Raw genomic sequence first — 72089 nt, 5'->3', positions numbered from 1 at the left:
TGCACAATATTGTCATGGGATTTGGCACTAAATGAAACTCAGCCTTGAATATACAGTTTAGGGGGCGCAGAGCCTGTATGAAACTCCATGACCCCCCCTTGATTTTTTCACTGGGTACACAGCCGGGGTTGTATGGAGAATCAGATGACATCAATATCCCTTGCTTCATTAATGCAGAAATGGTCTCAAATATACCTTTATCCGCTTCTTTAGCCATAGGGTATTGCTTTGCTCATGGCAAGGGAGCTCCTGGTTTAAGTTCGACTTTAACTGCGCCTTCTCCTTTAAACGAACCCAGATCATATGGACTTGTGATCCATACAATATTTGGCTCTTTCTCTAAATCTTCCTGGAAAAATGATGGTTTATTTTTTACCAGGTAGGTGTCCCTGCGGCAAATATTACGTAGGAGAGACTTCACGTAAAATCCGTATTAGGATAAATGAGCATAAATTCAACATCAGGAACAAGAACAGAATGTCAGCCGTTGCTAGGCATTTCAATGACAATGGACATGCGGTGAGCCAATTGAGGTTTTTGGTACTTGAAGTTATGCCTCCCAAAGGTCAATCTCGAGACATTAAGCAATGGCGAGCAAGGAAGGAGGCATTTTGGATTGACAAGCTCGACTCACTATCACCAAATGAGATGAATGAGGAATTCGACCTCAGCTGTTTCCTTTGATGCATGAGAAGTCACATTATGAATTTTCGGGATTGAAAATGTGTAATGCTTTAAGAACGCACTATGACATTGAGTCTTTTTGTTTTTTTTGGAAATGCCATTGGTGGTATAGATTTGAATGTATTCACTTTCATGATGAGCTATATAGCCAACACAGTAAGGAAGGAACATTACATACACTTTTTTGGAATCGTCCTGGTTATCCCCAGCACATTTCCAGTTGTTTCTGTCTAGTGTCTATCCTATTTCCTTTCTTCTTTTCCAAGAGATCTTGATTTAAGGGTAGTTTTGGTTACATTACCAGGAATCTCTGCTGTTCTAGGTTTGCTCCTACTCTCTTTCACCTTTGACTAAGGTTATCGATGAGTTGAAGCGCGAGACAATCCATTCCTAACCTAGTCTGTCCTTTACCGGTCCCCCCTGTGCCTATCGGACTCAAGACATTATAGGGCACCTGTCTATCAATTGATAAAGCACGGTCACTATACATTGCGGTTACGTGTTTTCTTTTTTCTGGTTTCTTATTTTTTATTTTATATTTTTTTACTTATTCCACATTTGGCTTGATAAGATTAAGGTGCATTTTCTGAGCTAGTCTAGAATCACTTTAAAACTAACATTATGCACAACAATGCGAGAGACTTTACATTTATAACGTATACCAGTAGCCTTTCAATCATGGCCGCCGGAGAATCGCGGCTCCTTACGTTGCCTTGGCAACCACAGGTAAACACAGTAAAAGAACCATGCACACGAGGAGCGCGCCCCTGTGGCGTCCTCAGTTGATTCATTTTCCCGCCATTGTCAGGGAAGGCGTCTCTCGCATTCAGACCCTGCCTAACTAATTTTGTAGACTTTTGAGCTCCGAGAATGGAATATGCTTTAAGCAAAATATTCACCGCGTTGCACGTCTCTTTCAAACATAGGGCCTCATTACACGGATGGCGGTATTAGCACATGGACCAAGGTGCTATTAGCACCTTGGTCCATGCCGGTAAAATACCACCACCGCCTTGGTGGAAAGGGGAATTAACGCCCCATTCCAAGGTTGGCGGGGCGGTAATTCCCCCTTGCACCACTGCCCTTCCCCATTCCCATTTTTGCCCCATAGGGCATAATGGTATTGGGGAAGGTGCTAATTACGGCACCGCAATTTTGCGGTGCCGTAATTAGCACCAAGGTCCCTTAGCGGGTTGGTTTTTAACGCCTGCAAAAAGCAGGCGTTAAAGCACCAACCTGCTAAGGGACCTCCTAGTAAGGCGGTAATGATTAACGGTCACTGTTACCATTAACGGTGACCGTTAACCATTACCGCCATCCGTGTAATGAGGCTCATAGTCTGCACGCGGTTAGGAACGCCTCTCAGGAACCATTATCCTGACGAGTTTGTCAAGATTCAAGCTTATGCTGTATTCACGGCAAGATCAGTGCAGCTTAATTTACAAGATTACATTACTCTATAGAGAAAGAAATAGCTAATCACTTTCCCTTTTGTCATTTTCTCTACCTTTTTCTTTTTTCTTTCTTTGCTATCTCTATTGGCGCCCCCAAATTGCTGTGATCCTACGATTTGCTAACAACCTTGCATATGTTACGGTTTCGCACGTATGTACTCTTTATTTTATTACCACTGGTATGTGTTGATATCCATATGATTAATTACGGCTTGTGTCATCAAATTTGGGTATTCAAACCTTTTTTTTGTACATGGTGCACCTATACCCGGCATATTGAAAAAAATCAATTATGATTATGTACATGCTGATGGCTTTATTTACTTGTCCTTTCATGATTTATGCAAATTCACTTCATAAATGTTGTATTCTCAACCAACTACTATATGTTGTGTATTACATAATAGATTTGTTTGTTTATTTTTTTTGACCTTCAGATCCTATTAATCTGAGAATGAGCTGGCCCTGACGAAGGAATTTAGTTCGGAAATGCATTGGCCATTTTTTGAGCTCACCCTGCACATCTGCTTTTACTAGGGTGTACAGTTGTTAAATATTAAACTAAGATTAAACAGTCGCACTTTGCAACAAGTTAACGGAAATTTGTGACTTTTTGACCGAATTACATTGAATATACACACCACGCTGTGGTGTTTGGGAGTGCAGCCCGCACCGCTGGCTTAACGGCCTTGGTCCATACCCCCTTATTTTTTACCAGTGCCATTCTCAGCTGTATTTCTCTGTTCTGTACTTTAATCAAAAAAGTAATACTTATGAAAAATACCAATTCATCATCTGAGTACTCATCCCTAAACAGCTCAACTGTCAAATCTGTCAACCTATATCCTTCACTGAGGGCTATCACCGTTCTCCATCGTCTTCCCTCATCATCTGTCCCATGAAGAACCACCCTTTCCTCTCTGACCACTACGGCTTCTAACTCCAAGGCGATAATCTGTCCTTCTTCATCATCCATGGCATTTGTGGTCTAAACAAAAACTCATCAGGTATTCTTAATAGTTTACCTATCAACCTGGGTAACCATGATAATAGAACAGTCATTCCTTACAAAAATACTTTTGAACCTAAGGGAACTCCTTGTATGCTGTCTGGCCTGTGAAGCTAATATAAGCTCTCTCAAATGTATATAATGTATTCCTGGAGTAGAACACACTATTCCTTCATTAGTAAAATATATTATCATGTTAAGTTTCAGCATTAAGTCATGCCCTAATATGTTAACTGACATCTGACTAGAATATAATAATGGCATTAACACATTGTGTTCTCCTATAGAGATTGGTAATTCATCTGTGAAAGGAACTAAGCTCAGCATCCCAGAGAATCCCTGCACATTCATGACATGAGAATACCTGACATTGGATATGTTCCATGACAGATGCAGGAACGATTTTCTCCAGTGTCTACAAGAAATTAACATGTCTTGCCTCCTATTGTCACCTTGACCGTTGGTTGCTCTTGGGGGTCTGGTGTCACAGATTGTACTGAACACATCAAGTTGCTCTGTGGGATGTTCTATTGTGGATATTAATTAATCCCTGTACCTGTGAAAGGATTTCCTCCTTCCACGGTCACACTCCCTAACGTGGGTGGAGGTACTTGCTGGACTATGTTGTGTTTGCATAAGTACTTGCTGATGTTGCCCTTGTGGCAATTGCATTTGCAATGGCACTTGCTGTGTCTGCTGTAATTGTGGTGCACTTGTCTCAGTCTGCGTGTGATCTTGGGCATAATACTCCTGTGGTCCTCTTGGAGTTTGCCGATTTTGCTGTATGCCTTCTCTGCTTCTACATGTTCTAGCTATGTGTCAAATTATCCTGCAATTCCAACATTGTTATGGTTGTCTGCCATTAAATACTCCTCCTCCCTGAGGGTTCTGAAATCCACCTCGTCCTCCTCCTCTAGGCCCATTCCCACTTCCTCTTGGCCAAAAATTGTACGCACCCGATCCGTGGGGTACATTGCATTATTTTGTGGTGCTGGTCGCATCTCCTGTGTCACCACACCCTCATCTCTCGTCAATACTGCTCCCTCTATGGATAATTTTGATATTTGTTTAACTAACATTTGGCCTCCACCTGTTTCTGAGCTCTGCTTTCTTTGTATTCTTTTCCTGTAACAATTAGCAGTGATGTCACTTTCTCTAATAATGGAAATTGTGAAAATCCTGATCTATAATCATACCTTCCTAAACTTCTTGTTTTCCAGGCAGTGCTAGTCTCGCCCGCTTGTCTGGTAGTGCCCTTAATCTGTTTATATAAGGTGGGGATACATCCACTGTCTTGCACAATTGTGCTTATGGTCACTCAGTGTACAGTGTTGATTCTGGTGTTCTTTCTCTGGGGTCTTCTAGATTTGACCATTTTACCCATTTCTCTACACTGGAATCTTTTGAAAATCTGCATGCGCTCTCCCTTCATGCTCTATTGTTTTCTTCCCTTTCTTTGTCTAACATCATTATGCCCCAGCTTGTATGACTATTATCTTTCTTCACATCATCAATATCTAATCTGCTTAAAGTCAGCGTTATGTGCTTGTCTGTTATGATATCAGACCTACCTCTGGTTTCCCTAAAAACAAATCCTTTGACATCTCTTGGGGTTTATGTCCTTCTTTATCTCTCATTTGCCTGTATAAATCCCTATTTTATGATCGTCAGCCAATGTTGGTATTCTTGGTATCCCTTGCAGCTCCCTGTGGGGTTGTTGTGACCTTCTCTCTTCTATACTTCTATGACATAAATAATCTATCTCAACATCTTTTAATCCCTTACTTCTGTTCACTTCTTCCCTTCTCATCTCTCTCAATTCATCCTCCCTCGCCTTCTTTGCAACGTACGTACTTCCATTCTTTCTGCTTCTACCTCCTCTTGTTTATTTTCCTGCTCTTCTCTTTCTTCTCTTACTCGAACCCCATCAATGGCTTTATCGGCCAGCTTAAGTAATATTTTTCCTCGCATTCATTCATTCTTTACTATTGTATTTCCCTTAGCTTTGACCTTTATTTATTTTGGTTTGCTTGTGTCTTCCTCTATCTCCATTTGTATATCTTGTCTGTTCTTCCTCTCTTCATACTGTTTATTTAACTCGCGTATCAATATATATTTATGTGCTCTGCTATTGCTCTCCTCTGCATTGTCCTCACTGTTATAAGTGGGGGCTTTTTATGTCAGATTAACATACCCCACCGCTGCTTTCAATTATTTTAAGGGATAAAATTCCTTCTCCTCTGTATCTATGCTCTTATTTTCAGGAGGGAAAAGAGGAGCCAAAGGCGTTACACGCTCCACTTTATGCTGATTGAGCATCCACTCCTTCTCTGCTGGATCTTCTTTCTCACTCTGATACATCTTCCATAACCCTAAAATAGCCAATCTTATCCGTAGCTTCTTTTCTTTATATGCAGCATGCAAATATGTAGTCATATGTTGCAATACTGTTTTTGACAACAAACCATCCTGAGGCCATGGCAGGAGTGTCTTATTGGTTGTGCCTCGAAATCACTGCGAACGATACTTCAATATTTTTTATGTGTATTTTGGCAATGTTCTGCATAAGTGCAGAAGAGGAGTATCCCCCATGATGACAAATCGATCTCGACTGTCTATACTTAACTGATCTTTAATTCCTTGCTTTATTCTATCAAATACACCACATTGATCAATTTGAGCAGGCACCATCAATCGCCACTTATTATCCGAAAATCTAAATATTTTGACCACTTTTAAAATATATGCAACAATGTTATTTTTGTTCCTTTGTTTACGCTATCAATGTTTAATATGTTGTTGTTATATCATTGATATTTTAAGTATCTCTTCTTTATTTGTTTCCTTATATTGTTATCCTCCTAATTGACGTCAATCTTTTGATAACAAAATCTAATAATCACTTTATTTTTTTACTTTTGTTGTATATCTGTTGATCTGAACACAACACACATTTTATACTGACATATAACCCCATGCACATGTGCACTTTAATTACTTTTCCCTGCATATGCCTTCCTTAACTACTTAGTAAATGTATCTCTTCCTATTTTTTACTCCATCTTGGTGTTTGATACGCACTCTTCTTGTTAGCCTTGTCTCAGGAATCCTTAACACACCTAATTTGAGTGTTTTAGTGCATACCCTTCCATCCCCTTAGAATCATGAATCGAGGTATACATTTCTCTTCTTTATAATCTCAAAAAAATCCCATTACTTTTAAACCTTATATATACAACACAATCCCTCCTCCTTTTTTGCAACCTTAAATGTTCTAATTACATCCGTGACTCAGCTCGAGTCCTTCATCATTCACTCTTCCTCAAACCACCAGTTTGCCTTCAATCCGTGGGGCTCCTGCGGGGAACAGTCAGGAATTTCATCAAAGAGGGATATGCCAACTGTATCTTCTTAAATGTGTTTTGTTACACGCCGTTCTCCACAGGAAGGTTCATGGTCTTCTGGCTAATGATGGAAGAAGCCAAAAGTCCAAAGATCTGGATCTAGGCCTAGGTTGATTAGACCTGAACCATCTGCACCTCTACCAAAATGTGCTCTAGCACCTTGAAGCTGTCACAACCTGTATGCGGGCTCCCCTGTGAGGGCTTGGAGTGTCTCTTATTTGTAGATTCAAGCTGCCCACACTTCTTGGAGGTGCAGGTCTTGTGGAGGTAAGAACGGGTTTCTTCTGACACCACTCTGTTGGGTAGTCAGTTCAACTGTCCAATGTGAAGACAGTATTCCCAGGGAAGAATATGAGCGGTCAGAAGCAACCACGGGTAGCTCAAGGATTCAGGAGCCCAGGGAAGAGGAGCAGCGGTCCTAAGGCAACTGTGACTATTTGGAAGCCCAGGAAGGAGGAGCAGCAGTCCGAAGGCAACCGCGGCTATTGGAAGTCCAGGAAGGAGGAGCAGCGGTCCAAGGCCAACCGCGGCAAGACTTCAGAAGTCTGCTGTGGCCGAACACTCCAAGAAGGGTGGAAACAGGATGGAACCACTGAGCTGAGATTCCAAGGTAGGCGAATAATAAACACAAGGAAAGCAGCAACCGAATAAATTGTAAACTGCAAGCGTTGATACGCGCCATACCGCAGGGGCGGGGGCTTATCTAGCTATGGAAGTTTTCCCAGGAGCGAGACTGCGGATCCAAAAACGGCATCTGCCATGTTGGGGGGCTTGTAAGGTCGCTCTGGTACGATGCCGTATAGACCAGGAAGACCAGAGGGGACAGAACCGAGGTTTTATGACAGAAGCGTCGCTTGTGCTAGATGGAATTACCAATAAAATATCAGACCAAATAACTGGAGAGACTGATGCCTGCACACTCACACACAAACTTGATTATACAGAGGTTATATGCCCCAATATGTGTCATCTATGATGTCATCCTATGTGGGAAACTACAAAACCTATTGAACGGAAGGATTGGTTACTTAAGGGAACATATCTACCTAGGGTAGACATAGGTGTTAGTACTTCATTGGCTGCCCCTTATCTGTAAGGCACACCACAAACTATTCCTAAATACATAGAAAGCTGATTATAGCGGAGAAAATGGCAGCAGATTGGTCTATGCCAGTTTGTATAGCATGTTGCCCCATAGAGCCTCTGATTGGTTAGAACTCTCACCCAACTTTGGACTTTCTGCTCATTATCATCAGCATGTAAGCAAAATAAAAGTCAGGTGCTTGAGTCATATCAGATAACTCCCCACTTTCCCTACTAATCCATAATCTCTCATCAGTCCGGCCATAAGCCAAAGTTTCTTATCTGTAGTTGACCTTGTAGTCTTCTTCCGTGTACTGGGACAATTGAGGGAGTGTAAGCACATCACTATATTCATCCGAAGCTTATTGAATAGCCCTTGTTTTTGACTTCTGAATTACTTGTGAGGACAACCCAAATTTGTCCATTTCAATCACCAATTTACTGCTATTTGCTTTACTTATATTGGGTGGTCTTATTCCTCTTGGCCTCTAGGGACTTGCTCACTCCATCTTGTATCAACCTTATCCATTGTTATTTGTCCAATACTTGGCTCTTGCAAATGTTTTCTTCTTTTTTAATGCAAGAGAAATATGTCTTACGTACATAGCTGAGCCGTCTGCCTCCCCTTGTGCCTTGCAATTATTCCATAAAATAGCACCCTTGATCTCAGGCCAACACAGATTCTTCTTTAGTTTGCACAAAAAGCTATTTCTCCAATGTCTCCAGAGTCGGAATCCCTGGTCTGTCTCTGAGGTATCTGAATTTAGTCTTGACACAATCCGACGTCCATTTTCCTATTATGGCCGCATTAGTCATGTTATATTATCCTCGATAGCATTCTTCTATATGTCTCATCTACCTTGTGTTAAAGTGTATTCACACTTATTGGTCAGCAAGTTAATTTATCTTCTTTGTATACATGCTTACTCTATCATTTTGTACATGTTTCTCTTGTCACTTCAGTTAAATCGTTACTTTTAAGTAGTATCATATTTTTTCTGTATGTCTTCGTATATCTTCTTCATGAATCACTCTGCCCTTATCAGATTGCACTCAGCACTCCATAATGTCCACAGGTGCGTGCTGACATCCTTCCACTCTTTCAATATGAGAGTACATTCGGTTTGGGTGCCTGAGTGCATATCGTCTCTCATACACTTGATGCGATATAGGGACAAAACATGGGGTCCCACATATAGCTCTTCTCCAGCTGTTCCAATATGATGGTGGTGAGGGGGAGGGAGCTATGGAAAATGCATCCACCTGCTCCTCTACAACTGTATAGAGGGAGGATGGCCTAAAGTAGGGACACAACAGCAAATGCAGCAACGCCTTGATATGCGATACCTGGATCAAGGGGGGAATGGCCCAAGAGGCAACACAACAGTAAATGCAGTGACAACTAGATTTGGGACACTTGGAATAGAGGGAAAATGGTCTAAAATGGGGACACACCAGTAAATGCTGTAACACCTAGATTTGGGACACCTGGATAGGGGAGAATGGCCTGGAATGGGGGAATACAAGTAATTGCAGTACCACTTAGAGCTTATGGTTTACCAAAACAAACTGGCTAAATGCAACATATGGCTTACTAACACAATCTGGCCAAATGCGATATAAAATGACTTATCAGACTGTGGGCTCTAAACATCAGAAAATAAGCTAATAGAGGATAAGATTGGGTTGGTCAGATTAGTGGGGAGCAGTAATGGCTGCACCACTTGCCTGAACCTCACTTACCTTATCAGTAGCTGCTGGTTGACGGTTGCAGGCCTCATGGGCTAACACGGTCTGGAGCTGCTTCGGCTGGAGCTGCCCTTTGCTTCAAGGTCCCTTGCCAAGGGGGCTCCATGGGCAGGGGGATGCACTGATTGTGTGTCTTTTGAGGGTCTCCTGGCCAATAAGATGTGCAGGGTTGGAATGAGGGAGGGCCCACTGTCCACAGCAAGGAAACCGACTTCTAAGGTGAGTCAGGGTGCTCTGAGCACCCAATCACTTCCCCAAAGTTAAAAATACAAATACATGGGTCCAGAGGGGCACGCAACACTTACCAGATGCCTTTTGAGCTTAGAAATGTCTCTGTATTGCGAGCGCGAAGTTCCTACACCTCACTTGCACTCGCTAGGCATCTTGGCTGATCAGCTGTGCGGGGCAGGAATGAGGGAGGGCCCACTGCCCACAACAAGGAAACCGCCTTCTAAGGCAAGTCAGAGCACTCCGAGCTCCCAATCACTTCCACAAAATTAAACATACAAATGCCTGGGTCCAGAGGGGCATGCAGCCCTTACCGGATGCCTTTTGAGCTTAGAAATAGCTCTGGTTATACGAGCGCGAGGTTCCTACACCTCGCTTGCACTCACTAGGCCTCTTGGCCCATCATATGTACGGGACAGGAATGATGGAGGGCTCACAATAAGGAAACCGCCTTATAAGGTGAGTCTAGGGCTCTGAGCTCCCAATCACTTCCTCACAGTTAAAATTGCAAATGCCTGGGTCCAGAGGGGCACATAGCACTTACCGGATGACTTTTGAGCTTAGAAAATCTAATTATTTTCTTTTTGTATTTATTTGTATATGGTTCAAAGATACTTTACAAACAACACAATATAAAATACATGATAGACTTCCAATTTTTCAATAAAGATCTTTCAGTTTGTATGAGAATTAGTATGCAATTCATTATGATATTAGCATAACATTAACTTATAAAATGGTTTATAAAATGCAGTATAGAGTGTATGGTATAAGATTATAAAATAGAATTTAAATTACAATTCGCTTACTCACAACGACATAATGCAAGACTAAAATATGCTAAATCTCATACCAAGTTGAGCGGCAGAATGCATTTCTTCTCTAGGCTATAGGCATAGGCTATTATGCAAGTCTATGCAGAAAAGACGAGCATATTCGTCCTTAGCACTTAAGGGGTTAAAAAGTTGGTGCAGTCCCACCCTTGCCAGATGGTAATTCATCACACTCACACTTAAGGATACACAAACAGTGCTGGTTGTAAGCATTTGTTTCTAATTTTTCATGTTTTGGTGTGCCCATCTGCTGCCCCAATGTTGACATTTTTCCATTCAACAACACCTATCTCTCCATGTGCATTATATGCACGCAAGTCACAGTTGGCCTCTCTGGCTCCATGTTAGGGAGAATTCTCCAGAATGGGTAATTTCCCTTACCTTTTGAGTTCCTCAGCAGCTTTGCTGGATTTATAGGATTTAATGTTTTCACCTGGTAAGAGTGTGAGCCTTTTTTCCCACTCTTTCATGTATTTTGCTGTGTTTTTGACTTTTTGTGTTCATGGATATTGAGTCTCATCAACTCAATAGGCCTCATCTTTTTACTGTGTATCACACAGCACCTTCAGTGCAGTACCACGGGGTTGTCATTTTCAGACTTCCCACTTTAAACTCCATTTTCTGGGACTGACTACTGTCTCCCAGAACATGTAAAGTTGCCATTTACTTTACTAGTCTTTTTAAATTTACAGACCCAGTACAACCTATCTCTCAATAGAGTACTGGAGGGGTTAATAGTTATCCTCCTTTGTCTGATTCTCATGGAACTTTTTTATGTTCGCCTTTCTCTAAGATTTGGCTGGTGGCATTGGTATCTACCCTTTTTATTTTACCGCGGACTATGAAAATAGCCTTGGTACTGTTAGAGGCTATGGTGGTAACCTCAAACTCAACCCGCTGGACCCCTTTTATTTTTATTTGGTTCCGGTTGGGTTTATTCACCATTTCTTTTTGGAAAGGTCTTTCTCGTGTTTTACTCTGCGCGCCAAACCAGGTTTGGTTCCTTTGTTCGCCGTCCTTTGGCGGGCTTCTGCACAAAAGCCATACTTAGGTGCCTAAGTGTCTGAGGGGACACGATGTGTGGGAGGGGTTTCAGACTCCCTGCACAGGGTCTTCTTGGAGACCCATGTACACTCTGTGTGATTGGCTGTGATGACTGTCCCGCCAGGACAGCCACCCTGCTGAATGATTGACAGCTAGGCTTGTGTGAATGGGGGAAAACTGCTTAAAAGGCAGGCCTCTGGGACTGGAAGGCAGAGTCGCCACTGGATTGAGAGAACCAAAGAGAAGCTGAAGGAAGACGACTACTGCAACTATTGGACATCCCGGTGAAGACCTGCTGCAGGTCCGAATCAGCCGAAACTTCGACGACAGAGAAGATCTGCAAATAATCATCTTTCCTTAAGCTTGGTGGGACCAAGCAGCTCGCCAAACACCAAACGCCAGCCTCCCTCTGCTGGTCGAATTTGCTGTACATCGTTGCAGTGAATCGGATAGCCAGGAGGAACGGATCCTGTTTGGGTTTTAAGGAGCGCACCTTTTATTCGACGTTTTGCTCCGCTGCTGGCTTTTTCCCTGGGCAGTACAGGACCCTCCAGATGTCCTCCTTCTTGTCACCATGACAGTCGCTTTGGGAACTGTGAGCCTGCAGGAACTGCCAGAACAACTGCCTCAGCTACAGCATTCTTCTTCATTTAAGGTACTGTGCAAATCCGGTCGTTCGTTCCATCCGACCGCGGTGAAAGTGCTTGAAATATTTCACCTCTGTGAGGGCATGTCCTTCTCTTCCTTTTCATATAACATTTCTTCTGACCAACTTCATTTTGAACTCTTGGCAAATACTTAACTGCAAACTACATTAAACTGTGTGATCCTCTGCAAAGACTCTGAACCATTGACATTGGCCCAGGCCTATTGATTTGAATCCTAGGTGTGGTAAGCCTTTTCTAGATTGTCCTGCCTATAACTTGTTGGTGCTATTGATTTTGAATAACCTTGTCTTTCCTCCCTTTTAAATTGCTAGAATGCCATTTTGCTCACACTTCATTTTGAGCTTAACTTGTCCAGAATTGATTGGGTGTTGTGTAGTATATTAAGATTGTGATTTTCTGCTGCTTTATCACAGTGAACTGTTTTACAACTGATGGTGTAAATAAATGCATATTCGTTTACTCAGAAACCTTGACTCAGTGTGTGTTTGAACCATAGTGATTGCTGTCCTTTGTGTAAACTCTGATACTGCTCACTTTGCTCTTGAGATAAGTCTGGCTGCTCAGCCCTCGCTACCACTTTACTGTGTAGCACAGGCTTGTACCAAAGGTGAAATTGTACTTGCACTTGTAGTCTTAATTGTATGTAGTGTTCCCAAAGGGTACTGCATATGATTCTGCCTAACACTCCATCATGCTGCTGTCCACTCCAGCTGGCCTTGCTGGATAACACAGCACTGTCTCTTTGCAACTCGTCACGTTTCGCTCCATTGGCATTGGCAGGTGACCTCTCTCCGGGCCAGGGCAAGGTGCTGGCTGGGCTTCAAAAGGAGCATGATTGCAGCTCCTATTGTGCCCCATAAATATTATGCTTTTTATTCAAATTCTGAAATGTGTGCTGGGTATAAGCTACACATTGACTCACCAGCCAAAAATATTTCAGGTGGTGACAAGCTTGGCTCTGTTTTCTTTTATTTGCTGCCATAATAATAAATAATAAAGGTTCCTCTCCCAAGGGAAAGATCTCTTGACAGGCCCACTGTTGTATAATGTAACTATACTATGTCACAGGGAGCTGCCTTGTTATGTTATATGCTTTTTGCAGCCATTCATGATTCATGAAAGGTCACCTCTGTTTATGGGTCAGGCTCCCATAAACTGGGTTTGTAAATATGTATGGAGCACCTATAAAGCAATTAGCAACTCACACATGTAATGCCGTCTTTAATGGTACGGTGCCCCGAGTCCCCCACCCCCTAAAACCCAAAAGAATCGGAAACATAACACATATGGCATCGTTTAAGCAAGACCCTGAGCCTGGTCAACACACAAACAGGTCTTGATAAATCTGGCCGTTGGTTTTCTCTGGCTCAGAACTGAAGGCCAGCTCCAAGGCTTGCCCGGCAGGGGTCCTGCCGCAGTGTAAACCTTCACTGAACAAGGCCCTTGGTGTCTTGAAACCACAGGGCACAAAACCCAGCAGACGTCCCACCACCGACATGATGGATGGGTCAGGTAGGCAAGAGAATAATCAAATGCTCTTTAATCACTCGCCCCAGCCTTGTCTTTATATTCATGTCGAGTTCCCGCAGAGAAAGACCTGAGATTAGATGGCCATTCGTCATTATGGATTTCAAACGTTGTACACCGCTTGCGCTGAGCTGACGATGCCGCCCTCGGCCCATTCACAAAGTCAAGGAAAAGTGTAAGGTTGTTGGAAGAAAGTCCATGCGCATTGACATCTTTTCTGAGCGACCTTTGCTGTACTTGGCGTCTCTTTCTCTGTGAGTGCAGAGTTTCCGCACTGCTGGTCGCCATATGCTGCGCCATGACAAGGCTCTTATCAGTTCCATTATGCGAACATCGGCTTGAAAAACGAGCAGCATCTTTTAAATGCGCGCAGCTTGCCTCTGCTGATGAAACGCGGAATTTAGCCGAGGCGCAGTTTGCATTGTTTTAAGAGTCAATGCCGGACTGGGACCTGCGCTCAGTTCATTTCAACACTTTCAGACCATGGACAGAATGAGTACATGCAGCATTTAATGAATAAGAAAGTCCAGAAAATAGCAAAATAGAACATACTATAGAAAGAGGTCAAGGTTCAGATCTAAGTGACGGGCAAAGCATAAGAGTAGGTAAAACGTAAACACGTTAAAAACAAAGACTGGGTAGCAGGGTACAGGATGTGGGCAGAACCTCAAATCAGAGATATTAAAAATGGCAAAGTCATAGTTGGGACGAGACATTAGGTTTGGGAAGAAGCATTAACATTGGGAAGTAACATACGCATTGCCCAGATGCATCATAATGGGGACAAGAACTACACAAATAGGTAGGAATATGCATATTAAAAATAGGTAGGAACATCAGAAATGTACACATAAGTGCAGAAAGCATCTGTAATGAAGAAAATAAAGGAATTGACAACAAACAGAGGGATGGACACTGAGACGGTAAACCTTGGGAAATGGGTAGAAGCAACTTGACTGGGCAAAGCCATCACAGGACTAAACTGGTCAGGAGCATCCAAACATCAACACAAGAAAAATTTCAAAAAGATCACATGTTAGACTGGACAGATCTTCTGCATGTGACTTGGAAAACATGAAAAAAGGCACACAGCACAAGGAGCACGCCGTTTGGGGGTGCCAAGCGTGGCCTCCTAAGGACATGCAAATAGAAGTGTCAAATCAAAAGGTGAAGTCTTTGCTAGAGATGGTCCAGATCCGAGTACCATGCTATGTTGTGTCTTTCAGAGTGCCACCATTAATGCCCGAGTAACTTAATGCAGATAGTGTTCAGGTTATAAAGGACTCAACATTTTTGCCAGAGTATGTTCAATGCCATGATATGATAATGACATGATAGTTTATTTATATTGCGCCTATACACAATGTGTTTCAAAGCGCTTCAAGGCAAGGGAGGGAACAAGTGAAAATACAAAGACAGTTTTACTGGCCATGAACAGTAAGGATGTGAAATTAACTATCGTACTCGGCCTGACAACATTTCAGATAGTGCGGAGGGGGGGACAGATGGGGTTGCTATCATTTCAAACTATTATGCCCTGGAGACTGTGCCTCATGGCTTCCACAGTGTAGGATGAGTGTGTGGGACACTCTCCAGGTGCTACTGTCAGTAATCCCTGTTCCACTGTTCTTTATCCACATAAAGTGTTGGATAACGAACAGTAAATAAGATACTGTTCCACAGTTGCAGGGATCAACAAGAGAGCCTGATAAACAAGACAAGAATTGTTTAACAGTAATCGGTCTGAGTAAACATAGGGTGAATTAGGAACCCATAAAAATATAGGAAGGAGAGGGTACTGGGCCCCGACCTTGAGAAAAGGATTGTGACTACAGATTGTACAGCTCAAAGGAGCATAGTGGTTCTCACAATGTACACACTGTTATGTAGAAGTTGTTAAGTGTTCAGAAGGAGCAGGAGCATCTGAAGAAGTTTAATGGAGTGTTCTCAATGATTGTTAGAATGAAACATGTTGGGTAGACAATAGATCGTGGGATCTATATGATGACCCATAACAATTTTCGATTTGCACAAAGTTAGGGTGAGACAGTGTAATTTGGCAGTATTCAAAACATGTACTGTGGAGCACACACCACCTTTGTCACAAGTCTCTCCCCTTCTCACCTGCTTTAGTTGTTTGTTTGGTTGCGACCTTCTGTGATGTCTTCTTTCTGATGGTCCGGGATTTGTACAAACCCGAGCTCTGGTCCTCGGATTCCAGCGTGAGGTTCGCAATCCAACTCCCGGTAACGTTCAGAAGTCCAGGGCGGATACCAGGAAGGAATGATGCTCGAACTCGGAGGCACGGAACGCCGTGACCCGAGCGCGGATGAAAATCCAGGAAGTTCTGAGGTAAGGTAGAGGAATGGGAGGAAGGAAGGGAAATTCAAGGAACCGGGAACCAGGAATCAGAACAAAGCCCCGAGTGAACTCCGGCAACACACGCCCAACTACAGCAAGCGATAGCGTTGAGACACTCAGAGCCGCGGGGTCGTGTCTGTTTTGTAGAGCGTACAGCGTGGAGCATAGAGACTGGCCAGCAGCATTTTGTTTCAAGCGGCCATGTTGGAAGGATCACTGTATTCAATCCCCTATGGGTCAGGGACCAGGAAGTCTAGAAGAGACGCAGACGACGGTTCATGACAGCATGCTTCCTCTGAAGCCCAGCTCCTCCGGGTTTGCCCGGTTGGATAAGATGGTATCTTCGAACCAGCCTGGGGGCATTCATGTTTGACATGGGTTCCCAGGTGTGCTCACTGGGAGGGTATCCTTTCCATTCGACCAAATGCTGTAGTTGACCACGTCGGTACCTAGAGTCACAGATTCTGGAAACCTTGTATTCGAGTTGATCATTGACAATCACTGGGGTAGATTTTGGAGCTGTTCGAGATGACTGAAGATATGGTAGGTGTGGAAGACTGGATGGATCCTTTTCCATGATTCTGGTAGTCAGAGTCGAAAGGCCACTGGATTGACGATTTCTTGTATAGAGAACGGCCCGTAATACCTGTGAGCCAATTTATTTGGGCGCAGATGTCGGGGAAGGAGCTTTGAGGATAACCAGGCTTTATCGCCTACTGAGAAGGAAGGTCCAGGTCTTCTTTTGGAGTCAGCATAATGTTTAACGTCTCTTCGGGCCTTTTCTAAGTGTTCCTTTGCTTCTTTGTGTACAGTAATAAGGGTTTCAATCCAGGAATCAACCACAGGAACTGGGGTAGGGTGTGGGAGAACGGATGGTAGAACTGAAGGATGAAATCCTTGACTACAGAAGAAAGGACTGGTTTTGATAGCTGAATGATCCGAATTGTTATAAGCGAATTCGGCCACAGGTATTAAGAGTGACCAATCATCTTGGACCGTGGTAGCGAAGCAACAAAGGTATTGTTCCAGAGTTTGGTTTACACGTTCAGTGGCTCCATTGGTCTGTGGGTGATAACCTGAAGACAAGGCACGTTGGATTCCCAGTATACGACATAATTGCTTCCAGAACTGAGATATGTACTGGGGTCCTCGGTCAGAAATGATCTTGGAGGGTAGCCCATGAAGCCGGAATATGTGTTCCACGAAGATTCCAGCAAGTTCAGATGAGGATGGCAGTTTGTACAAAGGTGTAATATGAGCCAAATGAGTAAACAAATCAATAGTAACCATGATAGTTGTGTAGCCCCTGGAAGATAGTAGTTCCACAATAAAATATGTGGCAATGATTTCCCAGGGTCTTGTTGTTATTGCTGGTTGGAGCAGGAGACCTGCCGGTTTTTTATTATCATGTTTGTTCTGATTGCAGACTGCACATGTCTGGATATGGATCCTGATATCATCCTTCATCTTCGGCCACCAAAACTGTCTTTGTATTAGATGGAGGGTGTTGGTGATGCCACAGTGTCCTGAAAGAAAAGTATCATGACATAGGCTTGTGATCTTTTGTCTCAGTCCAGGAGTGGGAATGACCAAGCGACTGTCCTTGAACAGATATCCGTCCTTTGTTTTGAGATTCCATCGATTGTTTCTCTTAAACTCCTTCCAGGTTTCAGAGGATTGAGTTTGAATTCGAATATTCTCCAGGAGGGTAAGTGCTTGGGCAACAAATATTGTGTGGGGAAACATTTTAGGGAAGGTCCGATCTTCAAGGGGTTTGTAATCAGGATGTCTGGATAAGACATCAGCTATTATGTTGTGTGTTCCAGGGACATGATGGATTTGAAACTGGTATTGAGCAAAAAAGAAGGCCCAATGGGCTTGACGACTGTTTCTACATTCTATGGATTGTAGGACTTTAAGATTCTGATGGTCTGTGCGAACTTGCACTGGGTGCTTGGCTCCCAGGAGGAGATGACGCCAGTCAGTGAAGGCTTGACGGATGGCTAGTAATTCCTTTTCCAGAACGGAGTAATGAGTTTCCCTGGTAGTCAAGGTGTGAGAAAGATAGGCGATGGGGTGTTCTAACTTGTCATTCAATTCTTGTTTTAGGACTGCCCCAATGGCGTAGTTGGAAGCATCAGTTTCAACAAGAAAGGGTTGATCAATGTCGGGTTGAGCTAGGACGGGGGCTTGTGTGAACTCCGACTTCAACCGTTGGAACGCCGTATCTTGGGCTGAGGTCCACAGGAAGGGGATATCCTTCTTTAACAATGTAACGATAGGATGCACATTCTCTGAAAAAGTTGATATACATTTTTCGATGGAAATTAGCAAGCCCCAGGAAGGATTGAATTTGTTTTACAGTAGTTGGAACGGGCCAGGATAAAATGGAGTCTACCTTCAAGGAGTCCATTCCAATTCATTTTGGGCTGAGAACGAATCCGAGGTAGTGAACAGTTTATACATGGAAAAGGCACTTCTCGGGCTTGGCCAGGAGCTTATGTTCACGTAGACGTTGTAAGACTGCCTTCACGTGCTCTTCATGTTTTAGATGGTCCTTGGAGTATATCAGTATGTCGTCCAGATATACAATGACGAAGATGAACAGCATATCAGGGAACACTTGGTCCATAAAACGTTGGAAGACCGCTGGGGCATTAGCAAGTCCAAAGGGCATAACCAGGTATTCAAAATGGCCAAAGGGAGTTCTAAGGGCAGTTTTCCATTCGTCACCTTCCTTTATACGAATAAGATGGTAGGCACCCCTTAGGTCTGATTTTGTAAAGACTACTGCACCTTTGCCTGCTTCTAGGATATCCGAGATGAGAGACAATTGGTAGTGGTCCTTGAGAGTGCACTGGTTAAGGCCACGGTAATCGAGACATGGTCTGAGTTCCTTGGTGTCTTTCTTGGGAACGAAAAATAACAAAGCACCCGCTGGGGATTTCGATGGTCGTATGGTGCCATTTTCCAAGTTAGTATCCAGGTATTCCCGGAGGACCCTTTTTTCAGGTTCTGATAAAATAAACATCCTCCCGAATGGAATCACTGCTGAGGGTTCAGTATCGATGGGGCAATCCTCTGGTCTGTGAGGAGGGAGAGCTTGAACAATAGCGGTCGAAAATACATCTGTGAAGGCCTGGTAGGCCCTGGGAAAACCAGGTGATGTTAGAGATGGTGACTGGATTTTGCTGACTCTCTTGCGATTCTTCAGAAGACTTTGGTAAGGAATCTAGGGATAAGCAGTGAGACATACAGTGTTCAGAACCAAGGAACAAGGAACCTGCTGCCCAATTGATTTAGGGGTTATGCTTTTGTAACCAGGGCGTTCCTAGAACCATTGGATAATGGGCTGATTTTATAATGTCAATTTTGATCCTCTCTTGATGGTGGTTTATAGAGAGTGGGATCTCTTTAGTCTGAAGGGTTATGGGTCCTGAAGACAGAGGTCTCCCATCAATAGCCTCTACAGGTTACATTGTCCCTCGAGTTTCATGTGGAATGTTGTGAGTAGTGACCCAATCATGATCTATGAATATGCCCATGGCTCTGCAATCTACTAATGCCAGGATGGGGTAAGATTCTTTCTTGGAAAGCAATAGAAAAGCCTGTAGAACAACAAGATTATTTTGTCCAGGAGAGTTCAAGGATGGAATTGATGTGGAGCAGACATCTCTCTCCCAAAACTGTGCCCCTTCTAGGATCGGGAGCTGGCGTTTCCCGAACACCGTGGAGGAGCAATAGGGCATTCTCTCACGAGGTGTTTATCGGAGGCGCAATACATGCACAGACCAGTGTGAATCCGTCGCAATAATGGGTCCACGGAAGGACCCCAGTTGCATGGGTTATGGGTCCGGGGTTGAAGAAACTGTGGGCTCAGGTCTAGACGGATGGTCTGTGGGGGCCTTTTGGAAAGCCGATTTAGACTTCTTTTTTCCGCTCTTCTTTCCTGGATTCGGAAGTCTATTTGTAAGGAAAGGTCCATGAGAGCCTGGAAGGAGCTTGGGCGAGCTACACTAGCGAACTCATCCTTTATTTCTTCTTTCAGACCTCTTCGGAAGAGGGTGAAGCTGGCTTCTTGAGACCAATCTGCTTCCTTCACGAGTTGTTCAAAATGGGTCACATAGGTAAGCATATCCTGGGATCCTTGTTGAAATTCGAGTAGTCGTTCTTAAGCACTGTACACCTGCTCTGGGCGATCAAACATGGCCTTTAGAGCTTCCACAAACCCACCATAATCATCCAGGAGGGCGTCGCCCGAAATTGACTAGGGGGGTTGCCCAGGTCAAGGCATTTCCAGTGAGGTGTGAGATCATAAAGCCCACTTTTGCTCTAGGAGTGGAAAAGTAGTAGGGCTTGAAGATGAAGTGTACTAAACATGAATCAAGGAAAGCACGGAGAGTCTTTGAAGAACCATCATATTTGTCCACTATTCCTCCCAAGAACACGCTTTCATTAGTTGCAGAGTCACGTGACAAGACTAGCTGTTTTAATGCAGCATTCTCAGCCTTAAGGTTCTGGACCTCTGTGGTTAGTTCCTGCATGCCTCGCATGAGGTCTTGAACAGCTGCTTCCATCTCTGTTACTGTATCGTTTTTTAGGCGTCTCAATCTGTCACAAGTCTCTCCCCTTCTCACCTCCTTTTGTTGTTTGCTTGCGACCTTCTGTGATGTCTTCTTTCTCATGGTCCGGGATTTGTACAAACCCGAACGCTGGTCCTCGGATTCCAGCATGAGGTTCGCAATCCAACTCCTGGGAATGTTCAGAAGTCCAGAGTGGATACCAGGAAGGAATGATGCTCGCACTCGGAGGCACGGAACGCCGTGACCCGAGCGTGGATGAAAATCCAGGAAGTTCGGAGGTAAGGTAGAGGAATGGGAGGAAGGAAGGGGAATTCGAGGAACCGGGAACCAGGAATCAGAAGAAAGCCCCGAGCGAACTCCGGCAACACACGTCCAACTAGAGCAAGCGATAGCGTTGAGACGCGCAGAGCTGCGGGGGCGTGTCTGTTTTGTAGAGCGTACAGCATGGAGCATAGAGACTGGCCAGCAGCATTCTGTTTCAAGCGGCCATGTTGGAAGGATCACTGTATTCAATCCCCTATGGGTCAGGGACCAGGAAGTCCAGAAGGGACGCAGACGACGGTTCATGACAACCTTATGATTATTTTTTAACAAGAATGCTTTTATGAAGAGGTTTTTACATTGTGTATGTTGTCTATGTAATGGTCTGTTGTTGCTGAACCACAGTGTGACATGGTTCTGATAACATTTTGAATTCATTACCTGTGATAATAAATACTGTTTGAGGTATATCAGTGGTCACTCTATCCTATATTATCAGTTCATACAGGTGTCAAGTGTTGATGAGTTTGTTGAAACACCTGTTTTGCTACACTATATAAGCCCATGGAATCTCCTAGAGTGCTGAAGTCTTTCCTTCATATTGTAAGAGGATTCAATTCAACACTACAGCTAAGTCAATGCCCAGTCTGGGATACTGAATGGAAACCCTTATTGATATATCTTTATGTCCAGTTCATGCGTTCTGGATGACTACCCCTATATAACACCCCTCTCTTGGAATCCCCCTGACCCCACTGAGCCAAGAAGTAGTTCTGTTTTGCAAGTTAAAAGGTTTATTTGATAATTTAAACAATAGATATATATATCACACTTTATAATAATTAATAATTGAATATCACACTTAATCTGGGCAGTAATCAATAATGGATAGTCTGGCACTAGCACACTTGTGAATAGGAACAGAAGAATAAGGTGGTAGAGAATGCTTTATATAAGTTCAGATGGATGCAATGTTGAATGAAAATGCAATACAGAAAATACTCAATATGATTTCAACAAAACAATGTAATAACTTTTCTCTGGCAATCCACTCCCCCCTTTATGCAATGCAAGGAAATGGAAGGAAAGCACACAGTTCTCAGAAATGCAATCAAATTTAATTCAGTTCACCCCAGCAAGCTTAGACTACAGAAGTTTGAAACACAGGCCCAAAATGATTTTATATGTGCTGGCAATGAAGTGAAAAATATGCTAAAATGCTTTTATATGTGCTGGCAATTAAGTGAAAAATATGCTAAAATGCTTTTAATTCCCTCTAGAGGTTCAGGGTGAGTGGTATCTAGTTAATATTAGTCCAGGCTCACTCTAGCAATGATTCAGGGATGGTTCTTAAGAGGCAAACGAATTTTTAGCAAGGAAAGCAAGGAAGCTGCTGTTTTCACACGTGGAGAAATTTGCAAATCGCGGCAAATTCGCGAGTGCGTTTTTCGCGATTGCGGCAAAAGTATAGGGAAGAGGAATGCGGTCCTAGGTTCGTTGAAAAGCCAAGATTCTAAGCTTTCAGAGGAAAGTTAAACCAAGTTCCTAGCACAAACGGTTACGGAGTTATGAACGATTTTGTGAAGGCTGTTTTTCGGATTTGAAATTTTAAAAGTTCAAAGCGACAGGTTACAGCTTGCAGCTAAAAATGACAAGTGACAGCTTTGCAAATGACAGGTGACAGTTAGGAGGCAGTTCTACTTAGATTAAAATAGTTTGGATTATATTATTTTAACTAAGAGATTGGTTCTGCACAGTTCTGCTAGGTACTCACAATATATTTTAAAATAGAATGTGCCTCGTCACGGATCTGGTCAGGTTTTCTTCACTCGCCACGGACGGTCTCTGCGCACAGCGTCTGGGTCAGCTCTACTCTGCTGGTCTGGTCTGGGTCTCTGGTTCTGATCAGGTCTGTGGGTCCGGATACAGCGGTCTCCGGTTCAGCTGGTCTCTCTCTGGATACAACACTGCTCTCTGGCAAATGGCAAGAGTTCTTGCAAAGAATTCAAACAGCTCGCCTGGCTGTGATAATGGCAATGATTTGAGGCCTGCTAAAGAGGGATTTAGCTTGTAGTTGACCTCTCTGCTACAAATTCTGAAGTAAAGTCTTGGTCTCTGAAGGTGGATAGATTGAAGTCTCTATGTTGGCTCTCTGGAGGTTGATGGAGGTAAAGTATGGATTTTCCCGGCAGAGCGTCCCGCAGCAGATGGAATTGAATGTCCCTATCTGTCCTGACTGTCTGCTTTTATGTGTTTTGAAAATGGGTGGAAAGGCTAGCTTCCTAGGCCCTACCCCTCTCCACTTGTCATTGGCCACTTCATCCTCTTCCCCTTGATTGGGGGAATAAAATGAAGTGTCATCGTGATGAGGTCTGTTTATGGTACAGAGAACCCACCCCTGTCAAATTACACACAATCTATATTTTGACCCAAAAGACATATTTGCACAGGTACACATTTGTTTAAAATTACATGCACCCATCACATATCACAGGAGGTATACCCTGTCCAAATCTGCTCTTCCTGGGAGCTTGCATTCAGAAATGGCAACATTTGCACTTTTTAACTGGTTTCGTAATATCGGACATTACCCCAAATTTATACACATGTGCGCAAGGAGTATGGACATTACTTGATGAAGTGTAAGATTTTTTACATGCATACATTTTAAGTAATACCCTCTTAACTGCTAGTTTGCCCCCAGATCATGCCACCGGTTCTAAAAACCTCTTAAAATGTGGGCAGAAAAATCACAAGAATTATGGTATCATTTAAATAATTATGACAAGTCCGTACTATGAGTTATTCCTCTTTTTCTAAGACCATATTCTGGCTACAGGGGTGTGTCTTTTCAGGTCACATGGTACAGAAACCAGTCTTTCCACTTTCTTCAAGCTCAGCCTCTGTCTCCAGTTTCTCCCCCTCCCAGTTTCTGCCAAGAGGAAGCCATTTTTATGACCCCTGCAATAAACCATCTGCCTGGGCCCTGGAAGGCCCATTGTTCAAGAGGAAGCCATTTATGGCCACTTCAATAAACCCTCTGCCTGGGTCCTATGTTTAGTCTCTAGCAGTCCCTTGGTAATTCAATCAGAGAAGTGTCATATCCCTTTTGGTGGGAACAGCAAAAGGCAGCTAGGCCTGGGAACTGCTGTGGATCCAGTTTCACTCCAATTGGGGGGAAGTTGTCAAGCAGAATCCAGTTCCTTAAGCCAGGCTCCAGCTAATGTCACTTTTAGTTACCCAGTTTTCTGCACCCAAATAAACTAACAATTTTTACACATGCAGCTAGAATGCTGATTCTAAGTTTAAAACTATGACATTTAAACAATTGCAACCTATGTGACACTCAAAAGTAGGTCACTCATTTATTTTAAACATTTAGATTTTTAGTGTCTTTCAGTCCAAATTTACTTAAACTGCTGAAATCCACAGCTCAGCCAGTCTTGTTATAAACCTTCAAGTCACTTCAGAATATAACTTTACATTGTATCCACCTCTCAGTAAGTCTTTCTTTGGCCTGCTTTGGGTTCATCTATTCAGTTTTACACAAAAAGAAAAAAGTCTGGTGTGGTTTTAAACCACCGGCTTTCTGATAGTGGTGAGTACTGGTAATGCAACCATTTTTGGGATTTTTCTTGGATTAATGCATTCCAAACAGGAATGGTTCTTACATGGTAGTAAATCCTTGCTTAACATTGTTTTGATGGGGCTCCTTACAGTAAGATGGTTATGTGGAACCCCACAAAAGGGTTGAATCTTTAAAGTGGTCCAATGAGTCACGATTTCAGCAACTTTTTGACATCAATAACAGTGTATTTTGTTAACAAAGATCTTTCTTTACACTGGTGGGTGGCAAGTTAGGTAACCATTTTGGTGTGCGCACAAACTGCGTGGTTCTCCTGGATTCTGGCGCACTTGTGGGCTTTTTGGCCATCTTGGATTATCTAAGCCCACAGCACCAAATGTTGCAGCATGATAGCTCAAACGTGGGTCAGGACACCCAACAATATGCTTCTAAAGCCCTTCGCCTAATATTGAGGATGCCCCAAATGCCTAAGGATAATGGTGGGAGTGCAGGGATATAAGGCAAGGGAAAGTACTGGTGAGTCATGACATGCAGAAAAACAAGTCGAGCACCACCTGTCCTTGCTCACTATTGTTATGTGTGTCTTGATGCAGTTTTGGGTGATAAGGAGGTTGGAAGCCACACTATCCTTCACGTGCCTCACCTTCTTGTGCCACTCGCCAATCTCATGAACTCCTTATGCTCCTTCTCAAGCAGTATGAGTGTGGGCTCCGCTTCATTTCTTCTGAGATAGTCTTCTTGTGCATTGTGGCATGAAAGAAGGCAGGCACCCACCTACCTCCTTGTTTGTCGCAATCCTAGTGAGCATGTAGGCCCTTCAACAAAGATCGCCTACTAAGGGGGGAACTAGACTAGAATGTTTGTAGCTTGTCAAATGGTAATCTAGGGGCTATCACCAGAGACTTTGTTTGGCTGGGGTCAGGGGTGGATTGGCCTATAGGGAACTCTGGAATTTCCTGATAGGCCTCTACACCCTGGGCCTCTTGTGTGTGGTATTTCCACAGTGTCCCATAAGAAAAGGGTTGAGCTAGTGGGAAAAGTCATAATCTGGGATCTCATTTTGTAGATCTAAACGAAACCTTGCAGAAAACAATTGCATCTGGATGATCTCGATCACAGAAAGATGTATGGTTACCTTAGCGGAAATTGATTGCACAATTGAAGATCTGATGCATACTCTGGATGAGTGAAACTATCATTGTATAACTGTGATTTGATAAAAAAACAATTGATGTCTTACATTCCTTTCCTTCCATGAGCCATCTACACACTGACTATGAAAAGCAGAGTGTTATAGCCCCTTTCTTATGTATTTATCCTGATCGGCTAACAAGGGCCATCTTCCTACGATTTCGCTGGAATTTAATACTAACAAGAGAGATTCTAGCAAGATATGGTCAAATCTCAAAAGAACATGTGTGTAGATTTTGAAACTTTGAGACACAGTTTCACTGAATCTAAAACCTTGTTGTATAACCACAAGTTATACTTTGATCGATTTTTACCATCAAATCAAATTATTGATAGGAACAATTTTGAAATATATGCCTAGCGGAAAGAAAAGCCTCAGCAGTATTGGCTGTGGTAGGATTTATACAACCTTTGGAACTTGTAACACATTTCTATACAACTGTTTATGGTCTTAATACAGAGAGATATAATTTGTGATGAATTTTACACTGATCTATGGTATGGTATATTTCGATAATTAATTTTTTGAACAAATATTGTAGACTTTGGTAAAATGAAGACTGAATCGAATTGAATTGAATTATTTTATATGCTTATTGTATACTGCATTGTGAGATGAAATGTTATCATTGTTGAGATTGATTGTAAATTAAATAAATGTATTATCTGTATTGTATTAAAGGTTGAATGTTTTTAACCAATATTAAGGAGAACAAAATCACCACACTCCCATTCAAGTCAGAGTGGTTCTATGATTATTTAAGATGACATTGCAAGACTTGCCTAACATAACATAACATAACATAACATAACATAACATAACATAACATAACATAACATAACACATATACCATAACAAGGTATAAAAGATGGAGAAAAAATGCTTTGCATAGATATATACAAAAATAATGTCAGCAACTGTGATGTTTCCAATGTGAAATGTTATGCCGCCAGTTCATATTTGGTGACTCACTGGTCAAAGTATAGAGACAACATCCACTTCACAAATGTCCTTCCTTCCCCTGCCCGAAAACACAGCTTAGCACACAACTGCAGAATGAAACAACAAGAGTTAAACATAATAAAAAGTAAAGCACCTGTACACGAAATTAAGAGAAATGGAATTTGGCTGAATCTAAATCACACAATGTTCAAAATGTGCCTGGCTGTCTTAGTCTAAGTCTAATTATATTCTACTATGAACAGAAAGTGTTTTACTTGTGAGAAACCTGAGAGTAATCTCCCCAGCGAGCCTTGAGAGACCCTTATTCAGGTGGCCAAAGAAAGACTGGCACACTCCGATCCCACTGCTATGACCGAAAGAGCAACAAAGGCTCACCTGGAAGGGGGAACCCGGGGGTGTACTCGGGGGAATAACCAGAGACGATGCAGTAGTATACTGGAGTTGAAGGAGAGGAGGGCAAGATGCCAGAAACCTTTGTAGGCTGTATTACATCTGCCTCACTTCCTCCCATTAGATCTCTCCTGTCCAAACCCGACGACCCCTCCATATTGGGTAAATACCATAAGTGCCCAACCCCATTGCATTCCACATACACCATTTTCAGAATTCCTGTTTTTCTGTTTCCTACCCGAAAAATCCCAATTATTTTTCTCCACTTCCCTCTGATGATTCTTTTTCAAACACTCAGTCTACCCTAACAAGACACTACCATTCACACAAAACCCCCTGTCCATCTCACGATACTAACCCCAGTCATTCCTGTCTGTTTCACAAACCCTCCCAATCTCCCCCTTTCAAGGTCATCAACACTCCTGATATGAGGGTTGTAATTACCTATAACACCTCTTCCTCACCAAACCCTGTAGGATACTCTGACACTCCTATCCCCCCGTTTCTGACACAAACATTTTTGCAAACCACAGACAACAGACTAATAAAACTCTATACCTGACATGTCCCAACCCAAGAGCCAGGCACAGTCAGGCAGTTAACCGGAATCACACACACCTGACGGCCCTTTCCCTTCCCCACAGGACAAAAGCTGGAGCAGGAGAGTGCAGAACGAGCAAGGAAGACTACGCGATGAGACCGCTATCCATGTCCGGCAGTTCAAGAGGAGGAGAAAGGCAGCAAATATCGAAAGGCTGACAAAGAGAGACATGACCTTGCCCTTTTCGACCCAAACCCGCAAAACCTCTGCAAAAGGAATCGTAAGACCGAGGACCTTGATACCGGCCTTGACCCAAGATACAAGGAAAGCCATGTAGTTCATCACAGCTGTTGAGTCGAAAGGAAAGCTGATGGGAACCAAACTGTGACAGGACTTCACATCACAGCTCAACTCTAACCTAAACCAGCAGTACTCGCCTTTTCGAACCATTATCAATCATCAAACTGTTTCTGGTAACCCATTCGACCTGCATCACTCAACACCACATTGAAGCGCACAGAGCACCTGTTCGAATCTGAATCAACAATGATTTGCTAACTAGGATCAACACGACTTGGCAACTTTTAACTCAGTTGAACCCACAAGCACAACCATCGTCAGCCTGATTTGACATTGTGGAACCACAAAACATTGGAATTAGGTACTTTGAAGTGACCCTGGCCTCTGGTCCATATATTTGAGTGCTAGAGACTGGTTGAGTTCTTATGCACCTTTTTCCTACATGCATATCTTTTGGAACTCCTTGTTCTTGCCTGTGTTTCCTCTCAGCTAAGTGTCCAGACAGCTGCATCATTACATTCTGCATTTCTTTCTCTTCTTATACAAGTATGTGTTTTTGACAGTGCTTTTGATAGTCAAGTGATTTGTGTAATCACAATATGTAATTTCATAGAACCATGCTTGAACATTCTTTTATTTTGGAACTTTTTTGCTATTGCTTTGTGTGCTACTACTGGTTAACACGTACACCCCTTCTGAGAGTGTAGCCTTCCCTTGGCCCACATTGCCACAAAAGGCAAAGGAGCTATATCTTATAGTTGTGTCTATTTTACCTTTATGACTGGAATCACTGTTGGTTTGTTGAAGTGCGGGGGCCGAGTAGGCGGATTAGCACTCCTCATCCTTATATTCCTGTAGAGCAGATGTCATTTTCTGACACTGGTGGCAGTGATTGGGATTTGAGACAGACGGTTACTACAGCTCAGTTTTCCAAAAGAAATGTTTGTGCAGCTAAGGTTAGAATTACTGACAAGCATTTTTGCCATAATAGAACTGGGCACCACCGTTGCAGCATATTTGAGAACAGACAAACTGCATGACCAATGTTAAGACAGGTGACTCCCTCATGGCAGTAATGTCATGAATTGTCATCGCCTAAAGAGCCTTCATGTTTTTGAGAAAGCCAGTTGGGTGGTGGAGTCCTATGGGGGGAAGCAGCAAACTGATGCTCCCAGTTCAGGTGGCCTTTTCTCTGGGGGATGTAGAAGAGTAAAAGGACAGTGAAGAAGATAGCACTTCTCACCACAGTCTAGAAAGGGGGGGTGTAGCCTCTCACAGATCCCAGGGCTCCTGCACCCCTGTCCAGCCCTGAGGTGGTCTCTCTCATGCAAAGCTGACTTAGAGGCAAATCCGCCTACAGAGCAGAATGTGGTGCTAAAGAACAAGACTGAAATGTACTTTGTGATGTTATGTAAACTTGAGCCGGTGGACCAGAAAGAGGCCTGTAAGCAGATTTCCAGTGGAGAGGGAAGTGTTTCCACTGATGGCGCCCAAGGAAAGCCTAGGTTTCACATCCCCAAGTATATAGTTCAACCATATGAGGTGGATTGTCGGCTGTAATGGGATTACAGGTGACATGCCCAATATCTAGGGCCCAAATAAGGGGTCAGTAATCAGTCAATAATACCTTTTGCTGTGCTTGGCAGTTCGACAGTGCCCAACCATTTGTGTCTGTACTGTTTGTGCTGTTTGATTATGCTCAAATGTGGCAGACATGTTGTTCCAGATGCACAGCTGATGTCTAGCTGGGGTCAAGCTGAAGTTCAGTGCAGTTTGAAGAAGTTAGGATCATGAGAGAACAAGACTCGGTTTGACAGTTTGTCCAACTGCCTAGATGCTGTTGACTGGATGCACACTCCGAGGTGAATAGTCCAATGCCGTGTTTGAGGAATGCATGTTGATGAGGTCACCAGTGTTGGTTTTACTGGTGATGAAGATTGGCAAAGAAGATGCTGGTGGTTTGAAAAACAGTTAAAAATAGTGTTTAATGAACTGCATTTCATGAAGGCCACCAGGGTCGGTCTGACAGTCAGTTTGATGGCGAAGATCCTGATGAGTGGATGTGCATTTTGAGTTTGGGAAGTCTCGTTTGATGTTTGAAAGTCCCAGTTTGATGAAGCCTCAGGGTCTGGTCAACAGTCAATGAAGTTCAGCAACAAAGATCCTGCTGGTTCAAAAGGTGGTTAGAAGGAAGTGGGTGTAATGATAATTTTCTAGTTGAAGCCGAAGCAATGACATGCTCAGCTGGTCTGAGTGTATGAGACAGTGGATCAAGGAACGGTCCAGTGCCAAAGTCAGCTACGGAGGGTACTGTTTGTTTCGACAAGGTCAAATGGGCTCAAACAATGGATCACAAGGGTTCAACAGCAAAAACAAAGTTATTCTGGCTGTCTTGAATCTTAGGATGCTGTGAATTAATTCCAATCCAGGGACTCAAAGAAGAGAATAACACTCCTTCTTGGGCTCCCAACATGGGGAGGCTGGCATACACATGCTGGTGTCCTTCAGCAAAGAGAGGTCCTGCGGACCAGTGATGCTGGCAGAGAAGCAGGTCTTGCTCCAGCAGAAGGTCACTACTAATGTGACCTGGGCATGGTTGGGGATCAGAGCCTCTGTCTTGGACACCCATAACCCATTGGGGGAGATTTTTGAAAAGTCAAGTCTCTCAACAAAGATGAATTCTTCCTCGGGTCTTTGTTCAGAGGTGATTTAAAGGAGGAGTGAAATGCTCCCTCTTATATAGGCAGAAGCTCTTAGGTGATTGAACTAAAGCAAGCCTGATTTAAGTGGTCCAATCCCTGTCTTTGTGACAGCAGGTCCTTGGCCCCTGACACCAAACCAAAAGTGCTTTGTGCTAAAGGAAATGGAGAAGACAGAAATGAGAGAGATATAGAGAGAAACAAGATGGTGGAATCTTCCTACAAACATGCTGATCTCCCTTTGTTTACACTAACCCTGCCTCTCCCCTTTTCAATAGTATCAACAGCCTTTTTTGTATGCATCCCCCTGCAGTGAGGCTTGTCTTTTTGGGATGGGTGTGTCCTTTGATTCCTGTTTCCCTGGGCAGATCCTGCTGGAAGGCTGCCCTGCACCAGAGAGGTGTTACCAGACCTGACAAAGGATGAAATTTGAGGCACAGCTATTCAGTCATCTGAGCTGAAGCTGGCAGGCCCTTGCTGTCTGTCCAGAATAAACATAACCCTTCCATAGTTGAGAAGATCAGAGCTCACAGTACTGACAATTGGATGACATCAATGAGATGTGGCTTCCTATGGTTCTGTGAATTACTATTCACCATACACTAAGCTCAGGTATGACTTTATGTGTAAAGTTTAGTCTGGCACCAGAATAGTAATTCCTCATGACTGTGGGTTGGGAACAGAGATGCAAACCTTTAATGCAGGCTCTGTGCTGAAGTGACTTGGCTGTCACACCATCTGTCAAATGGGCACCTGTGACACCTGAATCTGATCAGTACCACTCAAGAGCAGATGCTGCAGATCACTATACTGATTCAGCAGGGCACAGGTGTACATTATGCTTTTGGCATTGGGCTTATGAAAGGGCGATCTGTTTAGCAGAGCATCCTTTCTGAGATTCAATTATCCACATCATTGTACTCATAAATAAAGAAAATGCCAGGGCATCAACACCTTGGCCACGTGGCAATCTGTCACAAGAAGATCCTGCCTGCAAGGGCAGACCCAAGCAGTCAGCTTAGGCATCATAGATGATAAAATATTTTAATTTTTTTTTATTATGAGTTTATAATCGCCAAAGCAATTTGTACAAGATTTCAAATACAAGAAAACATAGAAGTGGTAAGTGTAAAAAGTTAAGTTTCGGATTTAGGCTGAACGATCAATACTTTCATCTGTTGTTCGCCTAGGTCCATCAAGTGGATTAGATTGTTCTGAAGGCTTTTGCGCTAAACTGGTGAAGATTTGATCTAGGATTTTTACCGCTGCAATGGCCCAAGAAGTCCTTTCACCACCAATCAAACACAACCACCATAGGTCTTCTTCAGTGTTCGTGTGTTTTGGCCAAATGGTGAGACAAGTAAGGAGTTCGGAAGCGGTGAGTTCCAGAGCAAGACAATAACAGGTGGCATATTGATTCAGATTCTGAAGATGATTCACAAAAACGGCAGCTATTAGTGATCGAAGTCCCTCTAATCTTCAGTATCTCATTCGATGGTAAGAGGTTTAGCCATGCCCTTAATAGGGTAGATCTTGGATTTTTAGTAGGGTATCGTTTTTAAGAAGGGCCTCATAACGTTTAGCTTTCGCGCTTTAGGCGGTAAATGCGCTGTCAGTTTGTAGGTGAGAGCTTTCTTTAGAGCTGAAATCCAATCGAGTTCATCAAGTCTTTTTTTTGTGTTTGTAGGGTTTTGTAGAAGCTCTTCGACCAAGCTGCCGCAGATGTCCAGTCTCTTTCCCATTGAGACACCAATTTGCATTTTCCAGCGCTCATCTCTGACTGCAGCAGGGAAAAAAATCAGAGTGCTTGACAAATCAGTGATTATCCGGTACAGTATGATGCTGTTTCTTGCCACAGTTGCCGGGAGTGAGGTTAGAGACAGTTCTCGTCTAATCAGAACCATGGGTGTTGATTTGGGAAGATTTTGCACTGTTCGCCAAAAAAGGCTTTCTAGTGTAAGCCAAATTTGTTACGGAAGGAATAGCAGGGCCTCTGCCCCATGTGTAATAGATGGTGTCACTTTGGCTCAGTAGAATTTTATTTTTGGAAGCAAAGAGAAACAACCATACTTCTTGTCAAGAATTTTCGCTTGAGCAGTTAGGTTCCGCATTTTTTTGTGGAGGTGAGTTTGCATTGAGTTTTCTTTTTTTGTGCTGTCCACCATGACACCTAGGTATTTAAATTTCCGAAACCTGTTCAACTCTGTCCCCTTCCAGGTACCATATTTAATTTCCTTTTTTTTCTTCTTTTGAGCCTTTTCCAAGACCAAGATCTTTGTTTTGGATTTATTTACTTCAAGGTCGTTTACCACCGTGTATTTCGCCAGGGAGTCCAACTGTCGTTGCAGGCCAATGGCTGTCTGGTCCAGTTGGATCAAATTGTCTGCATATAATAGACGAGGCACCTTATCATGGCCAATTGTTGGGGGAAAAGATCTAGTCTGGGCGTTCGCTTCTTTATAATCGCCTAAATAAGCCAGGAAGAGGGTCAGAGCCAAGCGGCAGCCCTGCTTTACTCCTCGTGTTGTGGCTATCGCAGAAGAAAGTAGACCGCATTTACTCAACCGTACATGAATGCTGGTATCAGTGTGGAGGGCTTTTAAGGGCCCTATAATCTCTGAGGAACAGTTCCAGGAGTCCAGCTTTAGCCAGAGTTAGGACCTGTTGATGAGGTCAAATGCCTGCGTTAGATCTATGAACGCCAAGTAGACCCCTGGGCTACTTTCGAAGACTTTGGCCTTGAGAGCACTGAGGAGCATAATGTTAATGCTTGTGCTGGTTACTTTCTTAAAACCTGATTGAAGTGGGTCTGCACAGGGAGCATCTTTTGACCACAGTTGAAATTTTTTTAATAGTAGGCTGCCGTAGACTTTTCCTATTACGTCAAAAAGTGCCACTGGCTGAAAGTTTCGGGTATCGTTCTTGCAGCCCTTTTTGTAGATCGGAACGATCACTGACGTCGTCCATGATGCAGGAAGTTTTCTTAATTTTGAATAGTCCGGCAGTGGTGCTCTGGAGTTTTTCAGTTTAGCTAAGCACAGCCTAATGTCTTCGATGTCATGAATCCCACCCATGATGACCAGTTGTTGGGTAATGTTGTTTCAGGAGCTGACATGGGGGCTTCGAACAGCTTTGAATAGAATCTTACCCAATTTTGTTCAGAGATTCCATTTGTTAGTAGTTCGTCTGAGACGTTGCCCAATGGTCTGATTAACTTCCAGAAATCTCGAGAGTTTGCATCAGTTAGTCGTTGTAACATTTCAACAGAATCCTGTTGGTAGAGGACCAAGCGGTAAGATCTCAACCAGGACTTATAGCTCCTCACTGCCTCTTTTGCACGAGCCATATTCTGGTCAGTGTTAACTCAGGAGTCAAGCCTTTTGGTTTTCCTGACTTTGTTACGGTTTAGTGCCAAAGGGGGATCGTAAGTGTGAGTATGAGGTTTCTGGGCTTTACCTGTTTTCTTTGCCCTATTGGTTGTTCCTCTGAATGGTTCAAGGAGGGGTCTATAATCAACTTGCGTTTCATTTTCCTAAGTTGTATATTTTTCCGTTAGGGTCTTGATGTTGTTAAAAGACAAACGCAGGCGATTTCCATTTCCAGTTGGTTCTACAGCTTTCTCAAAATAGGAGTTTGTAGTGTTGAATGAGACCCACGTTATATACTAGAGATTGTGGTCACTTTGCGTTGTTTTTATCACATTTGCCTTAGACAGATTTGGTAAGAATGATTGTGAAGCAAAGATGTAATCGATAATAGAATTTGAGCACCCCCTTTTCCATGTACGCGTGAAGTTTGTATCCCCTAGTACCGTGGTCATGTTAAAGAAGCTTCTTGAAGTCATTAGGTTGTACAGTGCCTTGCCTCAAGTTTCTGCCTGGGTATCCATTGTGACTAAGGAGCCAGGGGTCGCAGGTATACAAGTCGTGTTTAGGTCGCCACAAATCAATAAGTCTGCACCTTGAAAATCTGTAACGAATGAATCAATTGTCGCTGTGACCAACTCCAAGAGAGTGTCCGTTTGGATCCCTTTCGGGTTCCATTAGATGTTTGTGATCACCAGCTCAGTCGAGCACATTTTGTCTGTTGTTCGGTCTTTTCGTGACCAGGAGAGAAATACAGTTAGGGTAAATGGGTTAACCAAAAGTGTTTTCTCGATGTGCAGGCCGCTTCCAATACGGATGTCGATTAGCAAGCTAGAGGATGGACAACCCCTTGCCCCGAGCTTTGCAGGCGAAAATGCTGATTCAAAGCCATGCAGGGTCGTTTTTTTTTTAGCCAACGTTCTTGGAGATATAGAATGTCGAAACGGCCTAGGTCAATGGCACCCAGTATAGTCAAATCGTGAAAGCACCTTGTGTTCCAGCAGCCCAAAGAAAGTGATGAAGATGCTTGAGCAATAGGCTGAGAAGATGATGGCTATTTGTGGAGTCTTTCAGCGAGAACTTTTGGGAGCCAAGACCAGGATTGTTGTTTTGGGTTGTGCCTGCTTGCTTCTTGATGTAGCAGTGTCCTTGGTTCAAGGGCTGAAGTGGAAGTGGTGCCACCGTTTATCAGGGGCCATTTGGGAGGTGAGATGAGTCACGTTTTGTTGGAGAAAAAGCGATGATCCTTGATGTTGAGCCACCCTGGCTCGTTGCTCTTGCAGCAGGATCTTTTTGTTGTCGAGATGGTTTGTGTGGCCCAGATGGAATTTCTTTGCCGAGGTTTGATGTAAGGCCAGCCACTTGGTTTGAGTTTCGCTGATCCTTCAATAGATTGTGGGTTTGAGCAGTAAAGTGTTGGGATGTATCACCAGTTTTTAGAAGGCTCAGGTCGTATTTAGGTAACATATTGCTTTTTTGCCTTCATGTGATGGTTTGACAAGTTTAAAGTCATTGTTTTTTATTGATCTAAGTGAAGATAGACCGTGGAACAAGTTTAAGACTGTGCTTCTGTTCAGTGCCATATATTTTGTATTTCCTGAATGTTGACGTAACTTGAAAGTTGGATCTCCTTTGTCTCTAAACCCATTGTTTCGGTGATGAGGATGACTTTTGGCAGGGCTTGTCTATGTTACTCTCGGTCGTTTGTGTTTCTCTTGGTTCGAAGGAGGCTGTTTTGTTACTTGATCATCCTTGGATCTTTCTTCTCTAGACCAGTGGCTTGAGCTTGACTGATTGTTTGTTCATTTATTTCTGAAGTTTGAAGAACTGTCCAGTGAGTGGCTTGCCGATGAAGATTTCTTTTTGGTATCGGAAATGTTTTTAAATCGGTCGCTCAAGGACAGAAAGCTTTGTGGGTCGACTTGAACAGTCTGGCGCTTGTTTTCAACTGGACTTGATGATTTTGCGTGAACCTCCACTGGACTGCCATCCGGCACCTCTGGGTGGATGGTGAGGTCCATCAAATCCTTCTGCTTCAGGAAGTCCTCAGTTGTTTTTGGAGAAGATTGAGTTTCAGTGGCCCCCTTCACAAGGTCATTTGGATCATCGTGTACCAAAGGTTTCATCGTGATTTGGGTGACTTTTCCTTGAGTTGGGCCCACGTCTATCAGGTTTGGTTTCCTAAATTTTTGCATAGCTGTTTTTGTAGGCTCTGCGAGCCGAAGACAAGTTTGTTTGACGTTTTTTGTAATTTTAGGCAGTGAAAATATACTGGCACTGCGAATCTGGGAAACCTGTCTCGCAGAAAGTTCTTTCAAGGTAGTGTGCTTCAGATGTCTTTTTGTTGTTGCTGGAGCCAAGTACTCAATGCAAGTAACTTCATTTTCTAACTAGATGTTTAAGAGATCCACAGGAGATGTGGTTTTGCCAATTGAATCCAGAGTTTGCTGGGGGGCAAGCCCCCTAGTTGTCGCTGGGCGAGTCTCGCCCTGCTTCCCGGTTAAGGTAGAGTCCACTTTTTGCTTAGGGACTGAATGTGGCAGCTGTGGGAAAGGTTTGGTTGCTGAATGGAAGTGGTTTGTATAATCAGAGATAACAGAGCCATTTTGTCACTGTTCCAGGGCATTTATGTAGCCTCCAAATAAATTAACTTTGAATGCATCATTGCAACAATTGATGTGTGGTTCTTAAGGATGTCATTGATCGACTTGTATAATTTGCCAAAATGTGTCTATAGTGACCGAAGACATAATTGTGAGAATGTCAGGTTTTTTAGCCGGTGTGTCTTTTTGAGTGGGGTAGAAAAGGTCACTTTGTCTTCTATTTGAAGAATGGTGAGGAGTCAGAGGTGTCTCAGGGGATTTTTCTTGAGGAGCAGGTGGTTGATGCACTTTTTCTTGTGACTTTAGACGGCCAAGAGCCTCGTAAAGATGTAGATTTGGTTCTGTTGTAGGGCTTCGCTCCTTTGCCAAAGCTTTGTCCTGAGGTCTCTCTGGAGTCAGAGTCAGCAGTTTCACCTGTGGTGTGAGATTTAGTGGAATTGTCATGATGTGAAGAGGAGCCGATGATGGAGCATCCTTTGGATTTGTTCCCCGGGGTTTGCTCACTCGTGTTTGTAAGACCGGATCTTGAACCACCTGAGGAGGTTCATTTTGGAGTTGATTTTGTGTGGTTTTCTCTGATACTCTCTCGGTCGTCAGACTAGAAGCTCAGATGTTCGTTAGAGCTGAGGCTTCTAGGTTATGTGAGGGAGAAGGGGGACCCTGACCAGTCCAGTCGCAACCAAGATTCCCTCTTGGGCTCCTGGGAGTCAAGGTCCCCACACCGTTCATTTCGTTTTCCACTGGGTGGGTTTTGGAGGTGACCTGGGCATCCAGAAAAGCCTCCAGTAAGTCTGCGTTAGAGACCTCGTTGAGGCTACACTATTTCCGCCTAGTATTTTTTGTGAAAAAGTTTTTTAAAGAATTTTCCAGTGCAATGGACATTGACGTTGTGATCTGTAACGCACTCCTAGATGGTCGTTTTTTGTTCTTGTGTTTTGAAAAATAGTGTTCTTTGATTTATTGTTGTGGCCATAGACAGGCCCTTGGGGTTTCAGCCCAGGGCCAATGCGCTTTTGTTTTAAATGCTGTGAATTTAATATGTTTGACTTTGTCCCCAATTGCTGAGGTCACGGAGGCAACTTGATGGGCACCAAACTGAAGTCTGTTTGCGAGTTCCCCTTGGGAGTTGAATCAAAATCCGAACAGTCGGGGGAAAACGTGTTTACAGGTGTTGGTGCATGTATCATTGCTTTTACCATCCTTAGAGCGTTTAAATTTGCTCTCTCTTCCAAATGGGCCGCCTAGCTACACGAGGGGCTTGTCTCACCCTCATTGGGCATATTTGAGTCATGCAGTTTTGTGTTACCTTCCCCCTGCCCATAATCGTGGGGTGGCTCTTTTACCACTTTCCCAGCAATTCCAGGTGATGAAGATTTAGGCTGGGTTTCGTCCTCGAACTCACTCAAACACACAGCTGCATCCAATGCGCCCTCTGCCGAGCATTGGGCTTTGCCTCTGCAGGTTTCTTCTGCATTGGACCCCAGTCCTCCGTCCACAGGGTCTCCCGGTCCTCCTCCGAGGGCAGGGAGCATACCGCTGGCCATTGGTGACAAGGAGGCCGGACTCAAGGGTGTTGGGGCATGGCCTAGGAGGCTCAGCTGGAAGGAAAAGATCTGAGGGAGGATCAGGGGCGAAACTGCAGGTGCAGCGTCCGGGGCTGTTGAAAGTCCGACATCTCCAAAGACTTGTATTCTGCTTCATAGCAATGACCCTTGGAGCACGGTGAGTTTTGCACTTTGGCCGCCGGTCTCTTTGTAGATGATGTAGATAGTGTTGTGAGGGGCCCAGATGCACTTGCTGCAGCCGTGCGGACAGGGTGGAAGCTGTGAAGCCTGCGCCGGTCCTCCTCCCTGTTTGCAATGTTGGAGTCCTCTTGGTTGGAGGCCTCAGGCCTTCCCTCCGCCCTCTCCGCCATAGACTGCCGCAGACTGCCCACTCTTCAACCACTGTGCGGCCGCTCCACGGGGAATGTGAGCTTTTGTAAAAAACTCCACCTTGCCGAGCCAGGAGATATACGTCTGCCACCTCATAGGGTCTTTGACTGTACAATCGATTTGTTGCCTGATGTACTGAACCCTCACAGCAAGGTGTATTCTTTGTCCCCTCTTGAGAAGAAGGTCCTACAGGAATACCTAGACGACTGTCTCCGGAAAGGGTTCATCACTCCTTCCATGTCTCTGGCCGGATTTCCCTTGTTTTTTGTTAAGAAGAAGGAAGGCACCTTGCACTCTTATGTCGATTATCGTCAGTTGAACGAGTTCACAAGAAAGGATTGATACCCATTTCCTTTGATACGTGATATTGTTAGGAAGAATTCTCTTATAAGGCTAATTTCCCAAACCTAGTGAGTCCCCCAGCAGCTTTGCTGGATTTTTGGGGTTTGTTTTTTTCTCCTGCTAAGAGTGAGACTCTTTTACTCCCAATCTTAGGCATGATTTGAGGTATGTCTTTGACTTGTTATGTGCTTATGGGCTATGGGGTTTCTTTTTACTCCATAGAGTTTCATCTGTATCATCTGTATGTGTGGTACACTGCACCCTCAGTGCAGTACCACAGGGGTGTCACAGTGACCCCCAAACATAGACTCCATACCCTGGGACTGACTACTATCTCCCAATGCATGTAAAGTCACCATTGGCTTTACTACTCCAAAATTGTGAACAGAACCAGTGCAAACCATCATATTGTGGAAGTACTGGTAAGGGGTAATTCGATTGCCCCTGGGTCTGTTTTCAAGGCGGCACTGTCCAGTTCCCCCTTGTCGAGTTTCTGGCTTGTGGCAGTGGTTACCATGCGAAATATTCCACCGGAATATTCTCTATGGGATTTTCCCATTGATTTTAAACGCACCACTTTTTGGTGCAATGTTAAAGATACCACCGGTTTATTTATTTAATATTAAATTCACGGTTGGGTCTTTTTGCCAGAACTCTTTTCTAAAATGGCGTTTGTGTCCATCTCTGTAACTCTGACCAAGGTTGAGCCCTTTGTTCCACTATTTTGTTAAAGATACCGCTGGTTTATTTATTTAATATTAAATTCACGGTTGGGTCTTTTTGCCAGAACTCTTTTCTAAAATGGCGTTTGTGTCCATCTCTGTAACTCTGACCAAGGTTGAGCCCTCTGTTCCACTATTTTGGCGGGCTTCTCCACAGAATCCCTCCAAATGGTGCCACTCTGTCTGGGTTCCACAGGAAGGGTGGAGGGGGGAATTGGCACACTGGACTGCGTTGCCTTCAGCAACCCAAGTAGAACTCTACTCCGATTGGCCCAGTGGTGAGCCGCCCGGCTCTCCACTTAGCATGTGTGAGTGACAGCTAGGCTGATGAATGGGGGTTTTTCTGCATAAAAGCAGGGCCTTTGGGACTGGAACTTCAGAAGTCGCCACAGGACCTAAGAATCTGAAGAGGGAAGAAGCTGAGCCATCTGCAACGATGACACCACCGGTGAAGCCCTGCTGCAACAACCTCACCACTTTCCCGAAGACAAGAGAACATCTTCTACTGGACGAGTCTTCTTCCCCTGAGCTGGTGGGATCAACCAGTTTTCCCTTTTCACCTTCCAAAGATGTCTCTTGGTCGAAACGCCCATGCTAAGCACCCCGGCGGCCAGATAGCCAAGCTCACCACTTTTGACTGCGAATAAAAGGACTGCACCTTTTAATCGGGAACTCCGCAGCTGGTTTCATCCATGTGCAGTGCAACGACTCCACGTTCTCTCCTCGACGAGATCTTCTCTTTCCCTGATCGGAACCATGAACTTCAACCACTGCCAGGAACAATTGCCCCCGCTGGAGCTTCCTTTCTCTTTACGGTACTGTGTCCTGTCTGGCCTCCCTTTCTACAGACTGCTAAAGGTGACCCTTAAATCCTTGGCTTCTAAACTGGGTTGGCTCCAGGACTTCTAACTATATCTTTTGAATCACCCCAACCTCTTTTGAACACTCTGCAAAGACTTTCAGTGCACTTTAAACCGTGTGATCCAGGGCACATTTCGCTTCGCTCCATTTAAAGTGGGCCTGGCCTATGAACTTTGGCTCTACAGTATAACCTGCCTTTCTCCTCTTGCTCTGAATTCCTAAAAGTGTTGGGAACTGTTTTATTTCTATGCCCTGCCTTTTTCTCTCCCTTTAACTACATTATCAGAGTGCCATCTTGGTTAAGCGTTCACATCTGTTCTAACAAATAGTAGTGTTTTAACCCTGACTTGTCTGATAACTATTAAAGGAGGTGTTCATACTTTACCTGACTGTGTTTTAACTTGCTTTTGATTGAGAGTGCTATTATATGCCATAAAGTGTGTTTTAAATTAATATTTATATACTTTTTATACAAAGTTCTGGTCAGTGTTTGTTTGCCCTACTGTGTTTTGGCCCTATTGTGTATACTCTACATACTGCCCTACTCTTCTTGAGAGAAGTCTGACTGCTCAGCCACAGCTACCAGGTAAATCTGGGTGGTGCAGACTGCTACCAATTGGTTTTACTGCTTACTCCTGTAGTCTTAATCTTTTTGTAGTGTTCCCCAAGGGAACTGCACAGGATTCTGCCTAACACATATCATGGAATCTTTGCGTTTTGCCAGAGTGTTTTCTAAGTTGGATCTACGAGGGGCCTATCACCTGGTACGAATCCGATCTGTTGATGAGTGGAAGACGGCATTTAAGACACCATATGGCATTTCGAATACCAAGTGATGCCTTTCAGATTATGCAACGCCCCGGCTGTCTTCCAACAATTCATGGATGACATCTTTTCGGATCTGCTTGGAGTCACAGTATGGGTGTACCTTGATGATATATTGGTGTTCTCCAAGGATATGACGGATCATATTGGGCACGTGAGGGAGGTCCTCAGTCGATTACACCAGAATCATTTGTTTGCCAAGGCCGAAAAGTGTCTCTTTCATCAAGGCAGTATAGAGTTCTTGGGTTATGTGGTCAGCAGTTCCGGAGTGCATATGGATCCGGCTAAGTTGCAAGCTATCTAGGAATGGAGACGACCTACTAATGTGAAATCCCTCCAATGATTTTTAGGGTTTGCCAACTTTTACAGGCGTTTTATACCCTGTTTCTCGCATCTAACTACTCCCTTGACAAACCTAACCAGCAGCAAGTGTCCTTTCTTGTGGAATGAGGAAGCTACATCCTTCAGTTCTTCTCCGATACTGCGGCATCCCAACGAGAACAGATCTTTTATTGTTGAAGCAGACGCATCAGAATTTGCTGTCAGAGCAATTCTATTACAAAAAGATCTTCAGTCTGGAAAAGAATTTCCCATAGCATACTATTCTCGAAAGTTAACAGCTAGTGAGCGGAATTATGCAGTCATTGAGAAGGAGCTCCTTGCCATAAAGGTTGCTTTTGAAGAGTGGCACCATCATCTCTTGGGAGTTCGGTTCCCAGTGGAGTTCTGCACTGATCACCAGAACTTACAGTATCCACGGTCTCTTTAGTGTCGCACCTCTCGTCAGGCTCGGTGGGCTTTCATCTTTTCTCACTATGATTTTTCCATTACTTACATAACAAATACCCAGAATTTGAAGGCGGACGCTTGGTCTCGTTCCATGGAAGACGACATTAAGCAAGAATGCCAGGATCAACCATTAATTTCTCCCAAACATTTTATGCTGATGCTCTGAAATACTGAAGATTCATTCCTACAAGACACCTTGATGGATCCCTGCAGAACAAGATTGTTGAGAAATCCTCAGTGCCCACAGAATCCCTTCGGTCAGCGTTTTTGCATGGTCTTCACGACTCCAAGATAGGAGGGCATCGAGGAATACATGAAACTCAAGAACTAGTCGCTAGACGATTCTGGTGGTCCGGATGGGCTAGTCAAACCAAGCAATATGTGGAGTGTTGTCCCGTGTGTGCTCAAACCAAGATTCCTCGAAAGAGGCCCTTCGGACTACTTCAACCTACTGAAGCACCACCCTATCCATGGCATGCCATCACCACAGATTTTATCGTGGAACTCCGACCCTCTAATGGCAATGCTTGTATCATGGTAGTGGTCGATTGCTTCACCAAGACGGCACATTTCATTCCTCTTGCTAAGATACCTTCTGCGTCCTGTATGGCACAAGTATTTTTGCATAACATTTATCGTCTACACGGACTGCCAGAGAAGATCATTTCCAACCGTGGCTCCCAATTCATCTATTCCTTTTGGAAACAACTTTGTGGTCATCTAGGCATCAATAGGGCTCTTAGTTCTTGATATCACCCACAATCCAATGGACAGACAGAGAGGACCAATCAGACCCTGGAGCAGTATCTGTGCTGCTATGCCAATGCATCACAGACCAATTGGGCAACTCATTTGGACTTCGCTGAAGTAGCATATAACAACTCTGTACATTCGGCCACCGGAATGGGTCGTTTTTTTTGTTCTACTGGAATACACCCTAAACTAATACCATTGGCATCGGTGCAACCCAGTATCATTCCTTCAGCTGACCAGATGATCAACGATATCCATAGAATCCATGCCCAGGCAGCTGGTACCCTTGCTAAGGCACGGGAAGACATGAAGGCACAGGCAGATCAGAGACGAAGGCTTGAACCGTCATTCCAGGTTGGGGATTCGGTATGGCTCTCCTCTAAGAATTTACCTGTTTGTAATCTACCCACAAAACTTGCACCCTGGTTCGGTGGGCCTTTTTTGATTATAAAACACATTTCCTCAGTGGCATTCAAGCTGGATTTGCCTCGATCCTGGTGGATCCATCCCGATTTCCATGTCTCACTATTGAAGCCCTATTTGGTCAATCCCTATGGTCGCTCTTGTCCCCATCCCGCATCTATTGACATTGAGGGAACTCCTAAGTTTGAGGTGCAGGAGATCTGTGATTCCCATTTTCGGCAAGGAAAGCTGCAGTTTTTGGAGGATTGGAAGGGGTATTCGGCCTGTGATCAGACTTGGGAACCCTGTGGGAATGTGCATGCCCCTCGCTTGGTGTGTGATTTCTATCACAGACATCCTTGGTAACCGGGAGCCCCTGGTCTTTCTGGGAGGGGGCATAGTGTGTGTCAAGCCTCGTTCTCGCTACCTTTCCGTTTTCACGCATGCACGAATGGGGATTGGGGTCCAAGCCTCGCAATCATGCCGGACCTCAATATAAACAAGTTGGCCCCATTACTCGCCGCGTCTCAACGCGGTTTGGTTCTGCCTCCTAGCTACGCTCCTTGTTTTAACATTTGTCTACCTTTTTCTGCCCTCACTCCTGTTTTCCTTGACTTCTGGGTTCCCAGCTTTGTCATTCCCCCCCTGGTCCCTGGTTTTTCCTGCCTTGCCTGGCCTCCGGACTCCTCCAGGTTCTTGCTCTGTTGCCTACCCGGTCCTTCCTCTTGCCTTGTCTTCCCTCCTTGTCTTCCCCACTTCAACTGCCTTCTGATCTGCTTTGCTTGGTACCAGTGCCATTGCAGTCGGGGTTCATCTCCTTGCCATCTGCCAAATTCTAGCATTTCAACCAGTGTGCCATGCTCTCAATCCAGCGAGTCTTCAACCACCATCTACTTACCTACCAGTAGCTGCCTGGATTGCTCCGCACTAAAGTCATCAAGGCTACTACACTGGCCTTCCCTGACAATGCTTGCACTATCCTGGTGTCACGTTAATACAGGGAAGACCCCATCCGTGGCGTCAGGAGTCGGTCCCCTTTCAATCCTGTACCCTCAGGACAGAACTGGGGTTGTCTCTTTGCGTTACCCTTCTCTTCTTGTGATCTACTCAACGTCCTGGCTACTCCGGTGCGCAAGACCTCAGGACCTTCAGGTATGCAGCGCCCTAGGGACGCACACCTTGACACCACTCTGCAGTGGCTCAGACGGGGAATGTGAGCTTTTGTAAAAAGCAGACAGACTGCTTCCAAGGACTGCTGCAGACGGCCCACTCTTCAACCACTCTGTGGTTGCCAGGGCCCAGTTCTTGCCAGAGAAGGCCTAGTGGCCATTGAGGTGCTTACTGAGGGGGCCCCAGACTCAGTGATCTCAGGGTTGCCTAGATCCATAGAACCAAATCCTGGGATGATTAACACAATGGTTTTAGATCTAAAGTGCATGCCAGAACTGAGTGACTTGTACAATGCGGGAGCCCCAAGTCAGGCTGACTTTTTCTAGGCTCAGCAAAACTTCCCAACTAAGGCTGATCATCATAAACAGGCAGAGAAATAGGGTCAGGGGGATGCCCCTGGAATATTCAGATTGGACTGGGATAATTGTCTCCTCTACAGTGATCCCAAGAAATTTAAGGCAGGCTCCCACCGGAGGATGTTTGTGTCCCCAAACCACTGGAGGTTCCTGGTGGGCTTGGCTCCTGTCATTCCCTTAGCCTGGCACTTAGGAGTTACCAAAACAGATGACAGATTGTCTGCCTGTTTATACTGGCCCAGATGGGAGTAAACTGAAAAGAATTTGTCAGATCCTGCCACACATGCATCTGGTGAGTCTGGTGAGGCTACAAAGACCATCTTAATTCCACTACCAGTGGTTGGGTGGCCTTTCAAGAAAATAGGCATGGCCACTGCGAGCCCTTTAGATCTTCAGACCACCTCGAGTAAATGGTAGATTTTGAAAGTGGTTTACCATTGCCACCTGGTGTGCAGCAGCAGAACCCTTAAGAAGCAATAACTCACCTGTAATAGCACTAATTGGGATATCTCTTGTGCAGAGTTCCTTAAAGAGTTCCTTAAAGAATGTATTTGTGACAGGGGATCAAAATTCACATATGCATATATGAAGAACATGATTGTGGAGTAACTTACAGGTTCTCCACAAAATTTCATTCACAAACTAATGGGCTCGTTGATGGGTTCAACAAGACACTGAAAAGCATGGTTTAGGGCTTGCAAGAACAACTGAGGAGAAAGTATGATTTTATTTTGCCATGACTTCTGTTTCATTACTGTGATGTGAGACAGACGGGGTAGGATTCCGTTCTTTTGAACTCTTGCTTAGACTACCAGTTAGGACTCCTCTAAGTCTCGGGCTAAAATTATGGGAGAGCAACCGCTGAACTCCTTTCCATGATATAGTGCACCATGTACTCTGCCTCAGATCCAAAATGTCCAAATACAGAGAACAAAATAAGTAAAATTTGAAGGGCAGTCAGAAGCTCATGAATCACTGGCATGGCCAGAAGGCTACAATGACTGGGGTACACCCCAGGCCTGATGGTTTGGTTAATGGATCCAGTCAAGCCCAAGCCAGTGCCCTTCTTGACAAGCGGACTGGGCCCTATGTGGTGCTGGAGAAGGTCAGTGATGTTTACTACCTTATACATATCAAGTCCTCGAGGCAGATGCATTGGGTCTTCCAGATTTACTGACTGAAGACCCATTACAGCTGGGATGACTTAGTGATAGCTTTGGTGACTGATGATGAGACTGAGGAGGAGACACATTCTCCCCCAGTCTTGTTACACACAGTCTTTTGATGGGTCTGTAGAGGGATTTTAGCTCTTCCCAGACCTTATTGAGCATCAATTGTGAGACTGCCAGCAGCTGCTGGGCCACTTTGATAGGTCTGTTCTCACTGACTACAGAAAAATTGATTTGTTCATCTATGATTTCGGTTCTGGAGACAGTAATCTAGTGAAGAGCAGAATGTACTGTATGCCTGACAATGTCGAGTACACCATTAAGGAGTAAGTTGTTGAACTTGGGGGTTATTATGCCAAGACAGATGCACCCTCATACCTAGGTAGATGAAATGATTGACAGATTAGGTGCTGCCAAGTTCATGAGTTCATTTGACCCCACGGCAGGCTACTAGCAGGTTGTACTAACTGATCAAAGGAGATTAGCATTTTCCACTCAAGAAGTGCACTATTGTTTAACTCTTATGCCCTTTGGATTAAAGAATGCCACTCTCAGGACTAGAAGGCTACAGCATACCACAGCCCATGGCTTGTCCCTGTAGTACTAAAAAGGTTCAGTAGTGGGAAATCTGAAATCTGCTTTTGTGTAGACTACAGAGGGCTCATTTCTGTCACCAAGAGAGATGCACACCCCATACCCAGGGCAGACACATTGATTGACAGATTAGGTGCTGCCAAGTCCGAACGTACCTTTGACCTCAGAGCAGGGCTACTAGGTTGACCTAACTGTTCAAGCAAAGGAGATGTCAAAATTGTCTACTGCAGAAGGGCACTACCAGTTCACTGCTATGCCCTTTGGATTATAAAATGTCTCTTGCAACTTTTAGAGGATGGTAAACCAGGAACTGTCAGAACTAGAGGACTTCAGCATAGCCTACGTAGATGACAATGCAGTGTTCAGTCACACTTGCAAAGACCCTCTATCCCTTCTAAAACAGGTGCTTCAGACCAAGGTCAAACAATGGCCTACGAGCTGCACCGAACTTGCCCAGGTCAGAACATATATCTGATGCCCAAAGAGCAGTACATTGACTCCCTATCTGTCAAAGAATTCTATTGAAGACACTTACCATCACACACAGATGCATCTCAAAGTCCCCCCTCCCTATTTGTCCGAAAAAATTGCTAAGCACCAAACGGACAGGCCCAGCAGAACTCCCTACACTCGTGCAACCTTAATTCAAGTGTGCTAGAACTGGAGGCTCCAACTTTCCAGTCCCTGCACAAAACAATGGAACTCTCTCCCACGCGCACTGAGAGTGGAAGAATCCTACTGGGCCATTTGCAGAGCCCTCAAAACCTGGTTGTTTGTATAAAACCTGACCATGTTGTAATACCTCACCATTAACCTATGTATTGTTTATGATCTATGTAATGCTATGCTTTTGAATATGAACTGTGCCTCTGGGCCACATGTAGCTGGTATCCACAAGAGCCCTGATGCCTGAGGATTTGTGTGCGCTATACAAATGTAAAAATACAAAATGAATGCATAAAAATAATGTCCTCAAGTACCAGATAATGCAGGGAACTGTGACTTGCTTAGGACACCAAATGGGTGTTGGTATGAAACAGCCTCTCAAGGCCAAAGTCCAGGCAGTAATGTATTGGAATATCCCAGCTACCCAGATTCAAGTTTGAGCCTTCCCGGGCCATATGGGCTACTACAGACATTTTATTAAAGGGTATGGGACTCTGGCTCTTCCCGCAAAGAAGTTGCCAAAGAAGGCCACCTTAAGCCGTGCCTGTCTGTTACCTTTCCAAAGCTTGAAGGATGGTCTTTTCAAGTCCCCAGACCCTGGACCATGTGCAGGAAATTATCTTTCAGACAGATGCCTGTGAATTTGGAGTTGATGCAGTGCTAGCAAAGTTGAGATTTGAGATTCAAATTGGTTGCAAAACCTTGTGCATACCTTAGTAGTTACTTGACCAGGTTACAGAGGCATTTGCAGTAGTTTGGGTGGTAGGAGAGATGAAACCTTACACATGCAGGTCTCACTTAATCATCCAAACCAAACACAGACATCTTAGGTGGCTTCTGAATAGGCAGAGAGAGAATCCCAAGTTATTGAGTTGGGCATAGCCCTACAGGAATTGGATATGAACATTCAACAGGAGCCTCCAATGAAAATGGCTTCAGTAGGTATTTACATCAGGAGGATGAGTCTCCACATATATGAATGGTGGGCATGTGAAGTATTGTCTTCTGGCAACGGTGTAGAAGGCCAGACTTGTTTGATTTTCATTGATAATAAAATAATGTGGGTAACTCCATCTCAGAAAAGGTGGTCTGCTAACCAGGCCCCCATTTCTTCAAATGAGAGTATGGCAAAAGTATAGTGTGAACCTGTGCCCTGCTGCACCACTATCCAGATCTGCAGAGCTTGCTTTCTAGTGGCATAGAACAGGTTCAGAGATCATAGGCGTCCTGTCTGACAGCTGGAGTTACAGCAAGTCACTTCAGAACAGAAGCTTTATTTAAATATGCCTCTGTTCCAGAGCTACTTATTTATGTTGAGCCATCATCCTGGTGATAGCTTTAGCTTTAAACATAAGCCATGGTTGAGTTATGGTGGCTGGAAATTCATATAATTATTAAAGCCACATCTCATATGTATCATAAATAGGTCAAGCATGTGAGCCAATGTTAGCCGTATACAGGGTGTGTGTATTCTCCCCAGAGTGAATGTCTCTGCTGCATCCACCAGGACAATAACTAGTGAGGGCTGCCTCTCCTGTGATCCTTTGTGAGGTTGAGTAATACCTCTCTCCACCAGAACAGCCCTGTGACAGGAGCTGTCTTGGGAAGTACGATTGAAATGGCACACCCTAAAAGGACTAGCATCACACAAGGGAGTTGCATACTAAGGGGCCTTTGATGCTGGGTCTGTGACAGGGGCAGGTTTAGTATAGTCAGAGGGAGCAGCGCATAGTTGGGGAAGAATTCCACCATCTTACTTTTCTCTATACCTCTCCTTATTTCCTGTCTCCTACAAATCCTTTAGCACAAATCACTTTGGGTATGATACAACCAGGCAAAAACTACTTGTCACAAGGACAGTTATTGGACCATTTAAACCAAGCTTGCTTTCCACTAATCCCATGGGGCCTTTTATCTATAATAGAGAGGTTCTTCCACCCCTTCGTGATTCACTTTTGGACCATCCAAAACTTTAGGAAGAATTCAATTGGAACTTTTTCTTGGGAGAGTTGATCTTTCCAAAGCACTGTGATGAAGGAGTGCTGAATGGCAGAGGCAACCAAGGCTTGCTACCCACTATCAGGGCACCTTTGGAGTGACTCTTACTGATGACCAGGACCTGGCACTCTGTTTGTAAGCCTCCTTAGACTAGGAGAGCAGAACCTGAAATTACCCACCCAGCCCCACAGCCCCCTGCAGTGGTTCATTGAGCATTCTTATTGCCAGAGTAGTCTGGATATTTGTTTTCCCTGCATCAAATTAATCAAGTCACATTTAAGCCATGTTCACCACATCCAGGGTAGAAGCATCCACCAGTGCTACCTTAGGCACTCAGTCGATCTTCAAACTACTGCGCTCACAGAATAGAACAGGCTCGATGGGGTAGCACCCTAGCAGAGCCATATCACGTGTCTAGCCTGAGGACCAACTCCCCATGCAGACGACTTCGAACTGTCAGACTGAACCAAGCATAGAACCACCAGGACTTCACATCACCGCTCAACTGAAACTGCTGGACCATTGCTTCACTCATCAACCCGAACCAGCATACTCGTTGTTAGTAAACATGCTTGATTGTCAAACAGTCCCCAGGTTAGCCCACTAACCTATTCTCAGGAGGCTCTGCAATTGGACTGGATATTTGGCTATGTCCAGGGAATACCCTGATTTATGTCACTGGATATTCAGGGAAGCAGTGATCCTTGGCATGAACTTTGTACTAATGGGTATCAGTGATGGATAGAGGCCTTTAGCATTCTGATCATACCCTCTGTGCCACCTACAGGCCCAGGAATTCTGTTTATATCCCTCAGAGTTCAATGCTGGGCAGATGTCTGAGCATTAACTTCATATCCATTGAGTTGCACAGCTGGACAGATGCCTGCACATTCACTTCATATTACTGGTGCTTCCGTGTCAGACAGATGCCCGAGCAATCACTTGATATCCCTTGAGATATTACAAAATCAGATCCAGACCCAACCAATCAACCTACCTCCATCCGGCTCACAGCACAATACACTGTAAGTAATTATAACATTGTCATTTATAGTCCTATGGTTTGCTATAAAATGTATTATAAAGTTGCAATCGGCCACTGTCTGTAACTACGCTGTGATACCTCCGGGTCTGGGCGTATAACAAATGTAATAAATAAATAAAATAAATAAATAAACAGGATGAAAAATATTTAATAACAGGCCAATAACAAGATCTACTACCCCTTGGGATTATGTAGTCACCAAATACTTGTAAAATATCCCACTCGGAACCAATTATGTCTAGTAAAATCAAGTTTCTTTAGCCATGTATGTTCTTCTTCCACTGAAAAATCAATCAGAACACCGGAAAATAACTGTACCATTAGTCATCTTCTTTCCTATTATCTCATCTTCTCTCTCTCATAGATTCTGAAAGCCACTTATTTTCTTGTGCTAAGAATTTGTATTGATTACCTTTCTCGTTATGCATTATCAAACATTATGACTTTTATTGACATACATGACTAGTTGGCCTATTCATTTTACAAACATATCTAATTAATAAAATCGATTCGCCCACCCTCACTGTGCGACATCCACCAATGTAGGACAGAAAGCAAATGACTTCCGGTTTCAATAGCATTGCATACATAACACAAAAGAAGCATAACTAAAATAAATAAACAAATAAATAAACACATGCATAAATAAATAAGGCACTGGACCTGTCCTGGCACACCTGAGTGGTCGTAAATTCACTACAGTAGAAGAGGCTACCACTCATAGCAGATTGATGGCATATTGATGGTGAAATAGGCATAGTTTCAACACCCCTTGAAGAATATGATAGAAAACAGTCTTGCATGTAACTGGAAGGCGTTTGCCATACTGTACTGCGCATACTAATGTGAAAACCTTTAAAATGTGGGTAAATCTATTTATCTAGAACATTGATGGACATTAAAATACACAATGTTACTAATACACATTTTCTAGAGCCACTTACATGTTTTTGCTGTTGTACAAAGAACACGTATTTTTTAATGCACACTCTCCTGCTAACTCTGCTCTGAGAGTGCTGACGTGTTTTGCAAGATACACTAAACTTAATCTTCCTCATATCCGTGCAGGTAAACATGGGGAGTGAGCACGGGCATACACATTGCACAGGCCAAACAACCTGCACTGCATAGGGTGCACATTCAGTGCAGGCCACTCTTTACCAACTATGCAAGTATGACAGTGGTGTGTGCTTGCTAGTAACGATTTCTCAAGTAAAGTCTATGGGCCTCATTTCAAGTATGGTGCTGCATCATAAAGCGACATTATGGTGGTAGTTATTCCATTACTGACTTTACCACCACATTACTGCACCGCTGTACCAACAGGTTTGGTTGTACGGTGTAAGGTGTACCTCCAGCAAAATGCTGAAGGTAAATCATCTATTTTAGCACCAAAATGTGTAGGAATTACCATAGGAAAATTACCACATGTGGAAATTTTGCAAAACTCCCCATGGACTCAACAGATGGAGACTTAACTATCGTGCCACCACTCATAACACCGTGGTAAATCCAGGGGACCAAGTGTGGTAACAGTATTCGATTGATGTTCTGAATGTACATTGAAAACGTGGCCAGATAGTAATAATGACCTGGATCTTGGTGTTTGTACAACAACATCTACATGTATGTGCCTCTAGAGACTGTGGGCGCCCAAGAGTTCACTTGAGAAATGGTGCCTTTTAATGACAATCAGGGTCCTCAATCAAGTGATTGACCCATATGATTTACAGGTTTTGTAAATCGAATGCTCTATAAAGTCTGGCAAACTCATTCCAGTGATATGAACCTCTGTCTCCTGTGACAGCCCGCAAGGGTGCTGAGCAATATGCCAGACTCCACTAATATGCTATGAGTGTTGTCAATGTTCGTCAAAGTAGTGGCTGTGTCTGCCAGCGGTGCTCTTGTGGCGATCTTTGCAGTGGCATTTATGTCAGTTATTTGTTATTTGTGTGTTATGCATGCCTTGTCTACATCGAGGGGGTGGTTGGATTTTTGTATGTCGGACATTCGTAGATGTGTCCTTTGCAACTGTGAAAATCCATAGGTTTCACTAGAATGCATGTACATCTCTTCCTGCTTTGATATATGAACTCTCTTGCACCCAGTCTTTTTCTGAAAGGTCTGAAGGTGATGTTTCACAGAATCGAAGAGGAGGACTGCTACAATAAATTGTTCAATGAGAATGAACAACAATTAATCTCATCTACGGGATGGCTGCATTAGTAGGTCCAGCAGCTGCAGGTAGAGGGGTCGAACAACTGCACTTGCCCGCAGACACAGTTTCAAATGCCAAAACTATTGTCTTTGCTAATACTTGTTTTCCGTTAAGTTATGTATCATTGATTATTGGAACTTGAGAGAACTGACCTCACAGTCTGCGCTTCTAACAACTTAAGTGCAGCATTTATGACGAGTTTAACATAAAAGGATGTATTTGAATTGGTACCATCAATAAGTCAAACCTTTAGCATCAGGGTCCTTTGGATCACAATGTTGTTTGATCTTAAACACAATTAGTCACAACTATATTAATCAAAATTATTTTAATCACAATCTTGTTAAGTTTAGACGCACGGTAGTGTTGAGTTTGAACACATTTAATCACAATTGTGTTAAAGAGTAAGATAGTTTCTACTCGGCATGATACTAAGTTGCAATGAATAACGCCATTGCACTTTATAACGCCGATGCAATTAATAACACCACTGCACTTTATAACGCCAACACGTGTTTCAACCTAACAAGGTCGTCCTCAGGGCGTAAACATATGTATAGTTTCAACAAATAAACTTAAATATTTTTGTGTGTGGCTTGTTGTCAGGTACTGTTAGTAAATGGTTTTTAACAATCCTATGAGTTCAATGACTTGTCTAATTTCTGGTTGGTGGTTTTATAAGCCAAAGCGATACGTGGGCGAAGGTTATTTCATCACATCTGGGTATGAAACCTTTTTTTTCTTCACTGATATAGTGTCTTTCGATTTGGTAAGCTGAGTCACGTTTAGCTGTGCTGAGTGAAAGCGCTGCGAACCGCAGTTGCAGTGTTGCAGATATATTCAAGTAGTTTCTTTGAATAGCAGCCGTAATCGGCAGGGTCCTGAATAGTTGTACGCACAATGGCGGAGTAACTGACCTCACATTGGTGAGGTTAGTTCTCTCAAGTCCTTGTTCACTACTCAGGTGACAGTGGAAGATCACCTCACTTACCACACGACTGCAGCTACTTCTCAATTTACATGTATACTAGCCCCATTACTAATTATTTGAGATGTGCGCGTTCCTGGTACGGGCTTTTGCTTCCACAAAACCTATCATTGATTATTGCCTTATATTGTAAGCAAGCGCAGAGCAAGAGGGAAGCGATGACAGTGCTAGGGGAGGAAAGACAGCACAAGGGGGAATAAATGACTATGCAATGGAGGAAGCAGTGAGAGCACAAGCGGGAAGGGATGATAGTGCAAGGGGGTACATTACTTTGCAAAGGTGGGTAAAGGTGCAAGGGGGATAACTGACAGTGAAAAGGTGGAGAAATGAAAGCACAAGTGGGAGGAATGACAGCACAAGTATTAGTATTATTTGTATTTTGTTTATTTGTATAGCGCACCAAGCCATCGGGCATCTGGGCGCATTTCTTACATAGACATGTTACAAAGGTTACAATGACAACAATAAGGATACACAATTTACAGAAATATATATTTGAAAAGGATATAATTCACAGTATTTACAAGCGAGATTACAAATTACAGTGAGGTTTCTAGCATATCTACAAGTTTGGGACTACTGAGGTAGGTGTCATAAAGCAGAGATTGTCTAGGATTCTTGTGCGAAGAGCCACATTTTAACATTTTTTCCTGAACGAGTGGTAGACATGTTCAGATCTTAATGGAAGAGGTAGAGTGTTCCATAATTTAGCTGCTAGGACAGGGATGCTACTACTTCCTGCCTTTTGTAGCTTGAAACTGGGGATTTTGAGGAAATGTGCTTGCGCTGATCTCATCGGGCTATCTGAAGTATTTTGGGAGAATTTCTTAGTCAAGTAACTTGGTGCTAAATTAGCGAGGCATTTGTGGGTAAGTGAGAGGGTTTTAAAGGCAATCCTTTACTTGACTGAAAGCCAATTCAGGTTACGTCTTACATCAGATATGCTGTGATCGAGGGATATTCAGAGCTGCTCTAATAGCGTAGTTTTGAAGAACTTGCATCTTTTTCAAGCTCTGTTGGCTAGTTCCAAGGTAAAGTGAGTTACAGTAGTCTAGTTGGGAGTACTAGAGCTCTAGCTATTGATATGCATTTGGATGAGGAGAGGAGCAGTCTAGAGGCCGTATTTAACTTGCAGGTATATGCTGTTGAGGAACCCGACGCATTAACCTGTCTTGATAGGTTTAGAGATGAGTCGAGGTAGATGCCATGAGTTTTCACATCCTTAGAAACCTTGATGGCATTTCCGTCAGTATTAAAGGAGTCAAATTGTTTGTCTAGTCTGTTTAGTTTGAGCTTGGAGCCTAAGAGAAGCTCAGTCTTCTGATCATTTAGGCAAAGACCATGTTTGGCCATCCAGGCCTGGATGATACTGTAGATGTCATTTAGTACTTTGGCATCAGTGTCATAGTTACCAGTGACGGTTATTAAAATATGGGGGTCACCTGTGTAATTAGTGTAAGTGTCACGCCTGTGCCACTGGCACACACATTGGTGACCATCATGGGCGATATGGTACTCGTTTATCTTCATAATACTTTTTAAACAACCCCTATTCACATTTTGGTCCTTAATTTCCATTTGTACAACATTGGTACTTTCCTATTTAATTCAGCTAACTACATGTACCATAATGCACCTTGCTACAGCTATCAATTCCTGGCCATTCCCATTCGTCAGTATTGGAACCACAATCCCCAGAAGCCCTAGCGATCAGTGCTTCTTCCACCATCTCAGGACCAGAGAGGGAGGAGGCAGATTATCTTCAGGTGTGCTTCTCCAGGTGCTGCCAATTAGCCTGCCTCAGTACAGGGCAGGGCTGTATTTAAGCAGCTGCCTGCAGGAGCTCAGTTTCTTGCATCAAGAGTCCTCCCAGCCCCTTTTTGCCTTGTGACTTGAATTTGTATGCTGTTCCTGTTGCTGCATTTTCCTGCTTTGATCCAGTGCTCTTTCGGGGCTGCCTGCCTTGCAACCTGCTACACTCTGCTGCCTACATCCCTAGCCTTCTGGGCTCCCTGCCTCACAGCCCTGCTCCTCTGGGCTCCCTGCCTTGCAGCCTGCAACCCTCCGCTTCCTACAGCTCTGGTCCTCTGGGCTCCCTGCCTTGCAGCCTGTTACACTCCGCTGCCTTCAGCCCAAGCCTTCTGGGCTCCCTGCCTCACAGCACTGGTCCTCTGGGCTCCCTGCCTTGCACCCTGTTACACTCTGCTGCCTACAGCCATAGCCTTCCGGGCTCCCTGCGTCTCTGCCCTGCTCCTCTGGGCTCCCTGCGTTGCAGCCTGCAATCCTCTGCTGCCTACAGCCCAGGTCCTCTGGGATCCCTGCCTTGCTGCCTGCTACTCTCTTCTGCTTTCAGCCCTGACCCTCCGGTCTCCCTGCCTCGACGTCCTGTTCCTTTGGGTTCGCTTCTTGCTGCCCTACTCCTCTGGGCTCTCTGTCTGCCGCCTACTAAAGCTCTCAGTCCTACTCCTCTGGACTCTCTGCCTTGCAGCCTACTACAGTCCTCTGCAATCCACTACAGTTTTTCTGCACCTTGTGCCATCCGTTACTGCAGCCCTGCTTCCTTGTTTGCAGCCCCCTATTTCCTGGCTGCTGCTCCATTGCTCTCTTCCTTGTTTGCAACCCCTTGTTCTTGATCCCTGTCCTTCTCTTCCTTGAGTCCTCTGTCCTCCTCTTTAGTTTACCCATTTCTATTGTACTGTTTTTCCCTTCATTCCTTCTGCTAGATTTCTCTTAGACTTCCTTTTCCCTGGTTATTTCTGTTCTTGTCTCTCTTGTGTCTTATGTTGATCCTTTGTACAGAGCTTGACTGTTGGTTTCCGGCAGGCAACTTCTGCCCCTTCCCTCGTCGCGTTTTCTGTGTTACAGACACCCACAGCTGTTGTTCCCAGCCATGAACAGACAAAGTGGGCCCCTGTAATAGTAATCTGTGAAGAAGGCTGGAGATTCCAAAGGTCCGTGTGACTCTTCCATTTCTGCATACACTCCAAGAGGGAATCCAGTTTGTTTGTATCTTTGTATTTCCTGCCCCTTTCTGTTCACGACTACAGTTGCCTACTTTTCTTTCTTGTTGAGTTTCCTGCTGTGTGTGTACTTATCTGTCACCTTACATCAGCACAGCCACCCAAACCCTACCTGGGAGCCCTGTGCCACTCTTGACAGAGTGCCATCCTTGACAGTAAGTGACACCCAGATAGTCAAGGTCATCGAACAATGGCTTAGTGAAAACATTGTATAGGGTGGGAGACACGCAGGTACCTTGGGGAACACAGCACGTGACTGGTGCAGGTTCGGCAGATGCTGAAGGTGAGAAAACTCTAATTGATCTATTATCCAAGAAGGGCTGGATTGAGGAATTGGCGAGTGAGCAGAGGACTTTGTGGTCTACTAAGTCAAATGCAGCCGACAGATCTAGTAGTAGCAGGAGAGCAAGTTTGCCTTTGTCTTTTAATTCCTCAATTGGGATTTTTAGGTCAATTAAGGCCGTTTCGGTACCGTGCCTTGGTCTGAAGCCTGATTGCCTGAGGCCAAGGAGATTGTTGGTTTCAAGATGCTCTTGGGAAGCAATGACAGCACAATGATGATGGAATGACAGTGAAATGGGGAAGAAGTGGTTGTGCTAGGAGGGAAGAAATTACAGTAAAAAGGGAGGGAATAACACACAATGGGGATAGGAATGACAGCATAAGGGTGTAGAAAGGAAAGACAAGGTGGAGGAATGACAGCACATGGTGGAAGGAACGACAGCACAAGGGGGAGTAATGAAAGCGCAAGAGGGGAGTAATGTGTTTGCTCTACCATTGATGCCAAGTAAAATATTATACATTAAGCCTACATTTAGGATAGTCTAACCACATAATAACATTAACCATGTTTGATTTACCCTTGATGCTGACAACCATACACTGTGTTAACAAATCCCAACTCTTTCTCTTTTCCCACTAACAATGCTTTCAGCATTATAGTGGTGCATTGCACGACCGTAGTGCACCAAAACCACAAAGCCTGTTAACCCATGTTCCCTTTTAGGGGCAGATGGATCCTTTTGCTTACCTATCTCGCAGAGAATGTTCATAAACTCAAAGCTAACCTAACTCTGAACACTGTTAGAGATCTTTTTGGGCTTTATTTTTAGTATCTTGTGGTGTTTTTGTGGTGTACTGGTATTTTTGTTAGCCCTTGGTAAGATATTGTGGTAAGCTTGTTGGGATATCTTTTTAGTGGAGAGCCTAATTTCAGAACACTGCCTAATAATTATTTTATCAGGGTCAGTAACAGTAAGTAAGTACTGGACTTTGTACACTCTTATCTGCTTGCGGTATCTTATGTAAAATACCAAACTATGCCCTTTTGGCTGTGTTTTAAAAAACAGATATCATGCCACATCACAAATATTTATATTCACATCCAGGTAAATAAAGATAACTGGAAGCTAGCAAATAAAGGTATAGAAATAGCGTAAGAGTGTCTAAAGCCAACTTTTACAATAAGGAAATTGAAGCAGCATCTAATGCTACAAGTAAGATATTTGAAATTTTAAAAAGCGTTGTGAAGCCCAAAACTCTTACCCCACCTTTCTTACCTACCAAAGAAGACTGTGATATAGTGAAAAATGCCTTTGCAGCCAAAATATTAAAGGCTAGACAAAATAAAATTAAGGCCAGAGAACTCTCAAGTAAATCAACACTGAGGAAAGACAGTGTCAAACAGGGTGGGACTGATGCATTTAATTTCACACCTGTCTCTGAAGTAGAAATGCTCGAGGTCTTAAAACACATGAAACCCACCTCATGCGCGGAAAATATATTACCATCAGAAATCATTCTGGAGAATAAAGAATGATTCACCCCAGTTTTGGTGAAAATAATCAATGCATCATTTAAAGAGGGCACAGTGCCGAAATTTTTTTTAAAAAGTTACTGTCACACCCCTGGTTAAAAAGGTAGGCCTTGATCCAAAGGATCCAGGCAATCTTCGCCAGCTCACAAACTCTAACTTTATCCTCAAAATACTAGATAAAATTGCAACCAATCAACTGCAGAAACAGATAGAAAAACAGGCATCTTTACATAAACAACCATCAGGTTTCACGCTGTTCACAGAATGGAAACAGCCATGTTAGACCTTCAAAGCCATATTTTGGAGCTAGAGGTAAAGCAGGGATGTTAATGTTGCTGGATCTTAATGCAGCCTTTGACTTGGTAGATCACCAACTATTAGTAAATGCACTGAAATGCACAGTGGGGTGTTCTACGGTAGCACTGGACTGGCTTGTATCATTTTTAATGGAGCGCCAAGCCAGAGTGCATTGGGGGGACATGTTTTCTGAGGCTATATCAATCATTTTTGGAGTCCCTCAGGGAGCTAGTCTCTCACCATTGTTATTTAATATATATATATATATATATATATATGAGAAGCTTATGTGACTTGTTGGATGAGGATATGATATGATATGGCATTTATAACGCGCCTATACACAAGTGTTTCAAGGCGCGACGAGGCAAGGGGGGGACAGAGGGAGGACAAACAACGATCCTACTAGGCCAGGTGTCATCCAGAACGCGCAAGTGCATGGGAAGGGGGGAAAGGAGAAGTGCGCAGGGAGAAGGGAGAGGGGAAAGTGCAGTACATGGGAAAGCAGAATAAATAAGAGAAATAAGACAAACAAAACAGCCAGCTAGTGGCAAGTGCAAGGAAGTGCAGACATAAGTGCTGGTAGGGGGATTGAAGGGATACAGAAAAACGGTCCCCAAGTGCAGGGGGTGCCAGGGAGGCAGTGCAAGTGGGCAATTGACAGGGCCTGGGCCAGAGATCAGAAAGGGTGGCCAGGTAACCAGTGTAGTTTCAGTCAAGAATTCAGCAGGGGAGGGGTGGGGGGAAAGCAGAAGCAAAGATAACGGTTTTGAGGTGTTTCCAGAACTGGAGATGGTTCTCCTCGAGTTTCAGGGAGGCAGGAAGGCTGTTCCAGAGAGAGGCCCCTGCCAAAGAGAGTGATCTGCCACCAACTCGTTGCTTGGAGAAGTGACTGACCCTGAGGGAGTTGGAGGCAGATGAGCGAAGGGCTCGAGAAGGAAGATATTTAGGGAGAGGGAGTTGAAGGTACTGTGGCTCCAGACCCCAGAAGGCCAGTGTACACTGCAGAGGGTTTTGAACTTAATCCTTGCATCCACTGGGAGCCAGTGCAGAGATTTCAGTCCAGGAGAGATACGATCCCTGGGCTTGAGGCCAAGGACAAGTCTTGCAGTCCTGTTCTAGGGCGTAGAGCGGAGGCAGGCAGATTAAGATAGAGGCTGTTATAGTAGTCCAGATTAGATAGGACGACGACACGTAGTTTATCATTGAAATAGAGGGAAATTACACAAGGGATAGTGATAAGATAGCGAAAATGTACAGTAAAATAGAAACGAGGATGCATAAAAATTGGATGTGTCTTAACAGCATGAAAAGCTCATGATTTTTGGAACCAATCGGACAAAATGCAAGTTAGGAGAAGAGTATGAGACGTTCTCAATAAATGAGTCGAAAATTCAAGTCTTGAGTCAGGTGAAGATGCTGGGCATGATGGTCGATGCCTCAGTTATCTCAGAGGTGCAGGTTAATTATCTGCACAAAAACACGGCCTATTACCTACGCCTTATGAGGGCACTTTGACCATTCTTGAATGAGGAGAACACAGCAACAATTGCGAGAGCCATTGTATTGTCCAGACTAGATTATGGCAATGCCCTACTAATAGGAACCACTAAAAGAGATCTGGCGAGGTGCCAAGTCATAGAAAATGACGACGTGCGGATTGTGAAGAGAATAAAGAGCAGAGATCATATAATAATGGCAAGAAGATCTCTGCATTGGCTTAGAGTGGAGGACAGGGTGAACTTCAAAGCTATGACTATTATTCATAGGTGCCTATTAGGAGACACTCCCCTTTACCTCAAGAATCAATTTGTGGCATATATCCCAGAGAGACATCTACGCTCAGCAGGAAAAGGTTTGCTCACTGTGCCAAAATATAAATTAAAGGCAGGCATGGGCAGATCATTTGCAGTGTTGGCTGCGCAGCAGTGGAATAAACTCCCACTCTTGCTGAGACTGGAAGAAAACTATCTTCTCTTTAGGAAGAGTTTGAAGATATGCCTCTTTAGGTGATAATTGTTAGTTGGAATTACTGCGCGCTGCAGTTGGGACAATGGATGTGTCCTTTTTATTTATAGTTTGTGTTGTTTGTTACAAGCACCCTGATGCCCGCGGGCTGCTGGCGCTATACAAGCTTACATACATACATACACAAACCACTTCTGAAAAACTCAATTCACAATAAGATGAGTTTACCACCTGTTGGACCTCAGTGTATGTGCTAACACAATAATTCAGACACAATGAGAACTCTGAGGCTAACTTGTTCTTTCCTTTTGTGGCTTTATGAAAAGTTAAAATTCAGAAAAAATGAACAAACAGAAGCACTATACTGTGCTAGATTTTACAGTAATTTATACTTGAACATTGATAAAATACATTTTATTAGAGAGCCCATACACAGTAAATAGCTTTAACTACACATTTGGTGCTAGCTGGCTAACGCACAGTTATCTGTAACCTTGAATGTTTCTTTCACAATTCTTGGCTGCCATGAGCCTCCTGTTGTAACCAAAGCTTGCTTCATAAATGGGGCACCCACGTAAAATATAGATTGTGAATTACTTTAAGAAAACAAACAAATTTCTATATAACAAAAGCCTGTAAAATATTTCTTTCATACATTACACACTACTCAATTACTGCATAATTACCTAGATCTGTTGGGGTCAGTGGATTCTCGGACCACAAAGTAAGGATAGCCCTTCACCGCTTCAGCTGGCAATATTTCCCTTTTCTGTCTACTGGACAGGACAGGAGCATTCTTATCACATCCACTCCCCATCTCAGCTGTAGGTAACCCACAAAATCCTTCCCCAGCCTTGCTGCTTCCCGCCACACCCAGGGTCAACTACATATAAGGGTACTTGAGACTGCAAACTCTTCTGACGACTGCCAACCCAGGAGAGGGAGAGACAGCCCACAAGATAATCAGCATGAAGCACTGTCGGCAATTCACAGGAGAATCAGTCTGCTCAGAAACTAAATTCCAGACTTCAAGACAGTCACTATTATCATCTCCCTGTCCCTCCTCCTTCACGAATATCTAAACATGTATAAATGTATGAAGCATCTGTCAGTAAAATCACCTCCCATTGACAAACCAGCCCATTAGAGAGCACGTGATTTCCGTTGTGCCTTTGACCGAGAATCAAACTGCAGCGCTGAAGGAAAATGTTACATTCATCCAGCGCTATTTCCTCCTTCTCTACAATTGAACAATGGAGCCAGTTTAAACAAATCAACTCACATCTAAACCCTGTCATATATTCACTGCAAAAAAATCTAATTTCATATTTTTCTGCACTACCAGTTACCCTTGAACAGCTCAAATGCCTTTACATTTTATGAAATGGGCCACTTTATCTCAATGCACCAATGTTTTGTGCTCATAAGCAATGGACTAAATTGAATTGAATATTAGTAAGGGAATAGGTTATTTGGTATTGGGATGTTAGTAGGATTAACATGTTAATTTTATTTTTCATTGCATTTAGTCCATAACTGTGGTGTGGTGCTAATGATAAAAACCTGTTGTGCAGGGTCAAATTCAAATTAGCTGGCATGTGCTTTAGGCATTATAATACTGACATCTACGAGGCACAGCTTGAGCCTCACACATGCGTCTCACACCCATGGCCCTAGTTAAAATTCAAACCTTTGCTAAAATGTGGATGAAGAAATAATAGGGGAAATTGTTACCTATTAAATTTCCCTACACACCCTATTTTTCTCTGCTGGGACACAACCAAAATCACTGCAGGAAAAAACAAACATGCAATAATCGCAGCTTCAACACATATTCAATCTGTGATCATTGGCACAAATTTATCTTGATCTTAGCAGTTGAAATTTTAGATTTTTTAAAAAACAATTGTTTAATCTTATATTTTAATCTTCTGATCACCTTTATCTTTTATCTTCTGTTAATTGTTGATCTATATGTTTTTTGTGTTATTTTAGAATTGTTTTGTATTTTTTATTTTCATAAATCATTTAAAACAATATTATTAATTTCAAAACAATCATAAGTCCATACAACTGTGCCAGTTGCCTCAGTCTGATACACAAAAAGAAAATATGATTAACAGTGAAGTCAGAAATTGTTCAGAAAACTGTTCTTGGTGAAGTGAACTTCCATCCTCTGCAGGTGGGACTTCTTTTGGGGACATCAGCTTCACCCTCTTCTTCGGTCCATGGTTTTTTCCAGGGGACTCTATTCCAGTGGCATCCTCCAGGGATCCAAGGATCAGGTGCACTCTAACTCCCAAATCGCTAACAGAAACATTTATTATTTTTTAAGAGAAAAGGAAAAAGACAACTTAAGAATCAAGTACATCAATCCATTTACTTTTCCCATTTGATTTGGATAGCTGAAAACAAAATTAATCATGCACAGAAATGCACATTATGCACAACATATCATACAATCCAGTTAGGTCATCTTTTTAGCACCATCTGGAAATAACAAATTAAACACACTAATGCAAGACAGAACTTTTTCAGGCAACTGTTTCAAACACAACCAATCTTAACACAACATCTAATAAAAATAATCCAAATTAACTAAGCGTTTACCTATTTACAATATCCCTTTCTCTTAGTTACCCATGTATATTTGTCTTCACTAATTTTATACATCTTTACCCTTTTATCCTTTCAAAACCCATTTTGATATCTTCAAACTATTTACACCAATTCACCTGCTTTGGTAAGTCTATTTAATATATAAGCACTTTACTTTCATACCATCACATGTTCCACTCCCTGCTAGTCTCAATTCGCTCTAGCCTTTTCACCTCATGTTTCAAGTGGAAGGGCTTAATTTGATTAACATGGGCAAACTGTTCCACTGTTAATTCTCCCTCTTTTCTAGCAGTTTTGTAGACCACAAGTGAAAACCTATCTACAATTCTATATGGCACGTGAAGAGTTTTTATGGTTACCTTTCCGAAAGTTCAATTTATAGACCTGGTCTCCTATCTCATATTATCTAACAGATGTCTTCCTATTGTAATGTAAATTTGCACTGTTAGTGCCCTTTTCCAAATTTTGCTGTGTAAATGCAAACGCGTATTGCAAGTGCTTTCTCAGTTCTTCTACATATTTATGAATTGTGGACACATTTACAAGAATCTGTTCATTTGTTCTGTAGAGTAAGTGTTGCAGTAAAACCATTTTCCTACCTGACAACATTTTGTGGGGGCTGATATTTGTTGATTTAGAGGGGGTCGACCTGAGAGCCATTAATACCAGAGGAAGGCGCAAAACCCAGCTAGATCCTGCTTCGGTGACAAACTTTTTCAACATGTTAACTATCAATCTGTTAGACTGTTCCACTCCCCCTGAAGAGGACGTGGTAAGACATGTGGAGCGTCCTCTTCATGGCCAAGATTTGCCACATGTTTGTCATTACACGGTCTGATTCTATTTTTTGAGGTAAACCAAATCTTGAAAAAAGTGATTCACAAGTAAAGGGGCCACTGTTTGCGCAATGCAGTCTGGATCTTAAATGCACTGCAACCATTTAGGGCTTAAACAAACCACTGTTAACAAGTACCTGTTCCCCTTGCCTGTCTCCTCACATTCCCTACAAAATCTACTTGCAAATCTTACCATGAGATTATCAAGCCCCTTTTCATTAATGGTGCTCTGTGAGTTGCTGACGCAGGCTGAAACTATGCACACACTAAACACCCTTCCTGTGTAGACCTCAACATCTTGAGACATGCGTGGCCAATAGGCCTAATCTTTTAAAATATCCAAAGTTTTCTGTCACCCTCTGTGGCCTGCAGTTATGGCATCATGGGCATGATGTAACATCAATCCCCGAAAGGCAAAGGCACTACCCATTGGATTTGGCCTGTCACAGATTCTCTAATCATCAGTCCATCTTGTAACCTAATTCTGTTTTCTAATTCTCTTTTTAAATAACACCCTCAATTCCTCTTTACCTTTGCAGTTCTCCTCATTTAGAGGATTCTGTTCTGCATCTAGCAAATGGTTGTAAAGTGGCCCTAGAATACGATCCTCCTTTTGTGCCTTATTCAAGTCTTGATCTGGAGTATCAAAACTCCATTGTGCCACAGGCTGTTCAAGTTTTTTCGGAGTTTTGGAGCATGTTATCGCATCCATCTGTATTTCACCAAGCAGGAGTTCAATGGAAAACAACTCCCCCATTACAACTCCAATGTTGTCTAATTGATCTGCCTTATCATTTCCCTCTTTATCCTCACCTAGTGTTTTCAAATGACAACATATTTTCCTCCAATGGATTATCAGGTCCTTCTTCTGACACAAGTGTGTCTATAGCTTGACACATCTGTGTATAGTTTCTCTGAAACATACTTCTGAGTCACTCTGTGGTCTTAGGGAACTAAAGGCTGCTAAAGAAGATACAAGGATAGAGCAATTTTCTGTCTAAGGTTGTCTACTAGGAAACTTATACTAACCAACAGTCACGTGTGACACATGGCCGTGAATCCAACAATGCGATTCTGTTGCTGAGCACAAATGTAGCAGGACGCGATCTACGCCGTTAGTATCACATTGGGGCAGCAACTTGTGACACTGTTCCCATAACAACCCCATGACAGGAAATACAAAGATTAAAATGCTGGTGGTACCCGTAGGAGCAGGAACAAAGCTACATGGGCAGCATACTTTACTTAACAATGGAAGACTTTGATTATATGTAAGTGACTCAAACATGAGGGATGATTGTCTGACTAGTACACCTGGCTTTACCAGTGTTTTTTCACCAACATCAAAAAGCAATGTCCATGAAGTGATTCTTGACTGGCCCAAATTACCTGATCTGATCCTCTTACTTTGCAAAAATTGTAGAGGCTAGTGATTTGTTTCAACAATCACCCCTTGAATTATGGGACGGAAATGTTGTAATGCCCAGACAGTGGTCAGAAGCGCTTTTTCACATTCACCAAATTTGGTCTCTACCTGTGACAATGCCTTGCTAGCATATGGAATGGTTTTGTTATTTGCCTCATGTTTATGATGTAACACTGTTGACATACATTGATCTGTGAACCCTATTTCTACAAAGAATCCTGGTATTTTATTTGATATGCCAAACATGGCGTTTTCATTAAACACCCTTTTAGCATGGTCACTCCCTCACTTTGTTCCTTTTACTAGTTCCAAGGTACATCCTGCTTGAAAAACCTCGTCAAAGGTTGTGTAATCTTTGCATAATTTTCAATAAACCTTCTGTTGTAACTTGCCTTTCCCAACAAACTCTTTAAACTTTTCAAGTTAGTGAGATCTTTTAGTTTCTAAATCGCTTCAACCTTTTTCTTTTGTGGGTTTAATCCATGCTCTGCCACTTCATGGCCTAGGGATGTTACCCTCTTTCTGCACCACTGTGCTTTCTGTAAAGATACTTTTGCCCCAGCCTTCTGTAGCTGACAGAATACATGTCTAATCTCATTGAAATGGCTTTTCAGATCTTCATTTATGATTAACACATTATCCACGCAAACTATTGTTCCTCTTTCAGCGGCATCTAGGAGTGCCTTGCTCAGGAATATCCCAAACTCGCCCCCACTATTGACATACCCAAAAGGGGTCCAGGACCATTCATATTATGATTTGTCTAATGAAAATCCAAATACAATTTGAATGTCTTCAGCTAGTGGCACACACCAGTATACAGCTGTAAGATCTAAGGTGGTAAATACATTTGACCCATGAATGTGCAAGGCCCTGGTCAATAAATGAAAGGGGCCACTTTGAAACAGGTACCTGTTTGTTTAATTCTCGCAGATCTGCACACAAGCACCGTTGACCATTGAGTTTTAGCACACCTAATACACGAGTATTATGTACTGTGAATAGGTCTAATGATTCCTCCAGATTCTACATTTTTGATTATTTCAGCCAGTGACTCCAGGCAAGCCAGGGGCAACCTATATTGCTGCACAAATACCGGCTCTCTACCATGTCCTTCTGGTAGTGTGGCAACATGAAAATCGGTCAGCCCACAGTCATAGGTATCTTTGGCAAAAACCTGTTTGAACACAATACATATTTTCCTCAATTGGTATTTTTCTTCTTCATTTGTGCAAGCATCTGCAGCTTTAATCTGCTCCTCTACCGCTTTTGAAAACTATGAGAAATCCTTCAAAGGAGGTACCTCTGTACTTTCCTCTAACTGTGTGGCAGTTCTCTTTGGAGAGTCGCTACACTCAAATATTTTGGAATATTGACCTACACTTCAATATGCTGTTTTTCTCTTTTAGATTCAACTAATTCGAAAAGGATACAATCATCCTGATGACAACATACCATTTGACTTTGCTCATAAGGGTACACAGACTGAACTTTAAAGATTCCCTTAGGATTAGACAATGATTCTGGTAATTCACCCTGTGCAGTCACATAGCTTTCAGGGATATTTCTGAGCACTGGGTTAATGAAATCAGCAGTGTAGTAAGATTTCTGTACTGCCATTCCTAATGCTGTATTTTCTTCCAAATGGATGTCTTGACACCCTTTATTGTCCACCAGGATTTGCATGGGTCCATCCCAATCTCTATCAATGATGTATATTCACATTCCAATCCAATTCTTGCTGCTTTATGGATTCATTTATTCACACAAATGCATCAGAATCTTTTATCTTTTGTCCCTTCCTGTATTTTAACACTACTGTGAATTGTTTGGTAAATGCGGGAATGGTAACATCCATTTTCACTGGAAGCACAATTGCATATGGTTTAATTTGAGCACAATGATAAGCTTGGCTCTTGTCTTCAAATTCAGGTGCAGTTCCACCCTACTGGACCAGACCGTTTGATTTAGAAAGTCTAATAACATACACATTCTGTGCATGATGTCATTTCCCAAATAGAATTTGTTTTGTGTTCCACGCACAATCTACATATTGTGATGAATGCTTTTAGAGCCAATAGTAATCTTTAGCATGCATCTTCCTACAATTCTATGTCCCAACTCGGGGTCATCTAGGCCAAAGATGCGTTGTTTTTTTGTTTTTTTTTAATTGGGATCTCCTCTCTGTGAAGTATTTGCCGTAGTACCTTTTCACTAATGAAACTTGTGGTATCTTGGATGTTATGTTGATTACATGTGTGAGTGCTGAGGCTTCTGGAATGTTCCTGTGGATCCTAGAGTGTTGGGACACATTGGCGTTCCACATCTTACAGTTTGGGACTTGGAGCTGAGCAGGGAACCAGGGTGAAGGCCTGTGACTATCTCTCCTACTTTACTACCTGTACTATGGAACATAAGAAGAAATAAACATGTTTCCTTTTTCCACTTACCTGGGTCAGCCTGGTTCCTGCTCTGTGTGCATTACTGGCCCAGGGCAGATCCTGCAGGAGGCAGGATACATCATTTTGGCGACAAGGATCACTTTAAGCAAGCCCTGTGATGAGTTGGAGAGTGATGACAAGGCATTTGGAGAGGAGGTCTCAGTGACAGAGAAGCCCAAAAAGCGTGCAGTGAGTGTTTTCCGGGTGGGTAAATGTCCATCCAGCTGGAAAGTGTAGATAGCCCCTGGAGAGGTGTAAGCCCGCATTATGAAATTCTGCAGACGGCCTGGATCTGCGTCTACCATTATGCCTAGTGCTGGAGAGCAGCAGGAGTTGTTTGGCGTGATGCAGCGTCGGCAATGTGACCAAAAAAAAGGACGAAAAGAAGAAAAGATGCAGCAATTCAAAGCCCCGATGCAGGCACTTTGTCAAAGGTACTTTGGGGAAAAGCTATGGTTGCCGGTTTAACTCGTGCCTTTTGGAGCGTTCCAATGGGTGGTGGGTGGAGAGCGCGCCCAGTTTGCCTTTCTGCGAGTTCTGTGTCAGCTTGTCCATTAGCTTGGAACACAGATAAAGAGGCCTGACACCATGATTGTTTATCTCTGTGTTTGGAGAAGGGATTAGAGGAAAGGTCTTCTGTACGTTCACAGACGTAATGACAAACAAGGAAGCGTGGGTTTGCCAACGTGACTTTAGACAATAGAATGCTGGAGCAGAACGTATTGCATCAGAGGTATTGTGACGGACATATCGGAATGCAGAACATTTAGGTTTACAGACAATGTGTAGTATAATACTTGGATATAATTACAAGTGCAAGTACGAGTTATGTCATGCGGCATGTGTTGTGATGTGTTTCTTGGGAGATGTATTTAAGCACATTTTGTTGTTTTCACATGTGTAATTTTGGGGAAATGCATTATACGGACTGCATAAGTTTATGGAGGAACATTGAGTAATTTTGGGGAAATGCATTATACAGACTGCATAAGTTTTTGGAGGAACATTGAATTTTTTTCAATAAAGATACAACATTTTAATGATTCTATGAAGGACCAATAAGAGAACATGGAGGTTATTAAAAAGAGGAGTTTGCACATTTATATGAAGCTGTATTACAGACCACATAGTTTGTTTATGTTTTGATATGCAGAAATGCTTAAATTTTTGGAGGAAATATAAAATGTGTGCTTTTGGGGAACTATTGATCATTGTTATGCTTAGAGCAATTAGAGACTTGCTAAATTTTGGGAAATGCAGATTTTGCGTGTGTTTTGCATATGCTGAAGTTGTATGACTGTGAGTTGTAGTTTGTGTATGTGTGTGCAAGTGGAGTACTGGGTATTTGACATAAGGGTGTGCACACAGGCAGCAGCAGGTTCTGCAGTGGCAGTACATTTGCATGGCAGTTGTGTGTGGGTGGAGTTGCACGTTTGTGCATGTTAATGTGTGGGTGTGTACACGTTTGTAGTGGAGTATTTTGTGCAAAATGGGAGTATTTTATTGGGAATTGCATATATGCAATGGGGTTAGGTTTACACATACTAGCCAGGTGTGTTTGCCAATGCAGGAAAACCTTCAGGAGGAACCCCAAGTTTTTTTTTAAGGAGGTTGGACACACAAAGATGAGTGTTCCAGTATTTTAACTTAACTTTGTGTTAAGTAGCAGTGTTGACCTTAGGTCATGGGGCCCATTATTAAGGTTGTTGTTAAATTTCAATGTAGTTGTACGTATGAAATATGGGGATAGAGGCCCTGAGAGCGGTGGTTTTGTCTGTGCTGTGAGTTACTGCACAACATTTTTTTTTATGTTGAAGTTGAAGATGGAGTTGTTGTTCTCCGAAGTGTTTCTCTAGTGCCAGGTGATGCGGTTGGGAGGAGTTTTGCATGCCAGTTATATTTTTGATTTGGTTTTTAATCCTATTGGAGGGCATGCAGATTATAGGCCAGTGGTAGTTCATGTGTAGTGGTGGTCAATTCTGGTTTATGTAGAGTAACTACACTGGCAATGGGTTTTACTGAATTTTAGGTTCAGTTCCAAAAAAAAATATTAGTATATGTTAAAATTGGAGTTTTCAGAACACATTCAAAGATTTATTTCCATTCTTTTGCAGTGTGTCTGAATTCAGGGTAGAAGGAGGTGTAGTGTCTTGTGCTGTAGTCCTAGCATTATTGTGTGGTGAATCGTTTTCTTGTGGTTGTTTTAAGGGGGGAGATGTGTGGTATCTTGGATGTTATGTTGATTGCATGTGTGAGTGCTGTGGCTTGTGGAATGTTTCTGTGAAGCTTAGAGTGTTGGGACAGCTGGGGGTTCCCCATTTTACAGTTGGGGACTTGGAGCTGGGCAGGGAACCAGAGTGGGGGCCTGTGACTATCTCTCCTACTATACTACCTATACTATGGAACATAAGAAGAAATAAACATGTTTCCTTTTTCCACTTACCTGGGTCACCTTGGTTGCTGCTCCTTGTGCATTTCTGGCCCAGGGCAGATCCTGCATGAGGCAAGATACATCAGAACTCCTTTCATGCTCAAACACCAAGTGGCTACAATCATTTCAGAATGCCCATTCACATGGATAGGATCCATGGCTACCCTTCTCCCAGGTGTATTTCTGCAATTGTTGAAATGTGTTGTTCTTGAATTAACTCTGGAGTAATATTTGATTTGTATTTTTCTTCATTTCGATACAAATGTGATGTGTTTTCATCTATTTCTGTTTGCCAGTTTTTCTTAGGGTCCAAATAAATCTCCAAAGACTGCTTCTCTCTTTCTCCTTGCATTTCATCCTGACGCTTGAGAATGACAGTGACAGTAGGCACACCGCTATTGTGAAGATATACTTCCACTACACTTTCTTATTTAGCAACAGTGTGGCATTCTTTTACACTGTTGCTTTGGATTATTATTTTCTTAGGTTTCAATGGCTTTTTTGCTAAGGACCACAATACCCCATTTACCCCATCAATGAGGGGTGATAATCTCCTCAGGCAATGTGTCCCTATGAGGAAAGGTATTTCATTTATGGGTGTGACCAACACTTCCTGTCTCATCCACTGCTTCCCAATTTTTATGTCAAACTCTTTGACGCCTTCGATAGTTATTTCTTCCCCATTTCCCTTCATTAATACTTTTCACCAGTTTTTATGACATTATTGTTGCTTGGGCACCTGTGTCAATCATTGCAAATGCATTACATGTTTCTTCAATAGTGATAGAACCATATTACTTATCCTCAACCTTTTTAGTGCTCATACAAAATGTGAATTTTTACTTATTTCAGGACTTTTTATAGCTCATTTCTGCTTTTTGCTCTGCAATTGGGTATATGAAATACCATTTTACCTTCCTTTGTGCCCCTTTAATTTTGAATTTCTGTGTCTATTCTCCCGGCTGAGAACTCATTTGGAGTGTAGCCACTTACTGCCCCTCTGACTTGGGACCAGTAGTGTTCACACTCCAATGTCTCATTGGGGGTCATTACAACCCAGGCGCTAATTGCGCCAACTTTACCACCATGGTGTAAACTATGTTTACACCATGTTGGATGGCGGATTTACCGCCCCATTCCAAGGTGAGTGGGGCGGTAAATCCCCATTTCCCATTTTCCCTTCCCCATTGGGGAAGGCGCTAATTGCGCCACCGTAAATTATGGTGGCGTAATTAGCATCATGGCAGGTTAGCGCCATGGATTTTAACGGCTGCTAAAAGCAGCCGTTAAAATCAGAATAGGCGTTAAGGGTTAACGACGGCGTTAACCCTTAACGCCTGGGTCGTAATGAGGCCCATTGTGCCGTTCCCATTGTCAGGGTCATCTCTACTTACCTCCACATTGCAAACTATTGGCTGTGTATTTTCACAAGTGTCACGTGACAGCATGTCAGTTTCTGGTGTGTGACACTTGTCTGAATTTTGTACAGAGCCTTTCATTTCTGTCACTTGGAACATCTGTAGCTCAAAATACTCCTCAGGTGACTGACCTGCACCTGCCTTTTGGGCAATTGTTTCCTCAGTAGGTGTATCAACAGTATCTGTTGATCCTAATTCTTCATTTTGTGTTTCATATTCACATTGGATATTCTTTTTAAATCTGCTTCTCTGTTCTTTGGGTTTTTCTTGTTCATTTTTCCTTTTTTGCTCTTCATCTTCACACACCTGAATGGGCTGGTTCAACTCCAAATTAAACCACACTCCCTTTTGTTGTGTGTTATAATTCCCTGTCTCACTTTCATTAATTTGTTTTCTTGTTTTTCATTCAAAGGTGATTCATGGGCTATTCACTTGTTGGCTCTACCTACAGGATCACT

Source organism: Ambystoma mexicanum, chromosome 2q (genome assembly GCF_040938575.1).
Source record: "Ambystoma mexicanum isolate Mex_15411 chromosome 2q, UKY_AmexF1_1, whole genome shotgun sequence".
Taxonomy (NCBI): domain Eukaryota; kingdom Metazoa; phylum Chordata; class Amphibia; order Caudata; family Ambystomatidae; genus Ambystoma; species Ambystoma mexicanum.
This window is presented reverse-complemented; position numbering follows the sequence as displayed.